Source organism: Arachis hypogaea, chromosome 7 (assembly GCF_003086295.3).
Source record: "Arachis hypogaea cultivar Tifrunner chromosome 7, arahy.Tifrunner.gnm2.J5K5, whole genome shotgun sequence".
NCBI classification, from domain to species: Eukaryota; Viridiplantae; Streptophyta; class Magnoliopsida; order Fabales; family Fabaceae; genus Arachis; species Arachis hypogaea.
In genome coordinates, this window is record NC_092042.1 from 75,847,701 (window position 1) to 75,919,789 (window position 72,089).

The following is a 72,089-nucleotide window of genomic DNA, read 5'->3' on the forward strand; positions in this document are numbered from 1 at the left end:
TCTTTTTCTTTTCTTGTTTTCTTCTCTTTCATATGAGTAGGAACAGGGAAAAAGGCACTCTTGTTGAAGTTGATCCAGAACCTGAAAGGACTCTGAAGAGAAAATTAAGAGAAGCTAAATTACAACAATCCAGAAATAACCTTTCAGAAATTTTCGAACAGGAGAAGGAGATGGCAGCCGAAAATAATAATAATAATAATGCAAGGAGAATGCTTGGTGACTTCACAAAGCCAACATCCAAGTTTGATGGAAGAAGCATCTCCATTCCTGCCATTGGAGCCAATAACTTTGAGCTGAAACCTCAGCTAGTTGCCTTAATGCAACAAAACTGCAAGTTTTATGGAGTTCCATCTGAAGATCCTTATCAGTTTTTAACTGAGTTCTTGCAGATCTGTGAGACTGTAAAGACGAATGGAGTTGATCCTGAAGTCTACAGACTCATGCTTTTCCCTTTTGCTATTAGAGACAGAGCTAGAATATGGTTGGATTCACAACCTAAGGATAGCCTGGACTCATGGGATAAGCTGGTCACGGCCTTCTTGGATAAATTCTTTCCTCCTCAAAAGCTGAGCAAGCTGAGAGTGGATGTTCAAACCTTCAAACAAAAAGATGGTGAATCCCTCTATGAAGCTTGGGAAAGATACAAGCAGTTGACCAAAAGATGTCCATCTGACATGTTTTCAGAATGGACCCTATTAGATATATTCTATTATGGTCTCTCTGAATTTTCGAAAATGTCACTGGATCATTCTGCAGGTGGATCTATTCACCTGAAGAAAACGCCTGAAGAGGCTCAAGAACTCATTGACATGGTTGCAAACAACCAGTTCATGTACACCTCTGAGAGGAATTCCGTGAATAGTGGGATACCTCAGAAAAACGCCAAGTACATGCTGCTGTCTGGAGTTAAACGCCAGAAAAACGTCATGATCCGGAGTTGAACGCCCAAAACACGTCATAACCTGGAGTTTGACGCCAAGAAATGCCTTAGCTCGTGGAATGATCAAGCTCAGCCCAAGCATACACCAAGTGGGCCCCGGAAGTGGATTTATGCATCAATTACTTACTCATGTAAACCCTAGTAGCTAGTCTAGTATATATAGGACATTTATCTATTGTATTAGACATCTTTGGTCTCAGTTTTGTTTTATTCTTCATCTGAGGAGATCATTGATCACGTTTTGGGGGCTGGCCATTCGGCCATGCCTGAACCTTTTGCTTATGTATTTTCAACGGTGGAGTTTCTGCACACCATAGATTAAGGGTGTGGAGCTCTGCTGTACCTCAAGTATTAATGAAATTCTATTATCTTTTATTCAAATCTCTCTTATTCTTATTCCAAGATATTCATTCGTACCCAAGAACATGGTGAATGTTATGAGTCAAATTACCCTCATTATCATTCTCACTTATGAACGCGCGTGATTGACAACCACTTCCGTTCTACATGAAACAGAGATTGAATGCGTATCTCTTAGATTCCCCAACAGAATCTTCGTGGTATAAGCTAGATAGATGGCGGCATTTATGAGGATCCGGAAAGTCTAACCTTGTCTGTGGTATTCCGAGTAGGATCCTGGGAATCCGGAAAGTCTCACCTTGTCTGTGGTATTCCGAGTAGGATTCCGGTAATGAATGACTGTGACGTGCTTCAAACTTGTAACCTGCTGGGCGTTAGTGACAGACGCAAAAGAGGGATTCTATTCCAGTAGGGGAGGGAACCAACCGGTGATTAGCCGTACTGTGACAGAGTGCGTGAGCATTAGTTTTCACTGCGAGGATGGGATGTAGCCATCAACCATGGGTGAGGCCTCCAGACTGGTTAGCTGTGCGAGTGACAGCCGCATAGGATATTTCCCCGAGAGGATTGAAAGTAGCCACAGTTGATGGTGAACCCCTAAACAAAGCTTGCCATGGAAAGGAGTAAGAAGGATTGAGTAGAAGCAGTAGGAGAGCAGGCGTCCTTGAGCTCTACAGCATCTCCATCCGCTTATCTGAAATTCCTACCAATGAATCTGCATAAGTATTCTATCCCTTTTATTATTCCTTTTTATTATTTATTCCAATAATCACAATTACCCTTTAATCTCCCTAACTGAGATTTACAAGGTGACCATAGCTTGCTTCATACCAGCAATCTCTGTGGATTCGACCCTTACTCACGTAAGGTTTATTACTTGGACGACCCAGTACACTTGCTGGCTAGTTGAACGGAGTTGTGTCCACTCATGCCAATTTCTTAAATTCCATAATTTTACAATGATACCAAAAGGCACAAAATAGGAATCACAATTTCGTCCACCATTCTTCGGCCAGCCTTAGCTTCGCAAGCTGAGTTAGGAGCTTGTTATTTTGTACTTTTGACCCTCTATTCCTACTTTCTGTTTATTATAATTATGAATCCTAGTTTTCTTCACACACAAGTTTTCCATTTACGTGAGCATTACGGCTTTTGTTTTAAACTTTTCTTCAAAGGCTCCTAGATAAAAATAATTCTTCACCTATATTATATTATATAATTTTACTTTTAGAGGTTGTAATACCACACCACCTCTATTTTATGACTAAAGCGTAAAGCTCTGTATGGTAGGGTGTTGCATCATCCAATTAAGCATTAGAAAGTTGGAAGTCGAACTAAATATTGTGAGTACCACAAACTAGACGGGCATTCCACTATGAATGCTATGACCTAAAGAATGTCATAGAAAAATTGGCCAGAGAAGGCCGACTTGATAGATACCTGGCAGACAGGTCGGACGACCTAAGGAAAAGAAGAATAGATGAAGGAAAATGACCAGAACGCCCTCCTTACACCCTCGAACAACATATACACATGATTAATGGTAGATTTGCAGGAGGAGGAATATCAAAATCCTCACAAAAAATGTACCTCAAGGAAGTATATCAATTCGGCAAGGATAGTCAATCGTTCGACTTACTCACTATCTCCTTCGCTAAAGAGGATGCTTAAGGAATAGTACCAGGGCACGATGACCTAGTGGTGATAACTATGATCCTAGAAAATACTAACTTTCACCGAACCTTGGTAGATCAGGGCAGCTCAGCGGATATTCTCTTCAAACATGCCTTTGACGGGTTAGAGAAAAAGGATCTAAGGGCGTACCCAGACAGCCTTTATAGACTAGGAAACACCCCAATCCAACCTCTGGGTTACATTTTATTGTACACCACCTTCGAAAAAGGTGCCAGGTCAAGGACACTAAGCGTTGACTACATTGTAGTCAATGTAAGTTCAGCCTATAATGTTCTAATAGGTCGGACGACCTTATATCGAATTGCGGCTATTGTCTCCACCCCATATCTTTGCATGAAATTTCCCACAGCTGAAGGGATTGCCACCATTAAAGGAGATAAAAAGTTAGCAAGAAAATGCTATAACGAGAGCCTTAGTTTGAAAGGCAGTTCGGAAGGCAAAGAAGTCAATACAATCGAGTTAGGTGGAGTCCGAATTTGAGAAGAACTACGACCTCAACTAGAAGGCAAAACGAAAGAGATACAAATCAGAGACCAACCCGACAAGACAACGAGCATAGGGGCGAACCTGAAGGAAAACCTAAAGAAATAACTCGTTGAATTGATGAGGAAAAACTCCAATCTCTTTGCCTGGAAAGCCTCTGACATGCCCGATATTGATCCCGACCTGATGTGCCATAGGCTTGCTGTGTACCCAGGTTCCTGACCTATTTTACAGAAGCGTAGAAAGCTCAGACCAGAACGAACACAGGTTGTAGAAGAGCAAATGCAGGCCCTATTAGAAGCAGAATTTATAAGAGGTGAAATATCCACTTTGGCTAGCCAATGTTGTATTGGCGAAAAAGAAAAACAGAAAATGGAGAATTTGTGTCAATTACACTGACGTCAACAAAGCCTGCCTGAAAGATTCTTATCCACTCCTCGGCATTGATGCTCTGGTCGACTCTGCCTCAGGCTACAGATATCTGTCCTTTATGGACGGCTACTCGGGATACAATCAAATCCCAATGTACAAACCGGATTAAGAAAAGACCTCATTCATAACTTCAAAAGCAAACTATTGCTACATAGTAATGCCTTTTGGATTGAAGAATGCAAGAGATAACTACCAACGATTGATGAATAAGGTGTTTTTCTCTCACATAGGAAAACTCATTGAAGTATATGTGGATGACATGCTCGTTAAGACCAAAGAGGACGGAACACTATTGTTTGACCTTTCGAAAGTATTTTCCACTATAAAAAAGCACAAAATGAGGTTAAATCCCTCAAAATGCATCTTTGCAGTAGAAGTTGGAAAGTTCTTAAGGTTTATGTTGACTCAAAGAGGCATAGAAATAAAATCTTGACAAATGTCAGACTATCCTTAATATGAAGAGGCCGACTTGTGTTAAAGATCCAATAATTAAATGGAAGGTTGTCCGCTCTATCCAGATTTTTAGTAGGGTCAGCTCTGAAATCACTTCCCCTCTACTTAATTCTAAGGAAGGAGAAATAATTTGAATGGACCCCAGAATGCAAACACACCTTCCAAGGCTTCAAGACTTGGGGCAACCACCCATACTTACCCGACCTGAAAAAGGGGAAGAACCAGTGCTATACTTATCAGTTGGAAGTAGGGCTATAGCTTCGGCTCTAGTCTGATAAGACAAAAAAAGGTAGCAACCTATCTACTTCATCAGCAAAGTCTTACAAGAGGCAGAGCTAAATTGTCAAAAGATAGAGAAGTTTGCTTATGTCCTTGTTCTTACATCTCGCAGGCTCCGACCTTACTTCCAAGATCATACCATCAAAGTCTAAACTAATCAACCAATAAAACACGTCCTACAAAAGATGGACTTAGCAAGTCGGATGCTACAATGGGTGGTAGAGCTGTCCGAATTTGACATAATGTACGAAACTCGGACAACCATCAAATCACAATACCTCACCGACTTCATCCCCGAATACACCGAAAGTCCGAAAAATCCAGTTACATGGAGTTTGTATGTAGACAGGTCATTAAATAAGGCGGTAAGTGGAGCTAGTGCAATCCTAGAAAGTAACCAAGGAATTCGGATAGAACTATCTTTAAGATTCGAGTTTCCCGCTTCTAATAATCAGGCAGAATATGAGACCCTACTCGTTGGCTTGAAGCTGGCTAAAGAAGTGGAGGCAGAAAAGATGGTGGTGTTCAATGATTCACAAGTAATAACTTCACAAATTAATGGCACCTACCAATTTAAAGACCCCACTATAAAGAAGTACTTGGATGAGACACGAGAACAACTGACACGCTTTTCAAAAAGTGAGGTACGACACATAACTCGAGAGTCCAATGCCCGAGCTGATGCTCTATCAAAGTTAGCCAGCACCAAGCCAGGGGGCAACAATAGAAGTCTCATTCAAGAGACTCTACAAACGCCATCCATATTAAAGGAAAAGGAAGTACTGACTATACAAATCAACATTTAGGGTGGATGACCCCCATAGTCAACTACCTCAAATTTGACATACTCCTAAAGGATGAAAAGGAGGCCAAAAGGCTCATGAAAGAGGCACAAAACTATACATTGGTCCACAATATCCTATACAAAAGAGAGATCTCAACACCCCTCTTAAAATGCATCCCGACCTTCAGCACAAAGGAAGTCCTGGAGGACGTACATAGTGACATATGTGGAAACCACCTAAGAGCTCGGTCAATAGCTAAAAAAAAGTGATCCGATCTAGCTTTATCTAGCCGACCTTGTAGAAGGAGGCAGCTGAGTTCGTCAAAAACATGCCCGCCTTTCCAGAAACATGCTAATTTCCATATGGTTCCTCCTAAGGAGCTCATCAGCGTCACCTCACCATGGCCATTTGCGAAATGGGGCCTTGATCTGCTCGGATCATTTCCACATGCCCTATGCCAATTCAAATACCTCATAGTGGAGATTGACTACTTTACTAAATGGATTGAGATAGAGCCCTTAGCAACCATCACTACCCAAAGAAGTCAAAATTTTTTGTACAAAAATATTGTCACAAGGTTTGGGGTTCCCCATTCCATCACCACGGACAATGGAACACAATTTACCGACTCGACCTTTAGAAACTTGGTGTCCGACCTGAAAATAAAAGACCAGTTCACATCTGCGGAGCACCCCCAGGCCAATGGACAAGCAAAAACTGCCAACAAAGTCATATTGGCCGGGTTAAAACGCCGATTGCAAGATGCGAAAGGAGCTTGGGTGGACGAACTTCCTCATGTCTTGTGGGCATATCAAACCACTCCACATTCCACAGTGGGAGAATCACCCTTCCGACTTGTATACAGAATGGAAGCAATGACCCCATAGAAGTAGCTGAAGAATCACCTAGAGTCACATTTTACAATAAAAGAGCTAACGCCCAGGCTCAATGAGAAGAGCTCAACCTCCTCTATGAAGTGCGAGAAAAAGCTCGGATTAGAGAGGAAACCCTAAAGCAAAGGATGGCTCTAAGGTATAATCAAAAAGTGATCAAAAGAAACTTCACCACTAACGACATTGTCATAATTCTAAATGATATCGGAATACAGAAGTCGGGTGAAGGAAAGCTAGCTGCAAACAAGAAAGGACCTTACGAGATAATAAAGGTCCTAGGCAAGGGTTCTTATAAAGTGTCCGACCTCCAAGGACGGAAGCTCCCAAGGTCTTGGCACGCTTGTAACCTAAAGAAGTACTACAGCTAAGTAGCAAACGTCGTGTATTGATGTACTCTTTTTTTTACTATAAGGGTTTTTAAATGTGGCACCAGCACAAGGACTAGGGGTACCCAATCCCCTAGTACACAGATTTGTAAAAGAATTTCTTAGTTATTCCTATTTCTTTCTCCAAAAGTTTCCTATCTAGAACGCATTAACTTAAGTTCGACAAACCATGAAAATCATTACCCGACCTAAAAATGGTCAGCAAGATAAAGCGACGAGATACAAATTAATGTAAGAAGTCATATAAATAACTCGTACAAAGTGACCTCAATGTGATCGGATAAAAATCGAGCTATAAAAATAACTTAATAAAGGTCGACTACTGATAAACCCCATTTTTAGGGTTTATCATGTCCTTAATCCAGTGGATTTTATCCATTATTCTCATACTTATTCATACAAATCACATGTTTTATGTTTTTCTTCCTGATTTGGTGTTATGATTGAAAACATGCTTCTTTGGCCTTATATTTGCTAATATTAATCCTCTCTTATTACCATTCGATGCCGTGATATGTGCATTATGTGATTTCAGGAATTACAGGGCAGGAATGGCTTAGAGGATGGAAAGGAATCATGCAAAAGTAGAAGGAATACAAGAAACTGAAGGAACTGTTAATGCTGTCCAGCCTGACCTCTTGGTACTAAATCGATCATAACTTGAGCTACAAAAGTCTACATGATACGAATTTAGTTGCGTTAGAAAGCTAACATCTGTAACTTCGCAACGATATATAATTTACTATAGCTTCCATGAAGCCAGGTGACACGAACACGTGGATCACGCGGATGCGTGACCTGGCAAAAACCCAATCCACGCTAACGCGTGGACGACGTTCCGCGTGACTTTGCAGCGACCTGTACATACCAGAAATTACTGGGAGTGATTTCTGGTCTGTTTTTGACCCAGTTCTTGGTCGAAAAAACACAGATTAGAGGCTATAAAGTGGGAGAATGCATCCATACACGGATACAACATTAATACAACATTCATATTCACAATTTTAGGTTTTAGATGTAGTTTTTAGAGAGAGAGAGAGAGAGAGAGGCTCTCCTCTCTCTTAGGTTTTAGGATTTAGGATTTCTTTTAGGATTAGGATTTCTACTACTCAATTTCCAGGTTCAATGTTACTTTTATTTATTTTTCCAATTTAATTTATGAAATTTTCCATGTTAGATTTGATTTCTTTTATTAATGCAATTTGAGGTATTTCAGATATATGATTTTTATTTAGCTTTCTATATTCTTGGCTTTGGTTGAGTAATTAGAGACTCTTGAGTTATCAAGCTCAGCTGATGATTGAAAATTGGAATTCTCTACTGATTGATTTGAATTTCCCTAACTCTAGTCTTTTCTTAGGAATTGATTAGGACTTGAGGAATCAAATTGATTTATCCACTTAACATACCTTCATAGTTAGAGGTTGACCAAGTGGGAGCAAAAGCCAATTCTCATCACAATTGATAAGGATAACTAGGATAGGACTTCTAATTTTCATACCTTGCCAAAAGTTTTCTTAGCTATTGATTTATTAATTCCTGCAATTTATTTCTCTTGTTCAAACCTTTCAAAAATCCAAAAATACTATTTTCCATAACCAATAATAAAACATACCTCCCTACAATTCCTTGAGAAGACGACCCGAGGTTTGAATACTTCGGTTATAAATTTTATTGGGTTTGCTTTAGTGACAACCAAAACTTTTGTACGAAAGGACTTTCTGTTGGTTTAGAAGCTATACTTACAACGCGATTATATATTCTTATGAAATTCTTTACCGGTAGAAGTCCGTTCGTCAAAAATGGCGCCGTTGCCGGGGTATTGCAAACGTGTGCCTTATTATTGGTTATTGTAAATATTTGCTTTTTGCTTGTTTATTTGTTTCTGTTTTTGTTTTTAATTTTTATTAGTTACTATGAGTTCTCACCCCCATCGCTTTGAGTTTGGTTCTAATATTGTTGAAAGGAATGGAAGCTATAATAGGAACATGCATCAAGGTCAGAACAATCAAAGATGGACAGAGCCACGAGGATCTGATCAACCCTTTAGGCAACCACACCTTCCAAAATACCATGGACGACGACCATTCTACAATGCATGCCAAGACAATAGTTATGGTAGAACTCTTCATGACAACCAACCTCCACCAAATTACTATGGTCAAGAGCCATTCCAAGAAGCGTACCAAGATGATGAATATGGTGGATCCCCTTGTAATTACCAGCAAGTCCCACCATATGCTTATAAATCACCTCCCCAACACACCTTTGAACCACCAAACTCACAAGCCCCCTACTACCAAACAACCTCATATAACCCTAACCCTTATCCACCATATCAATCACCCTATGAGCCATATGAGACATACATAGACCCACACCAATTCCAACCCAGTTACTCCCAAGGACCACCACCTCCATATACACCACATCCATATCCATCAATCCAAGAGCCTTATGATCCTACTTATGATATCCAAGCAGAACAAGAGTCAAGGGATCATCTAAAGGAAATAATGAATTAATTTCAAGCAACCCTGCGTCAATTGGACTGAGCAGTAAACCGAATAGCACCCGAAGCTTTCATGGATAAAGAATCTCAAATTGAGAACAAGGAATTGAAGTGTACTGTGCAACAGGTGGAAAAGATGGAGAGTGATGAACCACCACATTCTTATTATGATGAACCACCCTCTTATCATGAACCTTTCCTCCCAATTAATGAGCCCTCATATCCGCCTCAACCTTCAATGCATGACACTCTTGGTGTTCTTCTTCAAGGGCAAAGAGAGATGAAACGGGGAGTAATAGAATTCGCGACTACCTTGACCGAGGTAGTAGATCAATTAGCTTCCCAACATCTGAGCACTCAAAGTACTCCCATGGCTACATGTGGAGAATCAAAAGAACAGTGTAGCATGAAGGAGACACTAGAAACTCCGGTGGACAATGAGAAACATGGCTTTGTATTGGAACAAGTGGAGGAAGCCATAATAGTTTCAGAAGAAGAAGTGGTTGAAGATTTAGGAGATGCTGAACCTCCATGAAAATCTAGAATTATAGAGTACTCCTCCAATAAGATTGAAATTGATGTCAAGAAGGCCAGTGCACAACCTCCATGGCATATTCCTTATGAAGAGTTGGATGGGATAGATCAAGAAGAAAGTTCCCTTGGTGATAAAAATCATGCATCAAGTCCTCCTAGTGATAAATCTACATCCGCAAATGAACTCCTTGAATATGAAGACTCTTCTCTGACTGAGTCTGAGAATAATGTGGAAGCGGAAATCCTTAGAAAAGGGCGGACGAGAGTTGAGTATGCTTTGTCAAGAACGTTGGAGACTTCTCCACCTAGGTTGTCGTCTACTCCTTCACTTGAGTGGGTAAAACTTATCTCTGTTCGTCTTCCTATCCCACTTGAGTACGGTATTCTTGAAACGGACGGCCAACTCAGGAAGCTTTGTGGCATAAAGCGTTAGAGGAGATTGTTTAGTGGTTGGAGTTGCAAATCAAGGCTCATCAAAGTTGATATTTCAAGGGCTAGATGTAAGGGCTCAACTAGTGATAATTTGGTTAGATCTAAAAGAAAAGTTTGGTACTCCATAGAGAATTCAGATTGCTTACCACCCAGATGGAATCATCATGTTCCACTTGAAGACGGGTGCAAAAACAGAATTTGGGATCCAGGCATACATGAGGATCCACTTTGGGAGCTCAAGACTTGTGAAGAACTCCCTCAAGGCTTGGCAAATTCACTTGAGAATAATGAAGATTATTGGAAGTCCAAGCATTGGTGGCAGTTTCAGGATGAGTTCAAGCACAAGCCTCCATGACAAGGAGCTCAACAAATGTCCAACTTAAGGACTTTAACTAAAAGTGCTAGGTGGGAGACAACCCACCATGGTATATTCTTTCCTTTTTGTTCTTAATTTCATTTCATTTTATTTTTATTTGTGTTCATTCATAATTTCTGCATAGTCATCTGCATTCTGCATTTTTCATTCTGCATACTGCATAAAAAAATGCACGCGATGCGCGAGCGTCGTTGACGCGTCCATGTCATGTGTGCATGCGAAGCAAAGAAGAAATAAACAAAGAGTCACGCGGGAGCGTGGCTGGAGGCGTGTCTTAGGCACAAACACGCCCACGCAAACGCGTCCCTGACGTGTCTGCGTCATTTGAAAAATCAGCCTCCCACGCGTACGCGTCACCCACACGCACGTGTGACCCTACACAATCGACGTAAAGGGGTGTATGGCAGAGAGTTATGATGGAGTGGGGATGGAATGGTGCTGGAAGCACAAAGCCATTTCACGCATACGCGTCCCTGACGCGTTTGCGTCATTTTCTAAATCAGACCATCCACGCGTGCGCATCCCTCACGCGCACGCGTCAATTAAATTTTTGGCAATAAGTGCGTATGAGACAGAGAGTTGCGCGAGCGCGAGGCTGCTCACGCGCCGATGGCATAAACCAAGTCACGTGTACGCGTGCCCCACGCGTACACATCATCAGAAAATTTTGCAACTCACACGAATGCGTGCTCCACGCGTCCGCGTCGCCTGCGCCGCACAACTTATCCAAATCAGCGCCAAAAATCTTATCTTTTCTTCACCAATCCTAATTTTTCCTTCCTCCTCTCTTTCTTACTTCTTCTTCCTTTCTTTCACTTCTCATTCTTCACTCTCATTCTATTTTACTTAATTTGTTTGCATACTTTCATTCATTGCATTTTTATTTTGTTCATATTTTTATTTTCTTTTCTAAATTTATTAATTTTCCATTGGTGTTAAAATTTTCTTATTCAACTGTTGCATCTTTTTTTTTGAATTATTCTGATTGGATATTATTATTCATAAGTCAATGCTATTCTTTTATGATACTTGCATTCCATTTGCATTGATATGCACTTATACTACCTTGCATTACCCACACTCTCTCCCTTATTTTTGCAATTTTTACACTATTTATATGCCATTTGCTTCTACTATTTCCTCACTTTCATGTTGTAGCTACCATGTAGTTGAGAGCCTACTTATTATTTGGCATTAGCCCACTTAGATTTTATTTGTTTTTATATTTTTGTTTGTGGGTTATTCTCCTTCCTTTTTCTCTTCTTTCAGGCTGGCCACTAAGGAAGGAAAATGAAAAACTTTTAATTGGGGCGAACAACAAGTCCATCTGCATAATCCACTAAAGAAAGAGCATCAGTTGGAGCCACCCATCCACTTGTACATCTTAGCATGCACCGAGGACGGTGCAATCTTTAAGTGTGGGGAGCTCGATACCGATCTCCATGGGTTAGTTATTCTCTTCTCAACACCAAGGTCTTATTTTCTTTATTAGTTCATTGTTACATTGCATAATAGATTGCATGTGTAGTTGATTGTTTGCATTTAAGTACTACTTGGTTGAAAAATAATAAGTTTCTTTCTAGGACCCTATTTTTGAAAATTTTCACTAATTTAAATTAAAAGTTAAAATTTTTTATGTGTTAAATTTGTTTGAAGTGGTATTTGGAACATGGTTTTTGAGCTAAGAACACACAACCTGTGAGATTTTGAGCTTATTTATATGGTTACATTATTTAACCATAAATTTTTATTCTTGTGTGTTTTCTTCTCTATGATTGTAATCTTTACTTTGTTCCATTCTATATGTCCACTATTTAGTGTATTTATATGCTTGCATATGATTGAGGTTATTACTTGTTTTAGCTCACTTTTCCTAAATAAGCCTACCATTTTATGTCACCCTTGTTAGCCACTTTGAGCCTTTTATCCCCATTTGTTTAATATTTTACCACATCACTAGCCTTAAGCAGAAAAATAAATTAATTATCCCAAATTGAATCTTTGGCTAGCTTAAGATAGAGATTGTGCATCAACTAAGTGTGGGGAAAACCGTGGGAACATGGGTCAATAAGGGAATGTATCATGTTTCTAATTTTGAATATTGGGAATTTGGGAACCTACTCATCTAAAACCAGAAAATTTAAAAAAATCTATGTGCATTGATATGTTATGTTTACTTTTATATTTTTAATTCAAAAAAAAAGAAAAGAAAAAAAAAAGAGAAAAAGAAAAAAGAGAATATATATATATATATATATATATATATTATAAATAAATAAATAAGGGGACAAAATTACCCCAATGTTAAGTTTAATGAAAGGTCAATGCATATGTGATAAAATCAAAAGAAATATTTGATACATGAGTATGTGATACAAAAGTGGAAATTTTGGGTAGCTAGGCATAATTTTAGAAGTTATATAGAGTGTACGTATGTTAGGTGATAGCTTAGGTTACTCAAAGATTCAATTTATAGCTCACTTGGCCATACATATATCCTCACCCTTACCTTAGCCCCATTACAACCTTGAAAAGACCTCATGATGTTTGCATTGGTGCATTAAATAATTGTTGATTGGTTAGATGAAGAACAAAGTTTTAGAAATCATGAATAGAGAAAAGTAGAGTGAATTACCCTATACACTTGAGAGATTAGAGTGCATATACACCATCAGTGAGGGTTCAATGCTTAATTCTATGTTCCCTTCTTTCATGAGCTATCTTCTTACAAGTTTACTTGTCTTTTATTATGTGATTTAAATTAGTGAAATCTGATTTATGTTTGTCTTGAAGAATTTATTTACTTTTAACCAAGTAGGTAGAAGCATTTCACATTTAGTTGCATTCATATAGATAGGATTGTATTTCATACATTTTACCATTCCTCTTCACTCCTTTTTAGCTTCTCTTGAGCTTAGCATGAGGACATGCTAATGTTTAAGTGTGGGGAGGTTGATAAACCCCATTTTTAGGGTTTATCCTGTGCTTAATCTAGTAGATTTTATCCATTATTCTCACACTTATTCATACAATTTACATGTTTTACGTTTTTCTTCCTGATTTGGTGCTATGATTGAAAACATGCTTCTTTGGCCTTATATTTGCTAATATTAATCCTTTCTTATTACCATTCGATGCCGTGATATGTGCGTTAAGTGATTTCAGGGATTACAGGGCAGGAATGGCTTAGAGGATGGAAAGAAAGCATGCAAAAGTGGAAGGAATACAAGAAACTGAAGGAACTGCTAATGCTGTCCAGCCTGACCTCTTGATACTAAATCAATCATAACTTGAGATACATAGGTCTAAATGATGCGGTTTTAGTTACGTTAGAAAGCTAACTTCTGGGGCTTCGCAACGATATATAATTTTCCATAGCTGCCCTAAAGCCAGATGATGCGAACGCGTGGATCATGCGAATGCGTGACCTGGCAAAAACCCAATCCACGCTAACGCGTGGACGACGCTTCCGCGTGACTTTGCAGTGACCCGTACATACCAGAAATCGCTGAGGGTGATTTCTGGGCTGTTTTTGACCCAGTTCTCGGCCCAAAAAACACAGATTAGAGGCTATAAAGTGGGAGAATACATCCATACACAGATACAACATTAACACAACATTCATATTCACAATTTTAGGTTTTAGATGTAGTTTTTAGAGAGAGAGGCTCTCTCCTCTCTCTTAGGTTTTAGGATTTAGGATTTTTTTTTTAGGATTAGGATTTCTACTTCTCAATTTCCAGGTTCAATGTTCGTTTTATTTATTTTTCCAATTGAATTTATGAACTTTTTCATGTTAGATTTGATTTCTTTTATTAATGCAATTTGAGGTATTTCAGATATATGATTTTTATTTAACTTTCTATATTCTTGGCTTTGGTTGAGTAATTAGAGACTCTTGAGTTATCAAGCTCAGCTGATGATTGAAAATTGGAATTTTTTGCTGATTGATTTGAATTTTCCTAACTCTAGTCTTTTCTTAGGAATTGATTAGGACTTGAGGAATCAAATTGATTTATCCACTTAACATACCTTCATAGTTAGAGGTTGATCAAGTGGGAGCAAAAGCCAATTCTCATCACAATTGATAAGGATAACTAGGATAGGACTTCTAATTTTCATACCTTGCCAAGAGTTTTCTTAGCTATTGATTTATTAATTCCTGCAATTTATTTCTCTTGTTCAAACCTTTCAAAAATCCAAAAATACTATTTTCCATAACCAATAATAAAACACACCTCCCTGCAATTCCTTGAGAAGACGACCCGATGTTGAATACTTCGGTTATAAATTTTATTGGGTTTGCTTTAGTCACAACCAAAACTTTTGTACGAAAGAATTTTCTGTTGGTTTAGAAGCTATACTTACAACGCGATTATATATTCTTATGAAATTCTTTACCAGCAGAAGTCCGCTCGTCAACTACTCGAAGTCAGAACTATGAGAAGGAAACTAATAACTCAAAATTTAACAAAGTTTCTAAGACCTAAAAGTCGAGCAAACTGTGTTCAACTACAAAAACATAACTTCATTTTAAAAGTAGAAGCCACAAAATGCTTGAACCTGACCTATAAAAGGATCAGGACTCAAGTAAGGACACTGTTTATACCCTAGCCAAAAACACAAAAGTCAGGCTCAATAAGGATAAAAGGCCCACCTAACAGGGTGGTCCCTACCACATACCCGACCTCCTTAAAGATGTCGGGCAAGATTCAAAGGGGTAGCTTATGCTTATCTAAATAACTGCCTCTCCGAATCTTTCTGACTATCTCTATCTTCCCTAAAAGACAGATCCTAAAAAACTCCCAAAATAAAGGGAACGGTTATCCATCAATAAAAATGGAACTACTCCAACAAAAGTGGTTATCTACTCTACTATAAATACACTGCCACCCTCCAGGTATAAGGCACGTTCTAATCAACTAAAAATCTGCCTAAAGCCCTTGCTAACTTAAGCATCAGAGTCTCTTGCAGGTATCACCCTCACCTTCTCACAAGGAACTCGGATAGGCGGCACCTCGGCATCAGAAGTCGAATGCTGCCACTCAAAAGGATCTGGACCTCACGTTCAGGCCCAAATCAACGTTTCAAGTAACCTTCGAAATACTTCTTAATAAGTTTTTTTCCAAGAGGACATAAATGATTATCATTCTTTTACTTATAAGGAAAATTATTCTTGTAGTCATCAGTTTAAGATTGGAACTTAAAAATTTGACTCAGGTCCTGGCAGGGTTGCTCAATATGGTAGACAATGCAAACTAGAGGAATCGCAAACATAACAAAGAGGAAAAAATGAAAATCGTAGAAGATTTGAAGAGCCGATTTCAAGAATATGATCCAAACTGTTAATTGTTCATACATGGAAGACTCAATTTTCAGCAGTGCCACTTATAATTACAGTCTCTTTTGGTTAAATGTCCAATTGCTTTAGGTGATGAATGCCAAATTAAAAGGTACATGTTTATTTTTGTAATCATCAACTTCCTGTTTTCTTGATTGTTGGAATGAATTGACTTTTCAATTGTTCATTATGTGACATGAATTGGTGTTCATGAGACTTAATGATCTGACATTTTTCTCAGCAGTTTCCTCGGTAAATCTCAACTTTCTTAACATGGATTCTCTGTGCCATCTTTCTTTCTATACATGGTTGATGAATTGTAATGTGACAACTGGATTTGCATTATAAAGATGCCACCTGAACTTTGGGTTAGGATATATTTCAGGTGAAGAATCATAAATCTGAAGTCGTTATTCTATCAAGTTGTATGCAGCAACTAACTTGCACGAGCTGCATTGAAGCTCTGAAACAGGCTGGCTTAGTTAAGGGTGAGGTGAGGGAGGTTTATTTCAACTTTCAATCAGCGAATTTGTATCATTTTATACGATATTATGTAGAGCTTACAACATGCAATATTTGTGCTGGTAGTTTTCGTAGAGTTAACACTGTATATTTTATGGACAAATAATTTTACTAGTTTATGAAAGGTCCTTCTTGTAAGACCCAAGACTTTTGAAAAGTCCTATTTTGAACTAATCCCAAATCATATATTTATTTACAGTTTTAATTTCAGAAATCATTTTATTGAAAACAATTAAAGACAGTTTTGATTAATTGGATTTGAAATAAATTAAGGATTTTTATCCCAACTCTATAATTATGGATTATTTTTCTATTTACAATTTAAAGTTTTGGAAATCCAGAAAAATAATGAGATTTGGCTATTTAAATTAGGACTTTATCTAATTTTATAATTATTGAGTTATTCTCCATATTTAAATTATAAAGTTAGTAGTTGTCAAATAATAAGAATATTATATGATTTAATTTAAATACTTTATATTTTTATATAATTTAATACTTTAAGTTCTAGGAATAAAGAAAATTAATTATATTATCTTATATTTTTAATTAGAGTATTTGATTGGGAATCAAATTAGTATTTTGATACAACAAATAATATTTTAAAATAATTTTAGAGATTTAATTAGATTTCAAAATTTATACTCTATGCCCCAATTTTATTAAAATTACTTTACTTTAATTAAACCCAAAATCTTAATTTTATACACAAACCCTAACCACAATTAAACCACAATTTTTTCCTTTACCCCTAATGAAACTCTAGTCGCCACCCCTCCATCAGCAAGCAAAACACAAACCAACACACCCAGCAAAGGAAAGAAACAGAAAGGGAAGGGAGAAGAGGGATTCGCAGAGAAAGAAGGAAGAAAGAAGAGACAAAAGCAGGGGAAGGGGAGAAGAGAGGGAGCTGCGATCCACAGAGGAAGGAGGAGGGAGATCGTCGCTGCAGCTGCGCCAGTGCCACTGCGTCCTGCTGCCTATGCCGCCACTGTCCAGCTTGAGCCACCACCGTGCCATTTGTCACCATCGCGAAGAAGCCCAGGACTGAGGGAGAGAGCCACGCGAGGGGAAGGAGGCGTCGCCATCTGTTGGTCCCGCATCGTTGCCGTCGCCGTTGAGGTCTTCCCGTCGCCGTTCCTTGCCACTGCTGAGCCGCCGTCAACTGGGTCTCCAGGAGAAGCAAAACGAAACAGAGAGAAACGCGAAAGAGGATGACGAAGGCCACCATCGCTGCTATTGCTATCGCTGGGCTCGTCGGATGCCTCCGTGACCACCACTGAACTCTACGCTGCCGTTAGTCACTGATAGAGGTTGAATATTGACGCTAGTGTTGCCGCGGGACTGCTAAAGCTGCTGCTAATTCTGATTCTGTTATCTTGGTACTGGTATGATCTTTTCCCTTAGGTTTGGTCCATTTGTATGTTCTATTTTGTCACTGCTATGGTTTCCATATTCTGGTTTTAATTCAATTCTAGTCCTTACTTTGTCTTGAATCCACAGGGTTGTAATTACTTTTAATTCCTATCTAATTTGAATCTTCTATTTTACTGCAACCATGGCCACTTCTTCGAAGACTAACATTGTCACTGTTCCGGTTGCTGCCACTGCCATTCCATTTGCGTGAGAGTCACAGCTGCTGCCATGAATTAAAAAGAAAGGGAATTATCACGATAAACTTATGCAAACTCGGCTAATCAAGGTAGGGAATTGTTTTAAAGTTAAAATGTTTTGGAGTTGAATACCTGATGAGTTTAGTAAATTAATGCAAATGTATTAATGTTGTGATTGAAATGAGTTTTCTGCTGTGATTGAAGTTGTGGCTGAATTGAGTATTGATTTATCATTCTTTGAAATTTCTGGCAAAATGGTTGGATATATTAATTTTGAACTTTTGATTGAAATTGGTTCTTATTTATTTTGAATGATAAATTTGGAAATGTTAATTTGAAAAGTTGGTTTTGATTGAGTTGAGGTTAAAAAGAGAGGACCCGTGATGGGTGGCAAATTCCAGTTTTAGGAGAGGTGTTGTAGGAATTTTTCTAAAAATTTGAAGAAGTTTTGGTTGTGATTTTTAAAATGATTTTGATTTAAGTAATTTTAATAAAAGAAGTATATTTTGAATGCTTTTAAAGATTACTAAAGATAATCGGATTCTTATGATTTTATTAACCTTGCAGTTTTAAACTCACTTGATTTTTAATAACAAGAGGAGATTTGATTAATTAACTAAAGACTTAAAAACAGTAAATTAAGTATAAATTCAAGGATTCATGAATAGGAAAGTGAGTTTAAGGTTTTTAATGAAATTGAACATAAGAGTTAAAAGGAAGAAGGTTATTTTAAGGAATATGATGAAAACTGTGTAATATTGATTTGGAGGTAAGTTTAGTGAGTTATTTGGAGATTATATTTAAAATTGAGATGTGATTTAGTGACAATTAGTTTTGGTTGAGGTCTGATGATGATTTCGAGGTTGAGGGAGGATAATGATTAAGTATGATTGAGGTATGGTGATAATACTGGTTAATTATAGTGTTGTGGGGTGATGATTATGATTGATGACAATAGTTATGTTATTGATGACAAAATTTGTGATGAATGAGACATGATTAAGAATGATGCAGATGTTGATGAATTATGATTGAACTATTCATATGGCTTATTTATTTGAATTATCTGAGATACAAGTTTCCCTGGGTAAAGAGCCGTTGCTTGCCACCACGTGTTCCAGGTTGAGACTCGATACTCTGTTGACCCTGCGACGTAAGGGTGACCGGGCACTTATAGATTCCCGAGATTGGTACCCCCATTGAGCAATTTGACATATATATGAGAAAAAGCTATGCATAGACTCATGGGGATGCGCGTCGGGGGACAGTCCAATGGTTTAGCAAACCGGACTTGTCAGGTTGGCTTGATAACCAACAGATGAGACTCATCAGCCATAGGATAGGCATACATCATATGCATTTGTATGTTTTGATTTAGTGTGCATTGTTTTGGTTTGCTTAACTACCTAGCCACATTTATCTGCTATTTGTTTTACTTGCTGTACCCGAATCCTACCTGTGATTTCTTTGTTTGTCTTGTATGTGTATGTTTATCTGAGAGACCTTTTTTGGTGGAGGCGTGATGATGGTGGTTTTTGGTATGAGGTAATGAAGGTTGGGGTAGAACGAACTAGGTGTTGCCTTATTATTTTAACTTATGTACTAGTTGGATAGGAAAGAGCAAAGTAAGTTGAGGGATAGAAAGTCTTTAGGCACGACTTTGATCCTTTTCATTTCTTTAAACTATTCACCTTACTGATTTGTAAAGTAAAGGAATTTCTTTACGACTTTTCAAATTAAGTTTTTATACAAAGTTTTTTCCAAAAGGTAATTTCATGGATAAACTGATTTTATAATAAAATTAATTGTATTTGCAAGTATTTCGTTGTTTTGATGGTATTTCCTTCCCTACTGAGAACCTGCGAGGACGATGTTCTCACTCCCTTACAGGTCTTTTCTTTTTCAGGTTATGGAAAACGAAGTTCGAAAGAGTTTATTTATTCCCATTTCTGTTTTAAACGATGTTTGTGTTGTATTAGTTACTTTTTTTCCTCGCCTTTATCTTTATTAGTTTTATAAGAGGGATAAGATTCTGATTATGTAATGCTTGTAAAATTAATAATATGTATATATATATATATTCTTTGTGAGTATTATAATTTGTAATGCATGGATGTAAGTTTTGAAAAAAATATTGTTTAAGTTTTAAACAAGCTCCTATTTTAGTATTAAATAAGTTTAGAGTCGTCGTAATATCCAAGCTATCAGAGTGGCGCAGCTGGAAGCGTGACGTTCTGATAATGAGGGTGTTACACTTGTCATGGAAATTGAATTCTGTTTAGTAGTAGTTGTATTATGTAGCCTCTCTCTCTCTCTCTCTCTCTCTCTCTCTCTCTCTCTCTCTCTCTCTCTCTCTCTCTCTCTCTCTCTCTCTCTCTTTTAGGTTTGGGAGGATTGGAAGAATAAGTTCTTTAATATCATGTAATAATGTAATATGCATATGATCCTGATTGTGATTTGTTTCTTTTGGTTCATGCGTTGAACTTTTGATTGGAGTACGAAAATCTATAATATGAGGGTACCTCTACATGTCTCAAGTGGGCATATATGGCCGTACTTTGATCGTTCATTTTATCATTTCGTTGGTGAGGAATTCCTTCATGCACAAGGCTATGATATAGATTGAAAAGTAGCGGCCTAACTCTGTATTATGTATTTACAAGGATTTTCCTTTGTGGTTTATTAAGCCGATATATTACGGAGATAAAATGATAAATAAACTGATCATAATCTGCCCCTCAAATGAAATCGATGATTGAGGAAAGCTGTCGGTGGATCCTAAGAATGTCTCAAATCATCTTTCCCCCTTCTTTTTTTCCTTTTTTTTTTGCATCGAAGTTACCGACTTATGTATTTATCAATTCGAAAACAAAACAAAACATACATATAGCTGCAACATGCTTCAGCCAATTTCCCCTAGCTGAGATAAACATCGCAATTATATGTGTTCATGCGCATAAATTTTAAGTGCTCGAAACAGCAATGAAGCATCTAGGCACTGGATTCCACTAACACAGTATATAATAATAAATAATAAGGATATATAATAATGCTTAGTGATGCAACTATGTTAAGTATATAGTTATCTATTAATATATAATAAGTATGTAGTGGGTAGTTGGTTGTTTGACACATGTAGCTTTATATACTCGACAAGTGGCAGCTTTCGTTGCTTGACAGGTGGCTTTGTTGTTACTAAGCAGAATTTGTGAATAAAGAAGGGCTAGCTAAGCGCGATTAAATCTGCTTCTCTGGTATTCAAAATTTTAAAGTTTCCTATATAAGGGTGCCATAGTCAATACATGAAAAACTACTTGAACAAACAATTATATAGAGCATATACAAAAAAAAAATTGCTTCAACAAATATTTCATATAAGAATGGTAGAGGTGTTTGATATGTCAATGGATGTGAATGCAAGGAAACTTGAATGGAACTTTCAGGTTTATGTTTTTCATCTGTGGGAAGTTCCAAATAGATTCAATGAAAAAGAGATCAATGGCATAGAGATGGTTCCTCAAGATGTTCAGGCAAGTTTGTTAAACTTTCGTATATTTCTAGTAGTTACTTCAACCAAATTTTTGTGCACTTTCTTGACATTATGCCTGTATGATCCTTAGGGTGGAAGGATCTAAGCCTAAATCCCTAAACCTCTGCTCAAGAAACGGAGAGGTAAGATTGTTGAGTTCAAGATGTACATCATGACCCATTTTATTGTGGTGGACAAGAAGAAAAAAATCAAGACAAGCAACAATAGATGGTCCATAAGTTTCTCACATAGGACCATGGTTTAGCTAGCATTTAGCTTTAAGTCGATTCCAGAGTTTCTTGCTACTGACAAGTTCAAAGATTCAATTCTAATCGGTAAGAGTATATCTTATCAGTTATATTCAAACAAATTGTAAAATCTAACCAAGTTGTCTTAGTCATTTAGTTTCATATCAACTTCAAATGCGGTGTAGATGTCATATGGGAAGTGGTTGGCAAGGAGAATCCAAGAGAACTCATAACTAGCAAAGGAAGAGAGACTAAAAGATTGGTTGTCATTCTTAAGGATCTTGAGTAAGACAACATGATTCCAGGTTCATACATTTTTAAACATAAATTATTATGTCACTAACTAACTTTCATATATTTGTGAATGTTGTTTAGAAATAATAGTATTGGTTGTGTGTTGTTTGGAGACATAGTTGATTAGATACTTCCATATCTTGAAGAATGGAGGGTTGAACCATTAATAGTTATAGCACAATTTTTTAAACCTAGCAGGTAGAATGGTATATGTCTACATCATTGTGTGCTTTTTACGGTTAGAAATTACTTGCATAAAAATGATATGTTCATATGACTCAATGTAAACCCGAATTTGTTTAAAGTAAAACATCCGTGCAGAGTCATTTCAATGTATCAAAGTTACATATTAACCCTGATTTGGATGAGGTCGAAGATTTTTGTAACAGGTTAGTTTGATATGCAGTTAGTTTGTATGCAACAAAACGTTAAAGAATAAGATTTTTATCTCTAAATCTTATGGATTTGTAGGAGGCTTTCTGGAAAGCCATCTAATTCGACCAGGATAAGTCAAGTTACATCGAATGATCCATGATATGGTGTAGACAAAATAAAAAATGGAGATGTGATGGTCAAAATAATAGAAGAAGCCCTGAGCTCTTCACCAGTGAAGATAATATATAATAGAAACTATCTTATAAAAATTAGCACTAGATTATAAGTTATTTTTTGGTTAATTTGTTTTCAGGAAGGACCTATATGGATTGCTGGTACTATTGTTTTAATCAACGCTGGAAAGGATGATTGGTTCTATAAATCACATCGAAAGTATCCGAAGAAAGTAGAAACTTCAATTGGCAACAGATTTGAGTGTGGCAAGTGTGGTCACACTCATGCAAGTGCATCACTTAGGTGTGTTATTTAATCTAAGTACAGCAGGTGCATGTTATGTTTTTGAGTGTGGACTGAGTTTAAGTTAGGTTTTGTTTCAGGTTTAAGCTCGAGGTATTGGTATATGATGGAACCGGGAGCATCATGTTGCTGATGTGGGATAGGGAGATGTGCAGTTGTGTGGGAGGCAAACTGAGCAGATCAAGGATGAGGAAGTAAGTTGATGCATACGCATCAAGTTGTGTTTTTCTATGCTTTTTCATATAAAAAATCAATTCATAATGCTTAATTATGGAAGTATTTTGGTGATTTAATTTAATATTGCTTTGATTACTTAAGTTAATGAATTTTGTAGGAATTGATAGAAAAAGAAGCAACAAAAGCACTAATAGAAGAAGTACACTCCTAAGGTGGCAAAAAATAGTTGGAAATAAACTCAAAGAGAAGCAAACAGGATTTGCAACCCTGACCTCTTCACACTCCAACAAGAATAACTTGAGTTAGAAAGCTTCAAATAAAGTAATTTTAGTGCTCTTGGAAAGTATACTTCTAGAGCTTTTCAACCATATATAACACTCTATAGTGGACACTGGATTTGAGGGTACAAATCACTATTCTTTTAGCGTTACAACTTCAGCATAAAACAATTTCCTGTACTTCGCTAGACTGTCCTCTTCACCTTCAAAAGAGCATAATTTGAGCTATAGAGGTCCCATTGATGCGCTTCTAATGGTTTTAGAAAGCTGACTTCCAGAGCTTTCCAATGATATATAATAGTGTATAGTGGAAATTCATTTTAGGGATGCAAACAGACCCATCTTTCAACGTTGCAAGATTGCCAAAACCCAAAGCGACACCAAAGTGCCACTTCAATTACACTCCACATTGGGCCACTTCCAATACCCCAATTTATTCATTTATTCTTCAATGTTTTAAGCCTCTAAGAAGAGAAATAAAATTTCGCAAGTCCAAGTCAAGCCACAATTAACAATCAATAAAGGCCGCAAGAATCATCTAGAAGTAGTTAGGAAATTTGCATTTGATTGTAATTTCATTTGAATTTGTAATTTAGGTAGCTTATAATAGGACCTTAAATTCATCATTTTACACACACCTTGGACGCGTGGAGGTGACTTCACTCCCCTTTCAATCTCATTCTTTTCGCTTCTTCTATTTTCTTTCATACACACTTTTATAAATATTTTGCTTTGAGTCTCTAATTTTTATCATTGGGAAAGAGAGCTCTATTGCAATTTAATAGATTAATTTATTTTTATTCTTCTTCTCTTCATCTTTCATTTGATTTGCTAGAAATAATCTTTGTTCTTCAATTCAAGGATTCAATTGTCTTGGAAAAAAAAATTGAATTCACATGGATTCTATGTGAGCCTTGAGAAAGGAATCATAGAATCATGCTTGAGGTTCTTTCGCACAATTGAGTAAATTTGGGTTTAGGTTTGATATTGTGGCATGTAATCATCCCAAAATTTGGATTTATAAGATTGTGTGGCTCTAAGTTGGAGACAAATCTTCATCTCTTCTTATGAGCAATTAGATCAAGCAATTGACAATTGATCAAGCTAAGAGAGATTGATTCACCAAGGAATTGGGTTTCAATCACTTATGATTTGCCAAGAGATCAATGATTGCATGATTGAAGAGGAGATGATAACTATTGATCCTAAGAATACAATATCTCTTGATCCTAATGTTAATTTCATTCTTAATTCTTGTTATTTACTTCTTGTCTTTAATTCTTGTCATTTACTTATGCTCATTTATGGTTTTATTTACTTATGTACATTTATGCCTTCAAGTGATTGTAGAAATGCTTCACTTGGTTTTACTTTCTAGTCATTTACATTCTTGCAATTTAATTTTCAACACTTTACATTCTTGTCATTTACTTTCTTGTTCTTTATTGCTTTCATTTAATTTCAAGTCATTTACATTCCTTGTTTGCTTATCACTCAATATGAACCATCTAACTAGAATAATCAATTAACTATTGCTTGCTTAATCCTTTAATTCTCGTGAGATCGACCTCACTCTTAGTGAGTTTTATTACTTGATATGACCCAATGCACTTACCGGTAGTTATGTGAAAAATTGTGTTCTTACAATTTTTCCTATCATAAGTCAAATATGCATCATGGTTCAGAGCTTTCTTATATGTATTATCTTAACTTATGTTGGATTTTCTTGGATCTTAATAGTGTTCTGATGGAGAAGGTTATCCTCCTACATTGGATAGCATGATGGATAGACGGTTACTCTTTAAAATAAATGTCAAAGTATCAAACATGAAGCAGTATGACCATGTTTACACGACCATGAAAATATATGTGATGATGAAGATATTGTGGAGATGAATCACCTCATACCAGTACAAAACAATGCTTCTGCTAATCTAACTGTATGTATTTTGTTTAGGTTATAATTTACAAGCCGATTAGTTTGTATTTAGTTAAGTTCATGTATTATAATATATTAGTAGGATCTCCTTGTGCATCTATGTAGGAGACCGGGTGTAGTGGCTCGATTGATATATCAACAGTGATGGCTAATCTACATAATGATAATGAATCTATGATTTTTTTGGTGAGTTGTTATCCTAACTTTTAATGTATTTGGTTTCTTATTTTTTAATAATGAACTGAGTTTAAACACTATTAGAGTTTGTGTTATTAGGATAGTGTTGAAGACAGTGTCACAAGCCTGAAGTCCAAAACACCTGCCAAAAAAGCTCCTATGGAGGTAAAGCAGTCCGTGCATATTAATATTGACACTGAAGATGAGTTAAATTTTTCGACAAACAAATTTAGCCGAAAGGGTAGAAAGAGGCAGAAGATTCAAATAAATGAGTGATAACTGACTGTGACTATCTTAAAAGACATTAATATGCACAGGCCATTAGTTTTTTAGTTTTGTAATGAGTATGCAGATTAGTGTTAATAGACTCAGTTTGATCAAGGCTTTGGAATGGTGTTTTTTTTTGTGTTTCCTCAGGTCGTAGGAATATTTCAGTAATTGAGCTAATATGATATGGTCAGCTAATGGTTATAGTAGGTTAATCTAATATATGGCGATATATGTCAAAACTAAATTATTTTTATAATGCATTATTTATTTCTATCTATGATGAGTAGTGTTTTGTTTTACATATGCTGGCATTGAATTCAAGTTTGGTATTGAGTAGTGTTAGTATTCCATATAATAGCCTTAATTATTTTAGTTCTTTAACACATATTCTCAATTTAAGATATTAATCCACGTTTCGATATAACGGTACATTTAAAAATAGTAGGCATATCACTATATTGAATATAATAGTAAGCTTGCTTCATTTATATATAGGATAGATAAGAGAGATAAGTTAGAATATAGAAAAATTACCTCAAAAAAGGAAAAAATATACCACACATGTATATGAGTAAAGTTATGTAGTCAATATCTGGTGAAATTTCAAGATATATAAAACAATTAGGTATAAATAAGGTAATTAGAAGTGCACAAGTATAAAGTTACTCCTCACACACAACTACCCGATTTGTATAAGAAAATTAAATTTTGGATCATTAAATATAATGGTATTTAATCAAGCTTGCCTTTGAGGGTGTGACAACTTATCATATAAAGTCTAAAGTACGATAGCCATAGAAAAAATATGCAATGTGTTAAAGAAGACTAATCTTAGTCATGCAATGTGTAAAAAAATATATCATATTCTTAATAACAATATGAATAGTGAGCTTATTACTATATGGAGTAGAATAGTAACCTAGTTTTGATTCTACACATGAGAAATAGGAGAGGTTAGTTAACACAAAAAAATTAGTGGAGAATATGGGTAATTATATCACAAGATGAAATTTTAAAAATATACAGAAATTAGGTATATAATAAGGTGAGTTGTTAAGCTATTTAGAAAAGAACAAATATAAAGTAACTACTTACACACAGGTAACCAATTGGTATAATTAAATGGAACTTCGCATAATTAAATATAATAGTATTTCATTTGATCTTGGTTTGGAGTAATATTGTAATGTAAAGAAATAATGAGATCAGTTTAACTAGAACAAAATTTTAAAAGAAGAATAATACAATGATGTGATAGATTGGATGTTGAATGATCATTAATGCTATAAAAAATCAGTAAAATTATGTAGTCAATACTTGATGAAATTTTAATATATATAAAAATAAGGTATAAAATTTTATAAACCAACTATCATATACTAAGACTTGTGAAATTTACAAAGTTATTGGTATTTTATCATTATATGAGTAATTAAATAAGGTGTTACGATGTGATCTAATTAATAAGAACTTAACTTATCATTATAGTTGTAGACCTGAACCATCATGTTTAAAACAAAAATTAAACAGGAATTGATACACTCAAATCTATATGGGTCCACACAATATGATGAAAATATCAGCAAAAGAACCTAGACATACATAAATTCAAGAGGTAGTTTTTTTTCTTTTCTAAGTGCTCATATTTTCATGGCTGAGGTGATAATTTATTGTTAAATTAATGTTATAACAAGTTATAGGTATAAGTAAAATAAATATGATTCTATCACGGTCATTTAAAAAGATATATGGTTTATATTCACTTAAAGCCAAAAGTAAGAAAACTTCACACATGCTAGAGCTATCCTGTAAAGAAAGTTGACATTAAATGGTAAAAGGTCATTTTCTACAATCTTGATTGCATGTACCAGCTTCAAAAAGGATGTATATAAAGTGTCATTTCCTCCATATAAAAGAAAGGATTCATTAGGAGATTTACAAGATCCAGTATTTAATTTGAGATTAATTATTGCATTACATGACTAACTCATATTAAAGAAGCTTTTCTTTTACATAAAAAAATGAACTAATACATTTATATGACAATATATCACAATTTCACATTACCCTAAATAAATCTCTTATTCATGGATCAATAGTAATATCAGATAAAACTCAATGATAGAAATCACATGAAAAGAATACATGTAGCCATAGAGATAACAGTTTGAGTACTATTGATATGAATAGGGATTAGAATTTGATTACTATTGATAAATTGACTTAGCCTAAGATGAGGTTCAAAGCATTTTATGGACATATAGTATAATAACTTTTTATCTAATAGCTATAAATACAAATATGTTTAAGGTAAATGGCAAGTAGTAGTATTAGATTTTCAACACAATCAGAAAAAAATATATAGTCAGTCTATTCATAGCTCAAAATGATTAAACGTGTTACAAGCTAAGGCTGGATCCAAAGGAAACATGATCCAAAATGTCAATTGTCATTACATAAAAGCTTGATATTATAGCAAAGATGAGGGAAAAAATACACAGTTTGACCAATTGCACGAGAAAAAGGTGATTTCTCAAATATTGAGGGAAGCCTATTATATAAATATAATGTATTATCTAATTACTATCATAAAGTGGTATGATGGAGTTTATTTCTATCCAAAGACTCAGGAGATATGGTTTAGACGGTCTATTTTCAAAATATAATACAAGAGATTAGACACTTTTAGTGAAAATTTATTCCACGCTTATATATGATATCTTATATGAGACTAATATAAACAAAAACTCACCTTTTACTATTATTTACTACTAAAGTGGTGATAAGATTAATAGCCATGGCCACAAATATGTATTAGATAAATGACAGCTATTAGTAACCGATTATCATGACATTCAAAAAGTAAAATATATGGCCTATGTAGACTTAAAAACAAAAATGGTTGAATGCCATACATGACAATGATTACTTAAAAGGAGAGATTAATTAAATGATTATTTGTCAATGTAGAGAAGCTTGATATGCGTGTACATAACAAAGATAAGTTAAAGAAATGCCACAGGTTGCTAATTAGTCAAATAAAGCAACAATAACTCAGCTTTATGAAAGTCCATTATATAATATTTATGTTTTAGTAGTTGGTGATATAAAGTAATCTGATGAAGTTTGGTTATTTCCAAAGCCCCAAGTAAAATAGGTCTTAACTCATATTTTTGCAAAAGGAGCACGAAAGATAATCAGAAGCACGAAGAGTATTTACACGCTTATACATGATAGGTTTAACTTTTTGAATGACTGATTGGAGTACAAAATCTATAACTTAATAAGGTAGATCAAGTAAAAATTACTTTGGTAGAAATATATCAAGAACATTTTTCTAATATGGTAAGACTTGATGGTCTTAACAACCGGGGTTTGAAATGAGTACAATGTTTTAAAGACACATAGGATAATCTCCTTTGGATAAAGTCTAATAATCTAAGATTTATTTTAAAGTTTTCTAAAAACTATAGCTTTGTCATCATATATACACTAAACCGTGCAAACTATGAAAAATATAAATATTATAGCTTTTTGTTTAAAACTAAAAAATATTCATCGAAACATATATTAATAACAGTCTTTAAATAGTAATTAATATAAAATATCGGGTCTCGTGGTCCAAGATGTAAAAATATATAAAGATATGGTCACCTTAACTTATTAGTTTTACCACAAGCAGAGCAGATCATCTACATCACTATTCTATTCACCGATGAAACAATTAATGGAGTGCCTAATACTTCTTTTTTTTTAAAAAAAATATATATTTAAAAAAAATTAAAATAAGTTTAAATTATTTTAAGTTACATTATTCTATAAGCAATTTTTTACTTTATAATATTAAATTCATGCTAGAATATTTAGAAAATTCTAGATATAATAATATATAATTATAATGTTGTATACAAAAAATTATACACAATAAAATTGAATAAAATGATGCTAGATCATTGTTTTAATTCTTTTGAAATACATTAAAAAAATATCAAATTATAATAAATAGGTAATATGTGTATAGTTATTAGTGACTAATTACTTATCAAAAAATAAATAATGCATTGACCATAAAAACATTAATAACCCCAAAAGAAAGAAAAAGAAGTCCCAATTTTATATAATGAGCTTCATAATTGGGGGAAAAGAAGAGTGTATACATAGTAACCTATTTTATGTGGGAACTAACTTTATTGGGGAAGAACAATGAGTGTTTCTATAATGTCACACATCAATTTGATTATCAAACTTAGCAAAATTATGTAAGCCAAAAGAGCCGAATTGATTTTATTTTAAATAGTCGTGCATACAATACTCAATGTGACAATGTCAGGTATGTCATCAGTATGAGCTAATCAATGGATTTGGAGAAAATTAATAAATAGATTATCCTATACATCCTTTAAAGAATCACATTGTACTTATACATGATAATTTAAAGCAGAACTATAGAAAGGTCTAAGAAAATTATCTTCATAATGGCTTATATAAACGATGTTAAGGAAAGATCAGTGAGTGCCAAACTAAAATATTTCTCTCTCTCTAAAGACTATTTCTCAAAACATCAGCTCTTGTATGTCAATAATGAGTGACTTTCTTTTCATGAAGACTCAGCTTCCCCATCTTGGTGAGGATCTTTTATGGAGAATACTTGTAAGGGCAGACCCTAATATGATGGGAAGGTGCAGAAGCCTAAGCAAAGTTTGGAACTTTAGACTCTGCACATCAACATTTGTGAAGAAAAACTACAAAGAAAATAAAGAACGAAATTGGAGTGTTATCATTGGGATATGATATCCTCCCAATGATCAAAACTCATTATGATTTGTTAGAGCTTTTGTCGATAACGGCCCTCAGGTGCAATTCAACGTTCCCACGAACAATCATCAATTTGATTTTTATGTTGTCATTGGTTCTGACCATGGCAATGTATGCTTGAGGATCTCAATGGGTGGCCTAAATTTCAGGTTACTCATATGGAATCCTCTCACAGGCAAGAGGAGATATGCATCGGATGAATCCATCAAGCACCTTGCACACGCTGTTTCGATCTACACATTTGATTTTCTTGAAGACACGGTTAAGTATAGGATTCTCCACGATTGGAAGAAGAATTTCTCATAGAGAACACTATATTGGTCTCTATGTACATCTTTTCAAAGGGATTGGACTCAATCTGGTATATTTGAATCAAATGTGTAAAAAATTAGACCCAAATATATTGTCAATGACGAAACTTTTTATTGGATATGGTGTGAAAGGGCTAACCTCACCGAGGCATCATCAATAATTACTTTCAATCTCCTCAAAAGGATGTTTCACAAGGCTATGATACCCATGAAAGTCAAATCTGATTTCCACACACTAATTGAGTTCAATGAAGGAGTCAGTTTTGTTACATATTGCAATGTCGACTTCACAAGGCAGGTCATAATTTGGCAGTTGAGGAGGGATTGGAACCATGAACTAGAGTGGGAGAAGATGGTGAGGGTGTCCAGATTTGGTATTCCATACACTCCAACATTGTTTGTTGGTAAGACATTATATCAATCATGGAGGTTAGAATTAGTCATAAGGATTTAAATGACACATAAGGTACGGATGTTTAATTTCAAGACTCAAGTACATGGAAGGAAGAAAGAAAAATATGGTACACCGCACTTGGCAAGAGCATGTGAATGTGAAAATAATCACGTAGCACTTTGAAGGACTCTTCATGGTTTAGTTTATAACTAAAATGTTTGCTTAATCCCTAGTTTATAAATGGATGGCATATGTTTTCACAGTTGTTGATGGTCCCAAAATTTAGTTTATGTAGTTAGTACCTATGTCTGTTAGGAGTTATTGTTTCTTTTGATACCATGAATGTTGTAAGGTAAACCCCATTTTTTTGGAATGAAATTAGTTTATGTAGTTAGTACCTAACTCTATTAAAAAGTTACGTTTCTTTTGATATTACGAAATATTGTAAAGTAAGTCCCATCCTTGTGAAATGGAAGTAGCAGGTTAAACCCTGTTAGAAATTGGATAAATTATGAATATCATATATATATAATGTAAACTTATTTGTTGTTCTCCATAATTATTATTTTTCAAGGAGAAATAGTTTATATAATTTTATTCAGGTTTTGATAATGAAATAATATTGATCAAAAAAGAAGATTCTGCTTATTAGTCAAAGCAGTAAAGGTGTCCCAACAAATTATATTTTGATACTTATTCATAGATAGAAAAGCAAACAAAAATACCATGTACCTAAATAGAGTTACAAAGGAATAAAACAGATGAATTGTGATATATTCTAGCTAAATGTATTTTGATCAAACCGATAGGATGAATGGTCAATGACATATATATATTTATATATATCATTGACTTATTTGCAGGTAATTATATCACTTATTTACCTAATTAACCAGTAACTTACAAAAATAAAATAGATTTGTAGTGATATAATAGTCTGGTGTTAGTTAACATTACCGAATTAAAATAAATATTAATAAATAAGATGTAAATAAGTCACAATGTTAACTATGAAAGACAATTATATAGAAAAATGCACTAAGCTACCATAGAGACTACACAAATTTATTTAATCAGAGTCATAAAATGGTATATGCTACCAGAAAGTTCATGAAATATTGATTAAAAATAGTTGATCGCAAATTAATTTACAAATTCACATATGGACTTAATTTATTACATTTCTTCGAAAAAAATTCATACAACAGTTGCTTATAAAGAAAGTACGTTATAGAGTTTCTCTTTTTGAAAATAAGTAATGAAATAAATTATTAGATAACGAATTAAAGTGGTCAAAAGGATGTAATAAGACAACATATATGGAGAATGTATTGGATTATGATTTATATCTATAAAATATATAAATCAAAGATATTATTAGACTAGAATAGAATAAATGTGCATCAATAGGGGTTTTATATAGAAGCATATACACATATCGAAAATACTATGCTCATTAATTTAAGATAAACCACATAAGCTGGACAACAAATATAGCAAAGTCACCACAGAAATTGTGAGCCATACAAAGCTCTATTCAGAGTAATAAAAGGTAACTTCATGGTCTGGAGAAACTTAAAATATAGCAGAAAAAATTTTAGTAGTCACTTTTCAACATTGATAAGACATTCCACATTTAGGTAAGAACCGTATAAATTCATATAAGTACAGGACTACTTTATATCGATAGTTGAAATCTATCCATCATAGAAGGTTTGAAAAATAATTTAAATATAACCAGTTTTTTTGTGTTAATAATTTTTGGCTAATATAGGTCTAATTATAGCTATGTAATACAAAAAATATAGGATTGGTATCACGTCTTCAGAGAGTTTTAGAAGAGTAACTATATAGAATTTTGGATAACAGCTTCACCATTGATTTTAGAGTAACTAATATTACAAGAATTGTAGACATTATTGAAAAATCCAGCATTCAAACAACAAAAGACACACCGTTTTTTAGGCCTAATGTGCTGTCGCAGATGACTATATCAAGAGGTAATTATCATAAATAAAGGATTTGATAGAAAAGAATTCCATAATTATGAATGTTAGACTATGAAATTTTATTTTGATAATAGATGACACAAAGCATGCTAGGATGGAAAGAGTAAACAAGATAACTAAGAAAAGAAAGTGTGTGGGCATTGCTTTCGAACAAAGTAATCGTACCATACTATGTACGATAGGATTCAATAGCCTTCTTTTCCATTAGAAGCATCAAAATATGTTGCATACAACTGATAACCATGATTATAGTTAGTTTATGAACAAAAAAATTATAAATATCATGGGTTATCCATAAGACTATAAGAAATTTTCTATACATAAGTTATTATTTCATTAATTGACATCTTAATTCATAACAAAATTTTCAAGTTGTAGTAGAGAAAATACAAGTTACGATAATAATAAATTGAGACTACAAATGGTATCCAGCCTATTAGGTAAAAGAATATTTATATATATCAGCAATTATTAGTTGCTACCACATGTACAACTCGTTGAAAAGTTGTTTGATTGTTAAAGGTATAGTAAACACTTTGGGAGTTAAACATACAACTTTTAATATTGAGGACAAGAAAAATTTAATTGAATATGCAGTTGATGGATATATTATAGATCAAGATCAATGTAACGGAAGAAGTGAGAACTAAATTACGAGAAATGTTTCTATACCAATTTTATTAGTAAACCAATGGCCACTAAGTCCACTATCAATAGGTAAAAAAGCAATAACAAAACTAATATAGATTGAAGTATATAGCTAGATGTATACACTGATATTAAACATAAAATGATCTCTATAGAGGCAACACGACATGTGAAGATTGAGAGAGCATTCATATTAGCTAAAAGAAACAAACCATAGTCTCACGCATCCAAGAAAGTTTGATTTAATCACGAATAATAAATAAAACATCCAACTCAATCATGTTGTCTACTATATGGATGCAATGAAAGTGTCTAAATTTTTACATGCCTCTAATTTTTTGCTTGCAAGAACCATGTCTACAAGCTCATTCACCACAGAAACCATGGAAGTGTGTTTGATGGAAGGTACAATCTTTTTTAATTATTACATAATTAATCGAATAACAATTGTTACATGTTATATGCACAGTGAAAAGAAAAAAAAGTTGCATCATGATCTTTTCACTTAGGATTCACAATGAAACATACCTACATCATTATTTTATTCACAAGTGAAGCAATTAATAGAGTTGGTAATACTCTAGAATATTTAAATTTTTACTAAAAAAATATTTGATAGGAAATATACAATTAGTTTGCAGTAGTTTAAAGTTATTTTGTTTTTTATTAAACCTTTTTATTTTAAATTTCAAATTATTGCTTCACTATTTAGATAATTTTAACTATAACAAATACATAATTTTAAATGTTATACCTAATACAAATATAAATATTAAAGTAGGATAAAATAATGTTAGTTCATTAATTTTTTAGTATTACATTAGAAAAATATCAAATTGTAATAGATATGTAATATGTGTATAGTGATTAATGAGTAGCTATTTATCAAAAAGTCACAAACGCATCAATCCACCAACATTTATAACCCCGAAAGGAAAAAAATGTCAATTATATAAAATGTGCTTTGTAATTGGAAAAAAACTGTATACATAGTTACCTGCTTTAATTTCTTTGTTTCTAAACTATTTAAATATATGAAAAAAAAGTAAAAATAAATCTTATGGAAGTAAATTAAATCATTCGTAAAAAGTATGAAAAGATAAGTTCTATTTAGTATGATAGAGTAGCTAGTGATTTTGTGATAAAATCTAAAGGTTGTGCTACGGTGCTGAAAGACATGTGTTTATATTGTTGGGACATGCGCAGACAAAAATTAGATGGAAGTAGAAAATTATCAGAGTGAAGTGAAATACAATTACGCAATGAAATTGGTAAATTATGAATAATTAATATTAATTTTGATAATAATTGGATTAATCTTTTTAATTATATTTGGGCCTTTTTTTGGCAAATTATACCAAACTGATAATGTGATCAATTCATCTATTTTTTCAGATAATAATAATAATAATAATAATAATAATAATAATAATAATAATAATAATAATAATAATAATAATAATAATAATATAGCTTAAACAAAGAAAAAGAGAGTTATGATATGAAGGAAGAGAAATGAACTTTTAATAATCATGACAAACTCTCATTCTTGTCACATGTAGTATATTAAGCAAAAATTCAAACCTAATAACATTTAATTAAATAACTTTGATTACCAATAAATTTATCTAAATTATTAAATAAAAGAGAAAAAAATTCAATACCACTGACATTTACAACAGATTCTCTAAATAAAATAAAAAAATTAATACAACTAAATAAATTCTTCGTAATTATCTACTATTAAGACAAAATATAATACTAAATCTGAAAAATATAATACTTAATTTATTATTAACATAAAAAATATAATAATAAAAATAAAAAATATCATATTTTATTTGTTATATGTACTTTATCACAATAATTTTATTATTTAATACCAGCATAAAATAATTTAATATTAAACATGAAAAATTAAATTTAAAAAGTATGAAAAATAATTTATACAGTAACATAACAGATTTATTATTATTTATTATTAATATAAAAAGTATATAATATAATTATTTATCTTTTCTATAATATATTTTTTTGTATAAAATATTGGTATTTTAGTAATCAAAATCCACCACTATACCAAAAAGTTCATGTCCAAAACAACACATTCAACTCAAATACATAATTATCACTAACGCTTAACACTATTTAATTATCATAAAAATTGGTCAATCATTCTCTACAAATTATCACTTCACTCTGACCACTTTCTGCTGCCATCCAATTTTTGTTTGCGTGTGTTCCAAGAACACAAACACGTGTCTCTCTCTACATGTCAACAACATATTTCAGTATTTGCTGAAAAAATGTCTTTCAACACCATAGCATTAGCCAAAATCTAAACCATTTTTCTCCTCCTCCTTCAATAATGTGACTATAAAATGACCCCATTAATTTTAATAAATAAAACTTAGTCGACGGAAATAGATTATCAAAAAATGAAGGAATTGCTTTTTATTTTATATCAATAATTTAAATTAAAAAGATATATATTTTTGTGGAGTCATAATTTGAGAATTATAGTAAATTATAACTTACTTTTTTGGCTTTTTAAATACGTTTATTTATTTATTTCGTATTTCTTAATTATTGATAAATCTAAAATTTTGATCTATTCCAAGCGATTAATGGAGTTGCAAATACACTGAATAATAACTATTTTCTACTTGATAATTGTATTATATTACAGTTGATGATTCCTCTTAAAATCAAATGTAAACATGGTTTCTTTTAATTTTAGTATGGTGTATGTGTTCTTATCAATCACCCTTGGAATAGATCAATCAACATCGGCTAGAAGGTATCGAAGGCAACAAATTGACGCAAAAAGGAGTCCTGATATCTCCAAACGCATGCAAAGTGTGCTGAATTCTTTGTTGTAGTGTGGTATTTTTAGTTTAGTGCATTACTAAGAATTTATATTCACCCTCATGTCCATTATATTAAGAATTCAAGAATATTTAGTTAAGATATCTGACTACCAAGTTAGGAAGTGACAAAATTCTGTAAGAAAAGCGTGGCCTACTTTATTGTTTACCACTAATTGCACAATTGTTGGAAAAAATAAAGTAGTTGACAAAGGTGGAGCGACATAGACTACAAAAGAAAATAGGAGTATAGAGTTTAAATAATTTTTATTCTTACATAATACTACTTAAAGTGAAAACTTAATTACAGAATCAAATCAAAACGTATGAATTCATTAAAAAGTCACGATGGGTTCTTTTTATGTTAGGTTCAGCAAGGACTCGAAGACAAAGATCTATGAAAGCCGACAAAGACTCTTGCAAGCAAAATAGTGGTATGTTATGATTTTGTCGAGGGGATGATTATTGCGGGTTACGGTTTTATAAATCTAACAATTTTGCTAATCAAATTGCATAATTTTGTATTTTCACTATTGGAACCTTAGGTTCTTACCATTCAATTTCTTGGTTGTTAAGTCAATCAATTTACGACTAAGTAGGTTACTTTTTGCACCATTGATTATCAAGAGTTAACTTCACGATGTAGGCAAGAAGGCGTCACACAGATCTAACACACACATTAAGTCTACTGAACGACTAATAAGGGTATGAGATTACTTAATTGACTTAAACATAGAGTCTTTTTAATGAAAATTTTAGGTAGAAAGAAATTTCTCAATCCCATTATTTGATTTTGTTGATCAATATGCAGGGTATGTGAACATTGGATATGCAATGTATGAATGTGAACATTGCAATGCTCTTTATTGGTATGCTAAAAGGTCAAACAAAAGTTACAACACAACAGAACCAAAATTCACATTATGTTGTAAAAGAGAAAAGGTTCTACTTCCTCAATTACAAGAGGCCACGAGAGTGTTGTATGATTTGTTAATATCCCTAAGAGCAAGCATTTTCGGGATAACATCAGAGCTTACAATAGCATGTTTCAATTTACATCAATGGGTGCAAAAATAGACCATGGCATAAGTCAAGTAAGAGGGCCACCAACATTTATCCTTTGTGAAGAGAATTACCATCTAATGGGTAATCTGATTCCTCTTGAGGAGAATGTTGCAAAATTTGTCCAACTGTATGTATTTGATACTCAGAATGAGATTAAAAATTGTATGGCAGCTATTCGATAAGTTTTAGGGTTATTTCTTTATAGAATAGATTTAGGATTTGAAGTAACAGTTGGAAGTTTTTGAATTACAATGATCTTAATAAATTCTGGTTGTACAAATTCTATTGTCGTAAATAGGCGTGAACAGCACAAAGAGATACATAAAGATATTGTCAGAGAATTGAAACAAATGCTTGACGATAACAATGTATTGGTGAAGGCATTTCACATAGTTAGAGACTCACTCGTAAGAGAGTTTAATAATACAATAAAGCTCAAGCTGTTGGGTAAAAGGGGGAAGGATGGTAAGCGATACAACCTACCTAACACGGATGAGGTAGCTGCATTGATTGTGAGTGACTTTGACATAGATAAAACTGATAGGGATATTATGGTAGAGACACAAAGTTGAAGGTTACAAAGGATTAATCAACTGAATCCTGCTTATTTGGGATTACAATACCCATTGTTATTTCCATTTGGAGAGGATGGTTACAAGGAAGAGGTTTCATTGAGAGAATTCTTTGCATTCAGGATACAAGAAAGGTTAGCTGATGGATCACCTTTGTTATATTCTAGGCGACTATTCTAGTAATTCTTGGTTGACGGGTTCTCGATGATTGAATCATCTCGCTTAAATTATATACAACTTGATCAAGAGAAACTCAGATGTGAGATGTACAAGAGTATAAAGGAAGCAGTTTTATCCGGGGAAACAATACTATCATCGCGTGGCGAACATATTTATTACCATCATCATTCACAGGTGGTCCAAGATATATGATCCAGATTGACCAGGATGCAATGGCAATATGTAAGGCTGTCAGTTATCCAGACCTATTCATTCCATTCACATGCAATCCTAAATGGCCCGAGGTAGAAGACTTCTTAAGAATAGGAAATTAAATGCAGAAGATAGACCTGGCATAGTATGCAGGACATTCAAGGCAAAGCTGGATTTGATGATTAAAGATATTAGAGAAAACAAAATTTTTTGGCAGGGTTTGTGCAGGTATGTCTAGAGACAAAAATAATTTAGGTTTAATTACTCTGTTGGTCCCTATAGTTTCACAAAATTTTCAATTAGGTCCCTATACTTTTTTTTTCTTTTAATTGGGTCCCTGCACCAATTTTTTTTCAATTAGGTCTCTCTTAGTAGTAATTGGCTTAATTGTATAGGGACCCAACTAAAAAAATTAGCTTATCTCTAACCCAACTATAAGATGGAAGAGATTCATACTAACTTCCCTTTTTAAACATTTCAAAGAAAAACAGAAAGATTTGACATGTTTAGTTTGCAAATCCAGGATATTCTTATGGCTTAAAAATCTATGCAAAGCGGAAGATACAAGATAGGCTCGATGCAGAAGGGTTATAAGGCAGGCTGGTATTAGAACGACAGGTTTATCACTTCTAATACTCGCTTCATCTAGCTCCTAAGTTCTGCCGATTCTAATGGTGTCATCATACGTAATACTATCAAAACTGGTTCAACTTCTGACACTGAATCTATCACAACTTACTCTTTCTCTCGACACCTAACCGGTTATCAAAGAGATATTTCTATCGGCCTAAATTCCTGGTCCATATCCAAGTCCAAAACTACGTCCAGTCTTTCCAGTCCTAAACTTCCATATCCGGTTATGTAACCTAAACGAAAGCGGGGTCCTAGCTCTACACAGAACAAATCTGTCCTACGCGTTCGGTATCATACTTACCTCGATCTTGTCGTGGCCAACCCGCATTTGCGGCTCTCCCACGCGGACAATCCCTAGACATGTGTCTCGGTGCTCCACATCGAAAGCACATTCCCAGTCCGGCCCTGTCTGGCTCCTCTGGAGTAGTCTCACCAAAGACTTCTTGTAGCAGTGTCCACTTCATGGAGCAATCTTCTGCGAGCTGACTCTTCTTAACCAACTCAGTGAAATTTGTTAGCTTTTGTGGATACACGTAATTAAAGATATCTCTCTTTAGTCCTTTCTCATACTGAGCACACTTCCATTCCTCATAATCGGCTGGATTTCCTTGACAAGTTTTTGAGAAACGGCACAGGTTGTCGAATTCACAGGTATAGTCAGCAACGGACATATCTTTTTACTTCAGCTGCATTAACTCCAATTCCTTTGCAGTGTGAAACGCATGCAAGAAATATCTCCCGTAAAACTCTGTCTTGAATCTATTCCAAGGGACATCCGTTAACTCCACCTGCAAGGTATGACATAACTCTTGCCACCAATTCTGAGCATCTCCCTCCAACATATGAGTCACTATCTCCACTGACTACTTCAGGAACGTGCTGAGTGTACAAAAACTTCTCCACTTCTCGAAACCACTGATCAGCCTCCAGGGCGTTGGCATTTCCGTTAAACCGAGGTGGACCACTCTTGAGGAAGTCAGTAAGGGTCATTGACCTATAGTATCGACTTACGTTACTTGTAATAGCACTAGAGTTTCCACCTCGACGTCCTTACAATGGTTCAACCACAGAATTTCCTCTCCGAATACCTCGTTCGGATCCACGAGACGACATTTGGTCCCTGTTCACACCAAACAAGTGATATCAAGTTGATCAGTCACAATATCGCAAGTCTAATGCTTCAAGTTCCAAATACATGCTCATGAACATTTATGCCACATATATCAATCAGATATCCTAATAGCACATACACACACCCAGAGTATGCCCAGAAGCATAATCAATCCATCCCTCAGGCTATACAGGAATGAACTGCTCTGATACCATATTGTAACACCCTACCACACAGAGCCTTACGCTTAAGTCGTAAAGCAGAGGTGGCAAGGTATTACGACCTCTAAAAGAAAAGGAAATGTACATAAATATAGTTGGATGGAATCATATCTAGGAGCCTTGAAGGACAAGCTAAACAAAAACGATAAACAGAAAATCGTGTCACACTCGCATGGATATTCGTAAAACGGACAGGTAAAATCGAAAATAGGTAAATCAAATAGTTATAATATTATTGACATAAAATTGAGGGTCGCTACAAAAACTATCTCTAAATATTTTTAATTGTATCTTTAACATTTTATATGATGTTAAGATTGAGAGGTAATTTTGATGTAAAGTGAAAACGTTAGAAATAAAATTGAATACAGTTAAATGTTAGGACTATCTTTGAAGAAAATTAAAAATATCAAAGACAAAAAATATACTTTATCCTTTTGATACGTAAGGAATCCTTAATATTGGTCTTTTAAATATGATTGCTTTTCCTAAATTATATACGGTTCAAACACAAACAAAAAATCAATTAATCTAAAATAATGTATATACAATTTTTTTATTCTAAAGTTAGGAATAAGACTCAAATATGAGACTTTTAGATGAGAATAAAAACACTATATTATTTTAGTTATAGCTCGCTACTAATGTATATATTTTATTGAATAACATTAAAAATATTATAATAATAATATATATTGGGCAACCATCATTGTAAAGATTAAAATGCAAATCAGAAGACATGCCTTTACAGATTCATATATATCTTCAAACAACAAGCTAAGATCACACTAACCCGGTTTTGATATCTTTCAAAACAATTTTTATTAGGTTTCAAGAACCTTAGCTAATTTGTTTATTAGCTAATGAAGCTACCGAATTCATATATAGAAAAAATTTTCTTAGGGCAAGAAAAAAAAGTAGGCTACAGTTTAGGGATTGTAAAACAATATAACAGCTAAAATATCAAAATTCAAAATGCAAGTTTCGAAATATGAATATCTTCTCACAAATTCCCCAAATTTTCAAATTACGCCAATCACCTATCTTCTTTTCATCGTTATTTTTCAATTTTCGTTCCCCACCAAAACCTCCCCCAAATTGTGCACAACATTAAAAAACCCCTAAAATTTCCAAATGCACTGCCGGCGCGAATTGAAACATGAAAGAAAGAGGAGAAGAACATGAAACAACGCAACGAAAGCAACGATTCCTTCAACAAGGGCAAGACCGACATTGACATCAAGCAAGAGACGCGAAAAACAGTTGCCGCCTCTGAGCTCCGATATCTTCCCACATTGTCCCTTGTCGTATTCGCTTTTGGAAGGAATCGGTTAAAAGAGGTGGCGCTCACGCTGACGCTGACGATAAGGATGCTGGTAACGGCGATGAGGAGACGAGGCGGAGAGGGAGCGGAGGCTAACAGTGCAGCGAAGGTGGTGCTGCTGACGACGGGGATGTGAGCTCGATTAGGGTAGCAAGGGTGAAAGAGTGACCAAGGGATGTGAGCTCGATTAGCGTAGCTCGATTAGGGTTGGGGACCGGGTTGAAAGAGCGTCAATTGGGTTGGGGACCGGGTCTTAGGGTTTTTTTAAAAAAAAGCTTTTGGCCACGCTTTTAAAGCGTGCCAAAAGAGTACCAGGATATGGACGCGTTTTGTAAGCGTGGCCGTAATGAAACCTTGTCGCCACGCTTTTAAAGCGTCCCTGTTTCTCTCTATGGCCACGCTTTTGAAACGTGGCAAAAAAAAACGTGGTCGTTTCTCTAATCAATTGCCACCCTTCCAAAAGCGTGGTCGTTGACCCTTTTCGCCACGTTTTTGAAGCGTGGCAAAAAAAAGATGCCCAAATCTCTATTCAATTGTCACCCTCACAAAAGCGTGACCATTAACTATTTTTTGCCATATTTTTAAAGCGTGGCAAAAAAAGCGTGGCCATAAGCCGTTTTTCTTGTAGTGTAGGTTTCTACATACATGATTTTTTCTTTCTTTCTAATTTTAGTTCTTGTAACCTTTTTTCCCCTTAATTTTCATCCCCTTCGCCTTATCAAATTCGATTAATGTTTTCAAAAAGGAAATTGTTTTTTTTTTTATTACAACGTTATTAAATAGTGATTAACTAACTTCTGACTTTGTTTTTTTTTTAATATTTCAAACTCACAAAGGTCCCAGTAAAAAAAGTGAGCGACTTACAAATCAACAATTTAAGAACAAATATAATGACATCTAAATATCATCTAAACAGAAAAAAGCACAAAAAATTTTTAACTTGTGACATGGATTAGTGTTGGATATAACATGAACAACTACAGATATAAAATCATATAGATACAATTTTAACTTTTGAATTTTATAAATTAAAGACCTAAAAATATCTTATAAAAATCAAAAGTAATGATATATGTACAATTTTTTTGTCAACTAAATTGGTCTATAATATTTCTCTAACTTCTAAAATGCACCTATCATAATTTGTTAACAGTGACAAAAAGTTTATCTAAACCTAACAGTAATACATTTTAATAGTTTACCATTTGGGTAAAACTCTTTTAAACAAAAAATCTCCAAAGTACACCCTGAAAACAATAAAAAAATAAAAGTAGTAATGGGCAGTTGGAACGACCAAGAGAAAGAGGGAATGGGTGGCGGGAAGGGAAATGAAAAAATGGCGCGAGAGTGCTTTAGTGCCATAGCCCATAATGGATCATGGATTATCCTATTTAGACCTTCAAGCACAAACACCGTTACTGCTTAGCTATTACACCTCAAGAGATCGCTCTCATAACTTTGATTTTCTCAACATTATGACTTCTGGTGAACACTAGAAGAAAAGAAAGAACTTCCCCTGATTTTATATCTTGTTACTCAAAGGTGAGCTCTTTCTTTCTTTCTTGTTTTTTTAGTCATTGCAAGATTGTCTTTCTGTCGTAATCTACTTTTTAGAGACTTTTGTTTCAGGTTCTGTCCCTTTCATCACATTATATAGTTTTTTCTTCTAATCTTTTTGCTTTTATTAGTTATTACTTATTTCAAACGTAGACACCTGACGAGAGATTAGGGCAGAGGTAGTTCTTTAAAAAATAAGATTAGGGCAAAGTTAGTTTTTCAAAGTTATGTCTATTTTTCTGCTCAGTTTCCTTTTTTTTCTTTTGTAATTGGATATGTGTCTGCAAAGGAGTTGATAAAAGAGTTGAGATTATTCTCTTACCCTAGAATTTGAAAGTTGAAATGAATAGAAAAGTTACTTATTTATCATGATCAAATGAAAGTTTGCTTTTTTTTTTATAAAAAAAAAAAAAGATGAATCTTGTAAAGCGTTTGTTAGGTGTAGTGATTGATAGTGCAATGACCAACTTGTAAATTGTAATTTACTTGTAGGAAGTTATTGCAGACAAAATGTTTGGATCATCTACCACTCGTGAGCATAAGCCATTTCTGAAGAGACAGAAGCTGAATGAAGATGAAGACATGATCAGCAACCTACCTGAGGTCCTCATAAGTCGGATACTGTCGCTTCTTCCCACCAAAGATGCTGTTCGAACAAGCGTGCTGTCAAAGAAATGGAATCACCTTTGGATAATCATCACTAATTTGAATTTAGATGACAGTGTTTACTTTTCTCCCAAGAAAAAGGTTGGAGGGAAACTACATTTTATGAACTTTGTGTATAGGACACTTCTTCTTACCAAATCACCAACCTTGGATTCCTTCAATCTTTCAATTGGTCACAATAATAACAAATATGATGTGTCTCTTCTTAACAGTTGGATCTCTAATGCTTTAAATAGGAGATTGAAAAAACTTAGCATCAATTCTCAAATGGAGCTCCCCTTTTCCTCTCTTACCACCCTTTCCCTTGTTGACTCCAACTTGTTGGAAGAATTGGTGCTTAATATGCACAGTTTTGCTGCCATAAAAGTTCCAACCAATTATGTTTCCTTGGGATGCCTAAAATCATTGAAGTTAGTTGGGATTAGATTCACCCTTGACTACAAATATTCAAAGGATTTGACTTTTGATTTCCCAGCTCTTCAGAATTTTGAGGTAGTGAGTTGCACTTGGTTACATGCAATTCGTGTTACTTTCAAAATGCCTCTACTTGAAAGCTTTTTCATGAAACAAGAAGCTGAATCTGCATCTTATAAGCCAAGTAGCTGCCCGATCTATGTTTCTGCTTCACATTTGAAAAGATTCAGATACTGTGCTTATGGTTTTATATCACAGTGTATTACACTGGTAGATCCACTGTCTGCTCATAATGCTTTTGCTGATATCACTCTGTGGAAATGTGAGAAGGACACACAAACAGGACTTCATGCTTTTCTACTTCTCAAACAATTAAATCAAGTGAAGTATATCAAATTTGAGGGTTCTGAGGTAGGCTTCTTCTCAAAAACCTCTTTTAACTTAGTGTTGACAACTTGACATGAAAGCCATATTAGCATGTTATATAGTATATCTTTGTAGTTTCTTTTGTAAAATATTATTTTGTTTGGAAATGATTTTGTGAACATGAGCTGGAGCAAAAGCTTGTTTTGTATTAGATTTTATGTTAAGAAACTTGCAATTGATTTTGGTTAATAAGTATCATGCATTTGAAACTTACCATGAAACTAGTTTTCCAAAATAGAGCTACATTTTATGGCCTCTTTACACTTCTCAAGCAGGGGTTTAGATGCAAATGTTTGATTGAAATTAATCAAAAAAGTTTAAGAATCATGTCACCTACTCTAAATGGGAGTTTATGATTGATACCATAAAACCAAACAAGCAATAAAATATGCTTCAATTGAGAACTTCCTGATATCAAATTGTAGTTTCCTATACCAATTGTATTAGATACTAGATAGTAACACTTTACTGATTAATTAGAAATCAATTATGTTATTATTTATAAAATAGTAACATGCATGAGTATTAATTCAGCTTGCTAGCATTAGGAGAAATATATGCTTTTATACATTTGTTTGTTCTAGACAAAGATTTATTATTCCATCTTATTTTTATATCATAAGTTTCATACAAATTGAGATTCTTTATTTGTCATGCAGGTTTTGCCACCATCAACAGGGCCAATATTTCCTTCATTTGGAATGTTGAAGCATCTGGAGCTTGGCTTAGTTGCTGGTGAAATTTTGTTGGGCATACTTCTCAAGTCACCAATTCTCAAGACTTTAATTTTAAAGGTTGATAATTATTTTAATTAAAATTAGAGACACTATTCTATACTCATAAGTATCACAGTGATTATGCAGCCCCTAAATAATAGATTTTATCAATTTGAGAAAATGTTTGGTTTATCAATTTTACTTTGATTCTCATCTGGACTTTGTTTAATGATTGATCATCATCAGGGACTAAAATCTAAATTTGACAAAGAGCTTTTTAGCTCTGCTGATGTGCCTGAGTGTTTGCAAAATACCTTGGAGGTTGTGAAATTCGGAGAAGTACATGGACTTGAGCATGAGTTGTGGTTAGCTAAATTTGTGATGGAAAATGGTTTGGTCCTGAAGAGGATGAGTTTCTCTGTTCCTTCCTGGTTAGGCAATTTTAATGCCATTGAAGAATTTAAAGAGAAGCTGTTCTCTTTCAAGAAACCTTTTAGTTTTGCTTTTGTTGAATTCTCATCTCTTCGAGGTGTTAGATAAGTTTGTAATTACATTTTGGTTTAGCTTTTATGGTAAGGTACTTCATTAAAGCACACATGTTATTAGTGCTATGTCTAAATGGGTTTTTTGGGTCCACCGTATCTCATTTAAATGGTGTGATTAAGACCATTTTACTATTTGGCAACTATTAGAATTTAGCAGTAGTATTTCACTGGAATTGGTTATGTTTAACTTTGTTGAAAAATGATTAACAAAATATTAGTAAAAATATTGCTTTTATGTTTCTCCGTGCTTATTCTTTTTGAAAGCCATTGAAGATTATTAGATTATAAATGTAAATTTTATTATTTTTTAATGTCAAAAGTTACATGTTAAATTTAGATTATCAGAAAGAAATTAATTTAGCTAAATAAAATAATATAAAGGTGAATTATACTATACAGATTTAAGTTTACAGATATTTTCATTACATCTCTCTTCTTGCAACACGTGTAAAATTTTATTTTTATAGTGAAGAAGCAGCTTGGTAAGTCCTTGATTTCTTAAATTGTTTTTTTTTTCTCTTACCAGGTCCTGCAAAAAAAAATAAAGAAAGAGTTTTAATATCAATAACAATATTAATTAGCTAAGACAAAAAAAAATATTAATTAACTAAAATATGAATTTAATTTTAATTGATATAATTATTTTTTAAAAAATTAAAACATATGCGTTTTTTAATTAATGGAGAAATTTAGTGCCTAATTTCATATATTATATATCAAAGAGAGGTTTTTTTCTTGTATAACTCAAAAATAAAAAAGAGTTATGTGTGACTTTCTTTAATTTATTTTATAAATTAATATTTTAAGAGAAATTTCTTAGGTTAACAATTTTTAATAGTTTTGATTATTATTTAATCAGTACAAATATTAAATTACCTTTAATAAATAAATTTTATTAATTTATATATACAAATTTTAAAAAATATAGATACAAACTATATTAATTTATGTGTGTAAAATTCTAATGAATAATTAAATATAAGTATAAATTATATGCTTCTATATATAAAATATCTATAAATATAGATACAAATTATTATTCATAAAAAATAATAATATTTACTAATAGCTATATAGCATTGTTTATATTCTAATTCAATTTATTACCATTTCTCTATCCATGATTTTGTATCCCTTTTAATTACTTGCAAATTTATTTATTCATATATTTACATTGTGTTGTATATACATAATGCTTAAAATTGTTAATAATAATAACATTTTATTTATTCAATTATTAGGTACATTTAAAAATTGGCATATTTTTAATTATTTACATACTTATTTAACTATTTTTTTATTAATCTGTTAAAAACTTTTAAATTCTAATAGTATTTAATTTATATACTGGTACATGTATTAAAATGACTAAAAACATAAACAAAGAGAAATTTATAAGAAAAGTCTAATTATGTAATGTTTATATGTAAATGGATCTTGGGTTTGACTGTGGTGAAATTGACTTGAAGTTTTTTTTTTCAATTCGTAATTAACTAAAATACTTACATGAGTGAATAAATTTGAAATAAAAAATTAAAAAATTGTTATGTATTTAAAATATACATTGTCTTTGATTCTTAATTAGACCAAAAAATACAATTCAACTCCTTTACAATATGTTTTAGTCATATGAGAAAGTAAAAAACTTGCGTCATATTTGGTTTATTTCAATTCCTTCAATTTTTTCTCCTATTTAATTAGTTCATATTTAATTTATTTCATTTTTCTTGTTTTAATATTACAAAAATTAGCTAATATTATTCATCTTTAATTATCAATTCACCTCCTCTTAGCTATTTTGTACTTATTCAGTATTATTTTTTAATTGAATTTATTTCAAACATTTTTTTCATTTTTATACCTAATATATATAATTAATAAAAGATTTTAAATAAAAAGATTAACTATCCAATTTTATTTAACCTTTTCTTCATTGGTTTGACATTTTTATCAATTATAAAAAATATCATTCACAATACACTATATTAGCTATAATTTTCAATCATAAAATATTTATCGCCTTTAATAATGATTAATTCTAAAGTGTTGATTCTATTATTTAAAAATAAAATCCAAATTACAAATTCTGAAATAAAGCCAAATTATACCAATAACATAAATTTTTTTTTATTGTAAATTTTATCTTTTATAAATTACACAAATACCATGAATAATCTTATAGTTATTTGGGTTATTTAAATAGAAAAGATAAATAAATTTCTAACTTTTTAATTCGAATATAAATAAATCTTTGACTAATTGAAAATATAAATACATTCTTTATGTTGAATTTGATCTCATAGTTTTTACTATTTCTTATCTTTTTATAAAATTTTATATTTATGCACTCTAACTATTTGATAAAATATTTGACTTAATTATTATAGGTTAGATTTTTATTATTGACTTGGATTAGGAATATGAGTGATCTTCAATCATTAATGTGTATATTCATTGATAATCAAGAGATATTAATTAATTTTCTTTCTTCTGACACTAATAACCTTTTACTAAATTGAAATTCAATTAGTAAGTACGTCATGACATTTGAATTAGGATTAGTTAGACTAACTGACTATTTTTAATTTATAGAAGTGGACAAATTACATTTATTTTTGATAATTATCATATTATGATTATTGATCATGTTAGTAATTTTTAACCCTCAATCTTAGCTAATATTTTATTCTTTTTATCTTGATCAAGTTACACCATAGACATACTCCTTTCTTTTACATGAATTTCATATATTAACTTCTTAGTCATGCTTCTAAAATCAAATTTAACATTCTACTATAATTATACTCTACTTTTGATTTTTGTCAGAAATATTATCTTGCTCTAGAGGATATTAACCACTACTTTAGAATTTGCCAAAAAGTTCGTCAGATTTAGATTAACTTAAATTTGGGAATGACCGCTACTCTAATTTGGATTTTGTGTCTTGAATTCGTTTTAATCTCAACAAAAATGAGTTTGTCTTTGCAGCGGCCTTTTGGTAGATTTGGAGGGATAGGAACAATGACATCTTCCACCAAGATGATCCATGGAGTAAGAAAAAAATTGTTCACTTAGTTAAACATGCTGCTCGAGATTTTGTAGTGAGTAAATTATTAAATTGGTTTCTTACGTTTGGACGTAATTCTATTTTGGTCCTTAAAGTTGAAAGTGTCTTATTTAAATAAAAAAAATTATTTACTTTCAATGTAGTCTCACCGTGAAATTAAAATTAAATAATTAAAAGAATATCATACATAACAGCAGTACAAGAAGAAGATCAATAACCTGGAGAAGAAGTACAAGTTCGAAAGACACAAAATCAAACATAGATGCATTAATACATTTATTTATCATTCTCTTTAGTTTTATAGAAAATATTTTATTTAAATTGTAAGAAGAATGATAAATAAATGTATTGATGCATTCAGGGTTAATTTTGTGACTCGGGAGCTTGTACTTGTTCTCCATATTATCAATCTTATTCTTATACTGCTATTATGTAGTACATTCCGTTCATTATTTAATTTTGACCTCACAGTAGGATTATATTAAAACTAAATAAATTTTTTTGGATTTAAGTAGGACACTTTAAGCCTTAAAGACCAAAACAGAATTACACCCAAATGACCAATTTAATACTTTAATCTTTTTGAATTATATAAGAAAAAGCTCTCTTTGATTATAATATATGAAATTAGTTACCAATTTTCTCTATCAATTAAAAAGCATATATGCCATAATTTTTTTAAAAATAATTATATTAATTAAAATTAAATCTATATTTTAGCTAATTAATATTTTGTTTTGTCTTAGCTAATTAATATTGTCATTGGTATTAAAACTCTTTCTCTATTTTTATTGCAGGACTCGATAAGGAAAAAAAAAAGTTTCAAGGAGCCAAGAACCAATCTATATACAAAGAAGAGTTCAACATGAAAAGTTTTTTAGCTAACCAAGCCGCCAACTTTCTAAGCTACCAAAGTTTGTCAAGCTACTCTCCCAACATAAAAACAAAATACACGTGCTGGAAGAAAAGCAAATATCTGTAAATTTAAATCTATACCGTAATGTAACCCTAATATAAATTGTCTAGACAATCTAAAATTAGATTATCATATATGGATTTTATCATTGAAGTGTCTCAAAAAATGAGCTCGGGACATCATAATGGTCTTTAGAAATCTTTTCGATGATGACTCAGCTATGTCATTGTGCTGATGTGGCTATCCACGATGGAACATGCATGGCTAACTTAACGGACCAAAGTGCAATTTGTATCCGATTTGATCTCTCCCTTCTTTTTAATCCTAACCCTCTTTTCCCCCTCCCAATGAACATTAACTTCTAGTTCTTCCTCCTTTCTTCTCATTCTTCTTTTTCTTCTTCTATCTGCTCACCATCTAGTGGCTACTAGACAAGAACCCTAACCTCTTCATTTTTTAAAAAATTGCTCTCATAATAATACATAATGTCAAATAGTTTCTCCATATGAAAAAAAACACCACACACATTACTTCAAAATTCAGTAACAAAGAACACTATTTTAATCTACCATATACACAACGATATAACAACATCCCAAATTCTAGACACCATCTTTATCATCCATATGTCACTCTATTAACCCACCCCTGTTCTATTTTAAAAAAAAACAGAGGCTGAATCCCAACATACCAGAAAAATAAAAAACTTTAGCAACTACAGCAATGACAAAATGGAATATCGAGCGGCATTCACATTACAATTATAACGAAGAATTATCACCTCATTGCACAATTTTTTTTCAGAAAAAAATACATAAGTTCATTATGGACGATAATGGTGAAATCGCTAGTGTCCACGGGAGGGTGAGATGATCTAGCACAGTCCGGCGATGTACATGAGGTGGTCGTAAAGTATGAACTCCAAAAATCAACTCTAGAGTGGCGTCATTCATGAAGAAAAGTAGAAGAAAAAGAGTGAAAGTGACGAAGATGGACGAGTGTTTGTGTTTGTATACAAACCGTTTTTGAGCATAAGTTTAACACATGACGTCGTTTTGCTTTACAATAGGTACCAAACCAAAACGACATCGTTTTGGACTTTTGGTATATTCCAGCGAGACACACGATAGTTATGTCAGCATGACATAGTTGAGTTATCACTAAAAAAATGTCTAAAGGCTACAATAATAATTAGAATACAATTTAAAAAATTATTATAGTAAAATCAGAATCTCTAAGACTAAATTAGATAATTTTATGAATTTCAGGAACCATTATTCAGATTTACTCTATAAAACATGGTCTTAATCACACCAAAATATAACCAGAGTGGGCAGTACCTATATATAGTTAACAAGGATCACTTACAAAATTTACATTGTACCATGTTTGAATAAAAGCTACAACAGAAGAGGAGCATTCTTTAACCCATGGGTTAGAACTTCCTAAAGACGAAAAATCAAACACACTTTCTCTTTAGTTCTTCCTCCAAGTTTAAAGATGGATCATACAGGAAGAAACCCATTCTCTTTATGAGCTGATGATGAATCTATCAGGGTAATACATTGTGGCAGATAACTATTGTCACGAAAAGTGAAATGTCTCAAAGGCGAAGCAGAAAATTCAAGGTGAATTATATGATGCTTATAGTATGGTGCCTAATTTTTGCCTAATTTACTTGATATAATAAGTTTTGAATATTTAATAATTTTTTATTTTTATACTTTTAAAATTAAATATTAATTTTTAACCCTTTTAGGAAGTTAGACAAATATTTGTAGGCACTATAGCATTTACCAAAATTTAATCGAATACAATACTGTTCATTGTTGCGTGTATAACGATCCGTATTTTCAAAAAATCTAAATATAAATAAATTATAATTTATTTTATTAATTGAAATTTCTTATTTTTAGAAACTAATTTATGAAGAATAATTAAATTAATTTTATGATTATTAAAGTTTAACTTAATTATGATTTATTCCATTAATTTAAACTATTTTTTAAAATGATTTTATTTGGTAAAATTAAAATTATTTTTATAATTATTATTATCATTTAAATTTGAATAAATTAAGGTTATTATATAATTTTTTATAATAAGATATTTTACTTAATTGATTTTATGATAACTAGAGTTTAAATTAATCAGGATTTTTATATAATTTTTATTATAACAAAATAGTTTGAGAAAGGATAAAATTATTATTATTATTATTATTATTATTATTATTATTATTATTATTATTATTATTATTTTACCCGCTTTGATTAAAATAAAGTTGAGTTAATATTATTACTATTATCGAGTTCAAAATCTGCCGATATGAGTAAATATCGATACTCTTCAGTGAACTTAACTTTGCTAATATTTCATCGTATATATTTTATTATTATGTTACTAATATCATTTATATTAGTAACTCATACATATTTATCCCTATATATATATTATTACTTGGATTTTAATATATCCAATTTTCATAGTTATTCTTAAGGTATTTATAATTTGAATCGCTAACTCATTAGCCTTAACACGCGACACCCAACCCCTCGTTAAACACATCATCACTTACCATTAATCATCATTATCAATCAGCTGTGCATGCTTCATTGGGGGGGGTGAACTCCATGGAACCCTGACGTTTGATTTCTTGTAATCCGTAACTCCAATAAAAAAATCTAATTTGATTAGAGTGTTTATATCTTTCTACTCTTTACGTTGACGTCACTTTTGTTCGAGAAAAGTCACCAGAGGGAGCCACTGCGTCGCAGTTGTGAGGAGCATCGCCGTCAAGCTGCCGCAAAAAGAGTCAGACGAGATAGAGAGAGGATGCGATGAAGAAGAGAGGAAGGGGTGGTGGTTTCCATCACCGCCGTTGCTGTTTAAGGCTGATCAGAAGAGTGGAGGTGACAGTGGCACTGCTGCGTGTGACAACAAGCAGCTGCGTTGTCGCCGAAACTCTCTGCCACTGTTGCTGGACAAGAGAAATAAGGTTTTTAGACGCATTTGGTTTTATGAGTTCGACTATTTGAGGTAGGGGCTCTTTTCTTAAACTTATTTTACTTTCAAGAATTGTTATAAGTCGATATTAATGCGAAAAATGCATTTTTATGATTTTTGTAAGCCTTAAGAAATGAAATGAGTTGCCTTGGATGAATGAAATTATTTTCTTGATTGAATTATTGATTTGTTTGGGTTGGTGTACGGTTGTTGATAATAAATTGATTTGGTTGAGTATTATGAAAAGTGATTTTCTTGGTTTTGTTGATTTATTGAAAATGATTAGAGATATGAAAATGATTTGATTTCGGAAGCGGTTTGATTTTGGAATTTGTGTGATTTTAAAATGTTTTAATACTGGAAATGGCTGAGAATAGGTTGATAGATAGTTTGGTTGGGACCTTTGAAAGGTAGCAAAAGTCTGAGTTTTATAGGAAATGCTGCCAAAATTTCTATAAAAATTAGAAATTTGATTTGAAGTATTATTTAAAAAAAAGTTTGGCAAGAATGATATTATTTGATTTCAAATTATTAAAAAAAGAAATGAAGAATGTTTTGGAGCTTTATTTATTAAGAAAAGTATTATGTTTTGAATTTGATTTATTTAAGGAAAGAATTATGTTTTGAGACTTTTGAAAAATTTTGATAAAGTGATTATGAATTGAGTTTGATTATGATTTTGAACATTATTGAAATGTGATTGGCAAGGACAGTGGTCTTATTCCACTTGCGTGTTTAAGATTGAAATGCGAGTATGGTTGATGTTGTGAGGACGGTGGTTTTGTCCCGCTCATGGATTTGGTGAGTTGAGGATGAGGGATTCTCTCGTCGTGGTATGGATGTGGGGAAGGTAGAAAGACACTCTCTTTCATATTATTTTTTTTTTCACATCTTTCTTTGGTTGTAAGGTGGAAAGATACACTCCTTCGATGTGAAAATGCACTCTCCTTCGTAATTCCTCTAGAAAAATGTGGAAAGACACTCTCCTTCGTTTGTGTTCCTCTTGGGGATGTGCAACCTAGAGATAATGTCCGGGTTAGCTATCAGATGTGTCGGGTTCTAGCAAAGTAACCGACATGTGAGTTCACAGCTAGTAGGACAGACATGCATCATACTACATTTATTTGCTTTGTCTGGGTGTACTTAAGTATTTTGGTTTGCCTATCTGATAATTTCTGTCTAATTGTTATTTATTGTACTTGCTGTAATTACTCTCTGATTGTGTTTGCCTTATATTATTTGTGCTTGTGATTGATTCTATTTTGGGATTGAGTTTTGATGGAGATTTGTTTTGAATTTAGGCTGGAGGTCGAGTTGATTTGATTTAGGCCGAAGGCTATGATTGGTCAAATCAGTGGTAAGTTTTGGTTAAACTGATTTCTTAATAAGCGGTGAAATATGTGAAATGTTATTTTGCGTGAAATTTTTATAAGAAAAATATGAATTTTAAATTTAGATAATGAACGGTCGATTACTGCGGTTGAAAATAGTTTTATTTAAAATATTTGCTTCTAACAATTCTTAAATCCTCTATTGAGAGCCACTAATCTCAAATACAGAGACAATGGGTGTTGGTAATGGTGGCAACCACTGAAGAAGCTTGATTGAAGCAATATTCTAAAAAATATAATTAGCCTGGAACTTCAAAGTTTTTGAAAATAAAGACACCTCAAGTTCAAAAATAGTATGAACTGCTTCTAACGCCATGGAAGTACTCTCTCAAGTTGCCCTGAGATAGTTTTCCCTAGTTCTTCTCATCTCAATGTTTTCTCTTTCTTTTCTTTTAGATGTTACATGTTATATGTTTGGAATTTTGTCACTTTTTTTTTGTTTTATTGTCCTTTTGAGGATCAACCACGTTATTAATCAGTTAATAAAAAAGGAAAGTTTAATGGTGGCATGAAAAGTGGTGGTTAAAAATGGCCAAGAATTGACTAGTCTATAAGAAGAAGACATGTGGTGATACAATGAGCTCTACTTAGACTATGACGCTCTAGCTCTCTGCAAGTCTACCGTGCTCCATATGCTCCAGCGCTGCCAAGTGTCAAGCTTGTGATATTTGAAAAAATTTCTAAAATTGTTCAAAAAGGGGGTTTGTGTTGTGAAGATGTGGATGACCACGTATGTATTGAGTGGACTAACCTTCTCAAGATTGAAGGAATCAATTTTCAAGAGAGACTACATTTAATAAGGTTTGACAAAGTAACCTTATGTATGTATATAAACAGAGGCTTTGCCTCTGACAAAAAACACAACAATAACAATAAGAATATCAAATATTCTTCACTCTCTCTCTCTCTTACTATTCTCTCTCTTATATATTAAACATATTAATTATATCTATTATATTGATATAGTAATTCTAGTGAATATTACTACTAGAGTTATCCAATTATATTTTCATATTTTACAATTGTTACATCTTTCTTATTTATTTATTTAGTTATTTTACAACATGTTATCAGCACGAAACTTTAACAAAATTTTAGGAAGACTTTAGGTAACAAATTTTTATTATGTTGAAACTCTTTCATCTTAAATATAATGCTTTTGATATATTTGGAAATAATTATTTATCATGGATACTAGATGCTAAAATCCATCTTGATTCAATGGATCTTGGAGATACCATTAAGGCTGAAAATAATACATACCAGAAGGATAAAGGCAAAGCTATGATTTTCCTTCATCGTCATCTTGACGTATGATTGAAAAATGAATATCCCACATTAAAAGATCCTGCAAATCTGTGGAAAGACCTTGAAAAAAGGTACAATCATCAAAAGACGGTGATACCTCCTCAAGCCCGATATGTTAGAGAAAACTTTCTCGACCTTCCATGCCTCGAATGTGCTCCTGTAGCAGTAATCGAGAAAAAGGATTTAAAAAATATTCTGAGCTAATTTCTTGCTTTCTTGTTGTTGAACGCAATAATGAGTTACTCTTAAGAAATCATGAAGCGCGCCTAGATGGCGCCGCCCCATTTCTTGAAACAAATGCGGCAAATTATAACCCTAAAAGAGGTAAATGGCAAGATTTTGATAACAAGAAAGACAAAGTAAATCAATTGAGGATAAATGCTTCCGTTGTGGTGAAAAGGGCCATTGGTCACGTACCTGTCGTACCCCAAGGCACCTAGTTGATCTTTATCAAGCATCCTTGAAAAAGGATTACAAAGGAAAGGAAACAAATTTTGTTTCAAATGATGAAAATTTCACCACTCAATATGATATATCTAATTTCTTTAAGGATTCTGAAAAAAAATATTGGTTATTTGATCAATGATAGAATAGTTTGATATGTGTATGTGTTTGTTAAGTATTCATGTGAATAATTTTACTGTGCATGTACTTCTACTCATTTTATTATTATTATCATTTGTCTTTAAAGAAAAATGACAAGGACATATTCTGATGATATTTGCCTTGTGGATAGTGCAAGTTTGCACACTATTCTTTAAAGTGATATATATTTTACCCATCTTGTGTGAAAAGAATAATATGTTAATACTATTATTGGCTCAGGCAATATGATAGAAGGCTCCGGAAGAACTATAATTTTGTTTCCTGGAGGAACAAAATTTATAATAAATAATGTACTATTATCTACCAAGTCTCTGAGGAACTTGTTGAGTTTCAAAGATATTCGCCGAAATGGATATCATGTTGAGACAATGAATGAGGAAAATCATGAGTATTTATGTATCATAACTCATGATTTAAATAAAAAGGTTATATTAGAAAAGTTACCCTCACTTTCATCTGGGTTGTATTATACCAAGATTAATGCAATTGAATCACATGCCATTTTAAACCAGAATTTTACTAGCCCAATTGAATTCATAACTTGGCATGATAGATTGGGTCATCCGAGAACAACCATGATGAGGAGAATTATTGAAAACTCCCATGGACATTCACTAAAGAACCAGAAAATTCTTAAAACTAGTGAATTTTTTGTTGTGCTGTATGTTCTCATGGAAAGTTAATTTTAAGGCCATCACCAGTAAAGATTGGATTTGAGTCTTCTGAATTCATAGAAAGGATTCAAGGTGATATATGTGGGCCTATTCATCCACCATGTGGATCTTTTAGATATTTTATGGTGCTAATAGACGCATCTTCGAGATGGTCACATGTGTGCTTATTGTCTTCTCGTAACCTGGCGTTTGCGAGATTACAGGCTCAAATCATTCGATTAAAAGCACAATTTCCAGAAAATCCAATCAAAGCAATTCGTCTTGATAATGCTGGTGAATTTACTTCCCAAGCTTCTGATGCTTATTGTATGGCTAATGGAATAAGTGTTGAACATCCAGTAGCTTATATTCACACACAAAATGGGTTAGCAAAATCACTTATTAAATGCCTCCAATTAATTGCTAGACCCTTACTTATGAGAACAAATCTCCCAACCTCGGTTTAGGGGCATGCTATTTTACATACCGCAACACTTATTCGGTTGAGGCCAACGAGTTACCATCAATTCTCTCCTATGCAATTCGCTTTTGGCCAGCAGCCAAATGTATCCCATTTAAGAATATTTGGATGTGCGATATATGTTCCCATTGCACCACCTAATCGCACCAAAATGGGACCCCAAAGAAAATTGGGGATATATGTTGGATATGATTCTCCCTTTATAGTGAGGTATCTTGAGATACAAACTGGAGATGTATTTAAAGCCCGGTTTGCGAATTGTCATTTTGATGAATCAAAATTTCCAATATTAGGGGGAAAGAATAAGCTTCCTGAAAAGGAACTTAATTGGAATGCATTATCGTTGATGCATTTAGATCCTTGATCAGGGCAATGTGAACTAGAAATTCAAAAGATTATACATTTACAAAGAATAGCAAAGGAATTGCCTGATGCATTTTCCGATACAAAGAGGATAACCAAATCTTATATACCAGTGAAAAATGCCCCTATTTGAATTGATGTCCCAGTAGGACAAGTAGCCAGTGAAGCAAATTCACGCCAGAAGCGTGGCAGGCCTGTCGGTTCCAAAGACAAAAATCTTCGAAAAAGAAAAGATGTAAATATGATTCCTGTTGAAAAAGACATAGTAGAGACACCTGCAGTTGTCCAAAATTTTTATATAGTTTTAACGCCAGAAGATGTTCAGGTACCTGAAAATTGTGAAAATGACGAGATCTCGATAAATTATGTCTTTACAGGAGAGAAATGGGGTCGAAATAAGACAATTGTCAATGAAATATTTGCATATAATGTGACATTAAATATCATGCATGAAAGTAAGGATCTTGAGGCAAGATCAGTCGAAAAATGTCAACAAAGAAATAATTGGCCAAAATGGAAAGAAGCCATGAAGACTGAATTAGACTCACTTGTAAAACGTGAAGTCTTTGGACCTGTAGTTCATACACCAGAAGATGTAAAACCTATTGGATGCTGATGGGTATTTGTGAAAAAAAAAAACGAAATGAGAAAAATGAAGTTGTGCGCTACAAAGCCCGACTCGTGGCACAAGGGTTTTCACAAAGGCCCGGTATAGATTATGAAGAAACGTATTCCCCTGTAGTGGATGCGATAACATTGCATTATTTGGTCAGTTTATCTGTATGTCATAATCTACATAAGCATTTAATGGATGTGGTAACAACCTACTTATACGGCTCATTAGATAGGGATATCTATATGAAAGTCCCTGAAGGACTAAAGCTATCTAAACCATCCAATGAATATTCACAAGGGTTATACTCAGTCAAATTGCAAAGATCTTTATATGGTCTGAAGTAATCTGGACGAATGTGGTATAATCGTCTTACTGAGTATCTGGCCAAAAATGGATTCAAGAATGATGATATCTGTCCATGTGTTTTCATAAAGAAATCTGCATCTGGATTCATTATAATTGCTGTGTATGTTGATGATTTAAATATTATTGGAACTCTTGAAGAGATTTCAACAATTATAAAAACTCTAAAAGAAGAGTTTGATATGAAAGATCTTGGAAAAACTAAATTTTGTCTCGGCCTGCAGATCGAGCATACAAAAAGTGGGATCGTTATTCATCAAACAACATACACATAAAAGATCTTGAAGAGATTTTATATGGATAAGTCACATCCATTAAGTACCCCAATGATCGTAAGATCTTTGGATGTGGAAAATGATCAATTCCATCCTAAAGAAGAAAATGAAGATATCCTTGGTCCTGAAGTACCATATCTTAGTGCCGTTGGAGCACTAATGTATCTTGCTAATAATACATAACCTGATATATCATTTGCTGTGAATTTACTAGCAAGATATAGTTCCTCTCCAACCAGAAGACATTGGAATGAAATCAAACAAATCTTTCAATATCTTCATGGAACGGTTGATATGGGATTGTTTTATCCATATGGATCCAAGTCACAACTAGTTGGCTATGCAGATGCTGAATACTTGTCTGATCCATACAAAGGGAGATCTCAAACAGGATACCTGTTCACATATGGTGGTATAGCTATATCATGGAGGTCCACGAAACAGACGATAGCAGCAACCTCCTCTAATCATGCTGAAATACTAGCAATTCATGAAGCTAGTTGCGAGTGTTTTTGGATGAGGAGCTTGATTCAATATATTCTGTCATCATGTGGATTGATTGATCATAAGATAGCTCCAACTGTCCTGTTTGAAGATAATACAGCATGCATTGCTCAACTTAAAGGCGGATACATCAAAGGTGATAGAACAAAGCATATTTCTCCCAAATTCTTTTTCACTCATGATCTTCAAAATCAAGAGACAATTGATATCCAACAGATCCACTCAAGTGACAATTTGGTAGATTTATTTACAAGTCACTCCCAAAATCCTCCTTTGAAAAATTGGTAAATCAGATTGGGATGCGCCAATTTCAAGATATTAAATGATGTCGACAAGAAGGGGAGACTGTACTCTTTCTTCCTTGGTCAGATTTTTTCCCATTGAATTTTTCTTGACAAGGTTTTTAATGAGACAGTTCCTATCATAAAGGATATTATACTCTTTTTCCTTCACTAAAGTTTTTCCCACTGGATTTTCCTTTAGTAAGGTTTTAATGAGGCAATAATCCTAAATGGTCATCTAAGGGGGAGTGTTGTGAAGATGTGGATGACCACGCATGTATTGAGTGGACTAACCTTCTCAAGATTGAAGGAATCAATTTTCAAGAGAGATTACATTTAATAAGGTTTGACAAAGTAACCTTATGTATGTATATAAATAGCGGTTTTGCCTCTGACGAAAGACACAACAATAACAATAAGAATATCAAATATTCTTCATTCTCTTTCTCTCTTACTATTCTCTCTCTTATATATTAAATATATTAATTATATCTATTATATTGATATAATAATTCTAGTGAATATTACTACTAGAGTTATCCAATTATATTTCCATATTTTATATTTGTTACCTCTTTCTTATTTATTTATTTAGTTATTTTACAACAGTTTGAACCCTTGCCACGAAGAATAGATGGGAGATGATCATGCCACCATGTTAACATGCCTCTTACTATTATATGGACAAATTATAATATATATATATATATATATAAATCTTTTATTTTATTTATATTCAATTTATTTTAATTTTAAAGTCACTCATTTTAAAATTAATTATATTTTATTTACTAGTAAAAAGCATTGAAGCATAGTGGTATGAACATCTTCTTTGTCAAGGGTTCAAAACCCTAAATGAAACATTTTGGAAAATTTCAAAAAGCTTTCAAATATCACAAACTTGACATTTGGCAGCACTGAAGCATATAAAGCACCGAAAATTGTATAACTATTGAAATCCGGTGAGATAAGTTGTTTCCTTCATTTAAACAAATTTTTTTTTATAATACTTCTTCTTTCTACTCTTATATGATGAGTATCATCTCTTTTTTTAGACTCTTTTTCATGTAATTCTTTTTTTAAATAATTAATTGTCTAACTATATCTATTCTTTTAATGAATATTTGCTTTTTATTTATATATAAAAGTAGCGGTTCTTGAACATAGTTGAATAACCGTTGTGCCCTCTCAAAAATAGAAAGAAATTAAAAAAATTTATTATTTTATAGTTTTAAAAATAAAAAATATTTATATTATAGTAATTTGACTTTTAATTTAAATATTAAAATTTTTTAATATTATAATTTTAAATGAGTCAATTAATTTAAAAAATTTTATTAAGTAGAACGATTTTACGATTTTAAATAATTTTATTATAATTTTATTTTATTTTTCCCTTATTGATTCATATATGGCCTTAATAATGTGTGATGTGTACCTTATATACCCTGCCAATTTTTTGTTGCGAGTTGCAAGGGTGACAAAGGACGGACTCTATCGGTCATGGGTGACAATACCAAACATGACATAGAGTTGGTCAGTTGGAAAAGAGAGATTGAGAGATTGAAAAAAAAAAAAATATTCCTATTGTGTTTGATTTAAAATATAGAAAGCATTTTAAGTGTACTAAAAGTATTAGTGCACCAATTATTTTAACTGTTAATTTAAATTATAAAAAATATATATAATATATATTAATTAAAATCAACGGTTAAAATAATTAATGCATCGGTGTTCTCCCGAGTACTTGAAATGTTTCCTAAAATATATATAGTTTGATAGTTTGATTTAAGGCGTAAGACACGGATTTGATGAACTCCTAAAAGTGATTTTGCTCACTGGTAAAGCTAGATTGGCTAAAATAAAGTATTTTATTTTAATAGGTCTTAAGAGAGGAATGTTTACATAATTTTTGTTATCTTTTATTTTTTTATTTTATTCACTTTAATCATAGTCTCCAATTCCATCGTTAACTCAGAATCTACTTCAAGTTATCCAGATAATTAACAAACCAAATAATTAATTTAGTAAAGTTATCTAGAGTTTCAGATTTCAGATTTTAAATTTCAATAAACTAAACTAAGCTAAACTAAATTAAACTAACATTTTAAATTTCTTAAATTCAGATTTCAGATTTCAGTAAACTAAACTAAACTAAACTAACATTTCAGATTTCCTAAATTCATATTTTAGATTTCAATAAAATAAACTAAACTAGCATTTTAGAGTTTCAGTATTTTAGATGTTCAGATTCATTAACAAAAAAATAACTAAGTAACTGACAGTCTAAGTATCTAACACCAAAATTTATTTAGTAATCCATATTTCATCATTCATTAACAAATATCTAACTATCAGATATTCAGATTCATTAATCCATATTTCATCATTCATCACACCAGAATTCAAACTAAAAAAAATTTAAAAGTTAATTTCAGAACCAACATGGCAGAATTTATATCAAAATTATTGATATTTAAATTTGATAAAAAATTACTTTGGAGAAGGAAGCTCAGGCAGAACCGAAGAAGAAGAAAGGCAGCTCAGGCAACCGAAACCCCTTGTCGAAGTGAAGCAGAAGTAGATCGGCAGTGTAGAATTTCAGAACTGCAGAACAAAGGTGTCAGGCAAGGAACGCAGACCAAAAGCGAGAGGAACAACGTGTCGTGAAGCGTCTCATCGAGTGCTCCGGTATGGGGAAGAATGAGGCATCGAGGAACCTTCAACGTCAGCCTTCAGCTTCATCGAGAAACTGAGGAGTGGACATGAATGATGGTGGCGGTGCTGTACCACGAGGAAGAAGATGGCGGTGGATCCGTTCGGCCTCCGGCGTGGCAGCGCAGACAACGGTGGATGGCGGCGTAGACAATGGTGGGAAAGAATGATGGGATTGGAGAAGAGAGTGTTATGTGTTAGCTGTTTGGGATTAGGGTTACCATACTTAGTTACATGAACAACGCCCTTTCTCCTTTTTTTTTGGCCCCAAAATGACGCCGTTGGGCACCCAAATCAAACTCGCTGACTTGCCCTCAAACTCGCAAGTTTGACTGATTTTGTCCGAATCTACTCAAGTCTACCTAGAAACGAGTTTGTGTCCGAATTAACCTAAACTCGTAAATTCGTACGAGTTTACGAGTTAACTCGCGAGTTTGACAACAATGATCTTCATGTGCACACCTCAATTATTGCTATGTATGCTAAAGTTGGTGAATTGAGTGATGCAAGAAAGATGTTTGATAAAAGTCCTCTAAGAGATGATGTTTCTTTTATAGTTGTATGTCTTGGAGGTGAAGAATTATGCTGGTGAGGAGGGGTCGTGCACGTTGGCGACGAGGATAGTGGCAAAGAAGCCATCCTGCCCAGCAACGTTACACTCGTGCTAATTTCGCTGTTGTTCCTCCCCCACTTTGACCTGATGCCTCCTCCCTTTTTCGGTGTTCATCGATCTCTACCACCTGTACAAAATAATATATAAAAAAAATACCTTGCCCAAAAAACTTTTAAACCAGTTTTGAATTAATTTAAACATTTAATTTTTTAATTTTTTAATATAATACTACAAAATATTTCAAATTTAATAATAATAACCATTATAAAATTATTATTTATAAAGTTATCTTAGCACAAAAACCACATAAAGCATTAAGTAACCAATCACATAAAACTAAATTTATAAGGATATTTACAGTTGGATTAAAAAACATATAAAATCCAAAAAATTCTCATTAAAAACGCTGACAGCCAAATAATCTTGGCATTTCGGTGCCACAAATGTGAGTGGCTCACCAAATCCGTGCCCTAAAGTGTATATAAATTTAGGTATATATTATGGTATTTATATATACTTACTTAATTTACAAAAAAACGATAAAAATTAATATTTAAATTAAAAAATATAAAAATAAATAATTTTTTAATATTTAAAATTTACCATAAAAAATAAATTCGACAATTTCGTTATCAAAATTATAGAAAATTTTTTATTTTTATAAATTTAATAAATATAATAATTACTAAAATAATAATTTAAAAAATATTTATCGAAATAAATATCTCTCTCTTATCTCTCGTTTATACGGTAAACAAGATAATTTTACATGCAAAATTATCTCGTTTATACTGAGAGATATTTATGTTGCTGTTAGTTTGATATTTATTTTATGTTGTATATCTCTAATGATGTTTTTGGTTGCTGCTAACAGGTTTATTAAAAAAAGCATATGATAAAAATACGCTAACATACGCGGTTCTGTTAATACGAAAGTATAGAGTTTTATAAGATTATTAGGAAGTGACACCTAATGACTGGCGGTGATCCGGATCTATCAGAAATTGGGTCGTTACACTCTCTGTCTCTCACCTCGATTCACCATTGCTGCGCCGGATCCACCGTATTTGTGTTCACGAGTTGGGTCTCGCCTCCTTCCTCCATCTTGCCTTTCTCATCCGGCGACTTTTTCTTCTCTTTCAATTCCAATACTAAACACCGATAAATAGAAGTAAACATTTTCAATTCCAAACATGCTCAAAGCAAACAATTCAATGTCTAAGAAAAAATATCAAACAAATCAACATAAAAATAGCAGCTCAATTTATCAGTAGATTTCGTGAAACGACGGAAGCAAGGGACACGGCGATGGTGAGCCGAGGTGAGAGACAGAGAACGCTGGAGTTGGGGTGCCACTTTAGAAAGTGGGAAAGTGAGAGTAAGAGAATTGGGGAGGGTCGGGGTGAGTTTAGATAGCCTAAGGATTTTTTGTTCATTTTTAAATGGGTGAATTACATGGTTGGTCTCCATACTTTTACTAAAATTATAAATTAGTCCTTATTGTCAAACATGTACAACTCACATGTTTAAAATAGAGAATATGTTGAGAATATTCTTTTAAATCAAACACTTTTTGAATGGTAGAGACTAAATTGCAAATTTTAATTTTTTTAGAGACCAAATTATAAACCTTTAAAGTGTAAAGACTAATTTGCAATTTCACTTAAAGTACAGAGACCGGACCAACTCTGTAATTTACCCTTAAATAAAATTAAGGGTGGCAAATGGGTCGAGCCCGTCGGGTCGATCGGCTAAACCCGCTATAAAAGGCAGGTCGGACTAGGATTTGGAACCCGCCAAATTAAAAAAATCCGGCAAACCCGCACCGCCAAATTGGCGGGTTTTTGCGGGGTGGGGCGGGCCGATCCGCCAGGCCGAAGATTTCTATTTTTCTTTTTCTTATTAAATAAAAGAGTGATTACTATTATAAAATTAATAATTATAGAATTTTTAAACATTTTTTTTTCATTTTTTGTTTTTATTCTTCTTTTAGTTATTAACTTTATTTATTTTATTTTACAATTTCATATATATGCTCAAATTATGTGACTTATTTTTTAAAATAAAAATGATTCTATTGACAAATATTATTTTAAACAATTTTATTGAAATTTAAAATAAAAAATAAAAAATTATATTATAAGTTGACTATTTTTTATTTGTATTTGATTTTTAATTATTATTTTTTTATTAATTTTAATAGATTTTATTTTTTTAAAAAAAAATCAAGCGGAATAGCCCGCCAATCCGCTAATCCGCCATAAAACAAAACGGACTAGCATTTTTAACCCATTTTAGTTGACAAGATGAGCCGGTTCACCATGTTTGTGGGCTAGAACGGGCAGCCCGCTTTGCCATCCCTAAATACAATCAGTAAATCACAACTATAAAAGCCCGTCCCCTTTCCCATTCTTCCCTGTATCGAAGACGAGGTCTCACTTCTGGCACTGCTTTCTCTCTGGCAAGTAGCTCCCTCCCATGGTTCCCGTCACTCTTTACACTGCCTCCTCCCTTGCCATTCAGAACCGCTTCATTTGCCGTCCTGCTTCAGATTCTCTTCTCTCCTTCTCGCGAATTTGTTGGTTTTGTTCTTTTAAAAAAAAAAATTGTTAAAATCATCTTGCATTCACCATTCCCTTGTTCTTCCTTGTGCTAAATCGTGTGATTTTCTCCTTGATTGAATTGTTAACATCGTTGAGAATTGCATGAGGAAAAAGCGTTTGATTTTGGAATGTGAAATGCCAAATCACAAAATTATTCAATATATTTGGTTTTAATCTGAAATGCTAAATGGAATCTGCAAATCATTTTGAATGGTTAGCGAAAATTGATGAATTTATTAAAACCAGTTTCAGTTTGTATACAGCACACTCCTCCTTTTTTGGTATAAACTGAAATGATAATATAGGAATCTTAATTTGAATTTTCAAGCATTTTCTTTTCGAATTTGGACCGATTAATACAAGTCCAATCCTAGCGTAGTTATGATTACAGTTGAATTAGGGTATTTGAGAAAAGAAATATTATTAAGGTTTCAGTCTTCTTCGTCAAAATTTTAATCCCTGTATCCCCTGTTTTTTGGAAGCGCTCCTGGGATTGTCTGGTAATCAAACACAATAATGAATTTTAGTCTTCCATTCTTAACTTCCAAACACAATACTGGCTACCTCAAAATAAGCACAACCTTATAGATTTGTTTTATTTGATTTGTGATTGTACTTTGTAGCGTCTAAAATAGTGTTTGTATTTAGTTTTTCCTATTGAACTATACTATAAATTAATGTATTGAGATCCTTCCTTAAAAAAATCTTCTGTTTTTTAGACTTTCATATATATATGATATTGTCCATATCTATATGGCTATAATTTTGTTTATAAGAAATAAATATTCATATAAAAACATTGACAAATAACTTTTATGCAAATTTTCTTTCTCTAAGAATTTTTATTACATAAATTACATAAATTTTCTTTCTCTAAGACAAAATGTTAGAATATATCTTTCCCATGCTTGTGTATATATTACCAAAAATAATTTATTTTATTATCTTTATATTTGTTTAGAAACAAAAATACTCATTCTAGACTCTAGAGTAGTTAGAATCTTTGATTTACTATTTCATGCTTTTATGTGTTTAATTTACTCTTCTAATTTTATATAAAATCTAGCTTTTCTGTACTTAATTTATACACCGCCTTAAGGATGGACAGTACTACAATTAGGTAATAACTGAATACTTGAATGAAATTGTAGAAAGTTATCACAAATCATGGATAGTGGCTCTAGCACGCATGAGCCCTGTAAAGAGGCAAAAAGAGAACAATGAAGGAGAAGACAGAATTAGCAAGCTACCTGAGTGTATTATAAGTAGGATATTGACTCTTCTCCCAACCAAAGAAGCAGTTCGAACAAGTGTGCTGTCAAAGGAATGGATAAACAATTGGAGATCAATCACTAGTTTGCATTTAGATGACATTGACATGGTTTATGGCAGAACCAAGCATATTGAACATGAATGCTTTGAAAGATTTATGTATAGATCACTTCTGCTTACCAACTCAAGATTGGACAACTTCTCCCTCTCTATCCATGACCACCATGATATGTTTAACCTTAATGAATGGATTTATGGCGCGTTGCGTAAGTTTCCGAAAAAGCTCTGTATTAAGTCACAGAGGAAACTCTCCTTTGCGTTTTCCACCGCTCATTCCCTCTTCACTTCTCAGAGTTTACAAGAATTAGAGATATATATGAGTTATTGTTCTGCTAATATCACAGTTCCCAGAAGCCGTGTTCATTTGGGACAGCTCAAATTTCTGACTTTGCATGAAGTTAAATTTAGTTGCTCTGATAAGGATCCAGAGCTTAGCCTTCCGTTGCTTCAAAAGATCAAGACAGTAAACTGCATTTGGTTAGGTATGAGGTGTGTAACTTTCAATGTTCCTCTGCTTGAAACTATTGACATAACACAACACACTAACAGTTCTTGGCTAGAAGGGAATTGTAAGATCAAGTTTCGTGCGTTGCACTTGAAAGAATTTTGTTTACGTGACTATGGTTACCTTTCAAGGTACCTTACCATGATAGATCCATCATCTGCTCAGAATGCTTCTGCTACTCTAATTTTGCCTCCATGTGAGAGAGGAGTTTCTTCGACAGTGGAACACGGTGCTCTTGAGCTTCTCAAGCAATTTAGTCAAGTTAGATACCTCAAATTTGGTGGTCCCGATGTAAGCTTCCTTTTTAGACCCTTTTGAACATCACATAGTGTTGAGTTTTCTTCTTGTTATGATTTTCTTCATAAGTTTGTTATCAGCATATTAGTTCCTTCTTGTAACATAATATTATGTAAATTGGATTGGCTTCTTATTTGTGATGCAGGTTTTGGCACAAGAAGTGATTCTTCTACCTGAATTTGGAATGCTACGCCATCTTGAACTTGATTCAATTACTGGCGAATTTTTGTTAGCTTTACTTTTAAAGACTCCAATTCTTAACACACTAGTTGTCGAGGTTTGCAACCGTTAAACTCTGTCTCTAATGCAATTATGGAGAAAATAACATATTAAAGATGTTATCCTTGTACTTATGATTTAGAAACTTGTACATGGATTTTAATTTGTTATTTTGTTTGATGATATATTGATTACCAGAGACTAAAATCTGAATATTACAAGGCACTTTTGAAATCTGCTGTTGTGCCTGATTGTTTGAGACATACTCTCCAAGTGGTGAATTTCAGAGATGTTTGTGGAGATAAGCATGAGTTGCGTTTTGCTAAATTTTTTATGGAAAAGGGTTCAGTGCTGAAGAGGATGAGTTTCTCCCTTTCTCATTTGTTTGTCAAGTCAGAGGCCATTGAAGAACTTGAACAGAAACTGTCTGGACTCAAGAAATGTTTGACTTCTACTATTGTTGAGGTTTTGAAGGAAGATTATTACAACTCCTGGTGATAATTCTTGGTTTAGATGTTAGGAAGTTCTATGAGCAAAGCCCACCAAATTGTTCTATAAGCATGGAATCATTTCTCCTATAAAATAGACTCTAGTTTTTATGTAAAGGGTGATGGTAAAAACTAATGTACCCACAAAAAATACCAAATTTTGTCCATCAAAATTAATCTTTTGGGTGTACTCAAGTTTTATATTTTTGTCTATTTACTCAAGATTTCACGCATTTGTTTTCTATAACCAAATTTTTCACCATATGTATCAAGTGGTTTGAAAAATATTTCATACGGACATGGCTTACTGTATATAGGTCAATTTTACCAAAATAAATAGTATCCGAATTCCATGGTAGAATGATCATCACTAACAAGCTCCCCATAAAAACCACTGCGAAACAATTAAGCTTTTTCATTTCTTAAACTCAAGCACGGTGTAGAAGTGGTCAACATGGAATGCCCTGAAACTGGGGAAGCCTACAGAAACTGCAAGCTGCCTGAACTGTTCTTCAGTCCTGTGCTTCCCTTTGGCTCTGTATATCGTCATGACAAATATGTCGCCTTCAAGCAATGCCCTTGTCCGGTGGCTGTCATCGGAGTTCTCCGGCAGCACCGGCTCGCAGGCAATAAGCTTCCCTCCTTCTGGGAGTGAGTTGTAGCAGTTTTGCATTATCTTCTTGATCTCATCGTCTGTCCATGTTGTAAGCACCCACTGCACATTGCAAAACAAAACAAATTTTGATGCATAAATATAATAGAGATATGATCAATATTTGTATTCGCTATTAGTGTATAAAAAAAATGATGCAAATATTTAATCATTCATTGCTAGCTACTTTGGTAAATTGTCCATATATATATTTGACGATTTTAAAAATATTGTCTATATTTCTCTAACAGGCGGTTTGGAAATCCCTTAGTAAATTTACTTTCAATGTTTAAAATATTTAAATTAGTTTAGATTCAATTCAATTTTATTGTTTTCCTCAAAATCGATTCCAATCTAAATATGTTTGATTTGAAATATTATTTTATTGAGATTTTATTTAAAACTTAAAATATTTAAAATGTTTTTATGATTTAATTAGTTTTTTTTTATTTTTTTTACTCATTTTCTCTCGATACCTCCCACATTTTAACACACATTTTTTCTTCTTTCACCACCTTCATTCTCTTCTCTTCTTTTTTCTTTAACTCACTTAATATAATATATATACCTTTGCATTTGAAAGACCTATTATATATATCTAAAAACAATATCCACACGTATAGATTTTATGCATCTAACTTAGATTAATAACACCAAATATTTGCCAATACATCTGAATATTTTAAAATGAAGTTGTATCAATCATGACACTAACAAAAAATGACACAATTTTATTCTATTTTAATAATATGAATGAGTTACTGTAATTTACCATTAATAATTAGCTTTTTTTTTTAATTTGCTATGTCATTAGATCACTCAACAAGTTAATTCTTGATAGTTCATGTGTATTTTTTGTTATTGATTTGTCATTGAAATCAACCATGAAGAACTATTATATTTTTTAATTAATAATAATGTTTAAAATTTAATATTTTTAGATTAATTTAATTTTTATTTTTTTAAAAGAGATGAACAAATTTTAAGTAAAAAAATTATTTAAAAAACACAATTTTTTAGTTATTTCATATAATTTAATAAATAAATATTTTTATTATTTAAATTTAATATTATATTAATAAAAAATAAAGTTGTCTATTATAAAATTTTTATTCATTCTATAAACATTTCAACCGCTGGAATTCAATTTAATTATATAGTTTTATTAATTTATTTTAAACACTAAAATTCAATTCAATTATATACCATTAACAGTTTCCAAACATACAGTAAATATAGTGTATTTTAACTAATAGTAAAATAAAAAAATACTATATACATACAAAAAATTAGATACTAAATTAGTTATTATATATTTATGTGTACATATATATATATGTGCTATTTAATTTATTTTAAAAATATATTTTATATTTTAACATATATTCTATGATTTGATAATTAATTTCTTTTACACGCAGCACAATTGGAAGATAATATTTCAAATTGAAGTCTACGTTTTATTATATGATGTATGTAACAATTTCTCAAATAAGAGATATGTTTGTAACTTTGCATGATTCACTGATGTAATTTGGTTCGTAGCGAAGAAAAAGTCAGAAAGGTCCATATATATATTCCATGGAAGGAAAAACCAGAAAGGTGATTCTGCTGAGGTCAATTTATTTTGAGATTGCACCAAATGAAAGTGAAATGTCTACTCATCCATGAGAAAAGTTTTTATTAGTGAATGCTATGGTGCCTAAAAGGTGATATCTATTTATTAAAAAAGGTTAAAAGTTATTATTTAATTTAAAAGATATAAAAATAAATAATTTTTAAAAAATTAAAATTTATTATAAAAAAATAAATTAGGCAAAATTTAGATAAAAATTCATAGAGACTATAGAATTGATCTTTTCTATTTTGATGAAGTGATGTCAACAATTTTAGGTTACTTGTATTTTTAATTTACTCGGGGACAAATCTTTTTAAATAAAATTGACAAATAAATTTTAGGATAAATCACCTCATTAAATCAAAAGCTTGCCAATATTATCTAGTTCTCCTAAATTATAAAAGGCTACGTCAAAGTCTCAATTTCTATTTCTATATAAATCAAATTTATTAAATTCAATTTAATGAAAAACGTAGTAAATCAAATTCATTGGATTCAAATTAGGTGCATAGTAAATTGAATTCATGCAATTCGATTTAGTCACATGAAAAAGTTTATGGTAAATCAAAGCCAATGATTTCGATTTGATGGTTTTATAAATCGATATCCATTAATTCGATTTACATGTTGTTACCATCTCCACTAATTGGAATCTATTGGCTTCAAATTGCATTGAATATGGCTATATATACAAATCGAATTTATTTCATTCCAACTAGAAAACACACAAACCCTACACCTAATCCCACCA

The 72,089-nt window shown here is 32.8% G+C and overlaps 2 protein-coding genes, 1 non-coding gene and 1 pseudogene across 3 annotated transcripts; 2 read left to right on the forward strand and 2 right to left on the reverse strand.

Annotated features, from left to right (window-relative positions):
* Window positions 1–572: 572 nt before the first annotated feature.
* On the reverse strand, window positions 573–676 carry LOC112704624 (small nucleolar RNA R71). The gene has a single exon (XR_003155240.1). It is a non-coding gene; the product is annotated as a small nucleolar RNA R71 (small nucleolar RNA).
* A 42,876-nt stretch (window positions 677–43,552) lies between these two features.
* On the forward strand, window positions 43,553–46,628 carry LOC112703502 (F-box/FBD/LRR-repeat protein At3g14710). Its single transcript, XM_025754978.2, has 4 exons — window positions 43,553–43,684; window positions 44,192–45,190; window positions 45,865–45,999; window positions 46,168–46,628. Exons 2-4 carry the CDS (start codon window positions 44,210–44,212, stop codon window positions 46,459–46,461), a joined length of 1,410 nt encoding a protein of 469 aa, XP_025610763.1. The 5' UTR covers window positions 43,553–43,684; window positions 44,192–44,209; the 3' UTR covers window positions 46,462–46,628.
* Window positions 46,629–66,042: 19,414 nt separating this feature from the next.
* On the forward strand, window positions 66,043–69,258 carry LOC112703503 (putative FBD-associated F-box protein At5g44940). Its single transcript, XM_025754979.3, has 3 exons — window positions 66,043–68,355; window positions 68,507–68,638; window positions 68,779–69,258. Exons 1-3 carry the CDS (start codon window positions 67,417–67,419, stop codon window positions 69,076–69,078), a joined length of 1,371 nt encoding a protein of 456 aa, XP_025610764.1. The 5' UTR covers window positions 66,043–67,416; the 3' UTR covers window positions 69,079–69,258.
* Window positions 69,259–69,301: 43 nt separating this feature from the next.
* The window catches only part of LOC112703504 (nicotinate N-methyltransferase 1-like), a 17,201-nt pseudogene continuing 14,413 nt past the window's right edge, over window positions 69,302–72,089 (reverse strand).

Coding starts and splice junctions, on each gene's coding strand:
- LOC112703502 (XM_025754978.2), top strand. CDS start 44,210: ATGTTTGGATCATCTACCACTCGTGAGCATAAGCCATTTCTGAAGAGA. Junction 45,191..45,864: donor TCAAATTTGAGGGTTCTGAG/GTAGGCTTCTTC, acceptor TTTGTCATGCAG/GTTTTGCCACCATCAACAGG. Junction 46,000..46,167: donor TCAAGACTTTAATTTTAAAG/GTTGATAATTAT, acceptor GATCATCATCAG/GGACTAAAATCTAAATTTGA.
- LOC112703503 (XM_025754979.3), top strand. CDS start 67,417: ATGAGCCCTGTAAAGAGGCAAAAAGAGAACAATGAAGGAGAAGACAGA. Junction 68,356..68,506: donor TCAAATTTGGTGGTCCCGAT/GTAAGCTTCCTT, acceptor TTTGTGATGCAG/GTTTTGGCACAAGAAGTGAT. Junction 68,639..68,778: donor TTAACACACTAGTTGTCGAG/GTTTGCAACCGT, acceptor ATTGATTACCAG/AGACTAAAATCTGAATATTA.